This window comes from Bubalus bubalis, chromosome 5 (genome assembly GCF_019923935.1).
Source record: "Bubalus bubalis isolate 160015118507 breed Murrah chromosome 5, NDDB_SH_1, whole genome shotgun sequence".
NCBI classification, from domain to species: domain Eukaryota; kingdom Metazoa; phylum Chordata; class Mammalia; order Artiodactyla; family Bovidae; genus Bubalus; species Bubalus bubalis.
The window spans coordinates 13229688-13301776 of record NC_059161.1 but is presented as its reverse complement, the minus strand read 5'-3'; the positions used below and the strand labels follow the sequence as shown (position 1 = coordinate 13301776).

The following is a 72089-nucleotide window of genomic DNA, read 5'->3' as shown; positions in this document are numbered from 1 at the left end:
AGGGGGTCCTAACCACCTGACCAGCAGAAAATTCCCTGTAATGGCCTTTTTATTAGTCTTCTTTTTCTATTTTAGAAGATACTCTTTAAGTAAATTGCCAGTAATTCCCCTTTCAGAAAACTCCTTTCTATGGCTTATTTTCACCACCTGTTTATTGATTAATTTTCTAGCTTCATCTTCCACAATTCTTTCCCTTGCATTTTTTTTCATTTCTCCAATGATTTCTAGACAAAAAGGATTGTCAACTCCCCCTACACACCATAGCTTGTCATGCCTTCATGCATGTATACAGATTTTTCCTCCACCTAAAAGGCCCTTTCCTCCACCTCTGCCACACCTCATACCCTGCCTTGTCCACCTAGTTGTCTTAGTCATACTTAAAAACAGCTTTCCATCTCTCCTTGAATCCCTCCCACACCTCCTTCTCCTTCCCCCAGGCAGAGTGAGTTGTTCCCTCTTTTCTACTCCCATAATGCCTTCTTTCCACATTTACATTGTACTAATTACCTCCTTATATAACAACTCTCCGCCCCATAGACTGTATTCTTGAGGGTCATATCTTAAATGAGTGAATGAGTGAGGTAGTCTAAGCCAATTTGATTTCCCTTTTATGATATATAAGTAGTTTAAAATGAACTATTGAAATGTAACTGGTATTTCCAGAAGTCTATGAAACACAAACTGTTGTGATTCAACCCTAACAAGGACCAATCAAAAATGGACAGTAAGTTTCTCTTCTTCTTTTCTTATTCTCTGTGATTAAATAAGGAAAATCTTCAGTTAGGCCTTACAGACTTCTGGAAATACATTGCATGTTCAAAATAAAAACTTAGATTAAAATTTCCAATTGTAAATATGGTTAACAATCACTTATGTGTTATTCAGGTAGTTGTTTGGCCAGAAGATTTTAAGAGACCAAGTGCATTGAAGATAGTCTTTCACTTGATTGTTTAATATCTTCATGGTCTTTTAGCTACTTTTAGGTATCGTATGCTGACTTCACCAAAAAATTCAACTTTTGTTCTTTCTTTTGAATTTCAAGAAAATCTTTCATCTTTGTATATAAAAATGTTAATTGATGATTAACTACCATATTTCACAGATTAGTTGAGAACTAAGCCAATATACAAGGCCTTTAAAAATTTATTCATTTCTATTATTCAGAGCTCTGTGTCCAGGAAAAGATCATAGTTTTAGAAACATTAGGTCTTTCTCATTAGTTCTTAAAAACAGTTTTCTAGAGTACTTAAAAGTCAAGAATTCAAAATTTATTTATTATTTTTCAAACATTTTAAAATAATTATCACTTCTTGGTATGTTTTTGGTATGTTATAGACTCAAAGTGTTATTGAACCACTATTTGGGAAACAGAGATGAGGAGGATCTCTTATGCTTTCTTCCGAAGAAATGCTAACCTTCCAAGGGAACATTAATCCGATTGGAGCCAAGTCTTAGATGTTGGACCGCATCTACCTGTGGATGGGTTATAGTGTATTGAAAGCTCCTGTGCCTAATTGTGAATCTCTCTTCTTCTTTCTGCCCCATGAAGCAGGAGCCATAGAAACTTTCAAAGGATCTTCTCCTAAGGTAATCCTAGCCATCCTACTCTCCTTCCTTGCCCTTCTTAGCATCTACAAACATTCCCATTTCTTTAGTCTTCTGTTCTGAGTGATCAACCTGAAGACAGAAAGACCCTGAGGTGTGGACCCAGTTTTGTACTTAAACTGGTGAGAAAGGCACTTACAGTAATCCTTTTCACCAGGTCACTTTATGAATCTGGCTAACCAGAGATCTCTGCATTGACATTTAAGTACAGGCCCACTTAATAATAAAATGGTAGCTTTTTTGCCATTTTCCTTGGATCCTGTGCATGTTTCTTCTTTGTGGAAATCATGTGGGAAGGAATACCTGGGCAAAGACTGTGTGAAAGAATTTTGGGGTTTGTTGGCAAAAATATCATATGAACATTTGCCGAAATTTCATGATCTATCAAAACAAACTTTTTTTTTAATATTTATTTATTTATTTATGGCTGCATTGGGTCTTCGTTGTGGTCCATAGACTTATCATTGCAATGGCTTCTCTTATTGCAGAGCACGGGCTTTAGGAATGCAGGCTTTAGTAGTTGAGTGGGCTCTAGAGCATGGGCATAGCTGCTCCGTGGCATGCGGGATCTTCCTGGACCAGGAATTGAACCCGTGTTCCCTGCATTGGCAGTTGGATTCTTAACCACTACCACCAGGAAAGTCCCATAACAAGCTTTTTGGGACTTCATCTTTATTATCTTCATTATCCGGGTTATTGTCGTTGTCATTATCATTATCATTTGGACATTACTCAGAGTTTTCATGGCTGAAATTGCGGAAAAATTAAGAAAATATTGAAAGAAATGGAAAGATGAGATGGTTTTACATGTAAGGCTATCAGGAAAAGATAGTGACAGAATAATGACTTTAAAGATCATTATCATAATAATAATCACAATAGTGACATGAACAGCTGACACTTACTAGACATTTAATCTGTGCCACACCCTTTGGCCATTGCCTCATATGTGAAATTTTACTAAATTTTGAAAACAACCCTATGAAGTAGGTGAAAGTGAAATCTCTCAGTTGTGTCCAACTCTTTGCTACCCCATGGACTGTAGCCTACCAGGTTCCTTCATCCATGGGACTTTCTAGGCAAGAGTAGGAGTGGGTTGCTATTTCCTTCTCCAGGAGATCTTCCCCACCCAGGGATCAAACTCGGGGCCCTCCGCATTGCAGGCAGACACTTTATAGTCTGAGCCACCAGGGGAGGGTGTATGAAGTAGGTACTATTAATCATTTTCATTACACATGTTAGAAAACCAAAGGCTAGAAAACTTATATACTTTTCCTGAAGTCCAAAACAACACTAGTGTTTGTTATAATGTTAATTTGGGAATTTGGAAGGAAAGTGATGACTACAAATCTTATTTCTAGATTTATGTTCTCACCACTAGTATAAGCAAAATTTGAAAAGGAAAAAAAGTTGAAAAGGAGCTTAGTGCAAATTAAATTTTATGAATCTTTTTGGTTAAGATATATATTTATTGGGACTTCCCTGGTGTCCTAGTGGCTAAGACTCTGCATTCCCAATTCAGGGGGCCCAGGTTTGATCCCTGCTCAGGGAATAGATCCCACAAACCTCAATTAAGGGCTTGCTTTCTGCAACTAAAGATCCTGCATGCCACAACGGAGATTGATCTCCCAACTGAGACCCGGCACAGCCAAATAAATACATTAATTCAAAAAATAAATATTACAAAAGTGATATATTTGTTAAAATATTGACTTAGGCACCTACCTTTATTTGGAGACTCAGTATTCTTTTATTTAGATTTATGGCCTAATTAAAATGAAAAGTTGTTGAATTTTAACTTTGCCTGTAGCACTTCTATGAGTTTTCTTTTAATACACAGCATTGAATAACTGAACTCTAAGCATTCATTAATGAGTACAGACCTCATGCTCTTTGCTCTTCTGGACTTAACAGAAATTTGGCAGAAAGCTATGTATTTCTGGACTATTTTCTTAGGAATATGTAGTCTGTGCACTCTTATAGACATTTTTTTCTTTGAATTAAATCATCCAGATTTACTGAGTTGATCTTTGGAATTACACATTAGCTTATATTGAAAAATATTAGTGAATTATTCCTTTTTAAATGAACTACATAGGGTTCATTTATGTATTCAAAACCAATAGTTGAGCCTCTCTTGATTAGAGGTTTAATTACTATAAACAATGTATTACACTGCTGGTCATGTTTCTAGTTTAAATTTATTCGATTCTTCTTCATAGCAGTTAGGAAAATTTACAGTGTCCCAGTCAGGCACGACTGAGCAACTTCACTTTCACTTTTCACTTTCATGCATTGGAGAGAGAAATGGCAACCCACTCCAGTATTCTTGCCTGGAGAATCCCAGGGACAGAGGCGCCTACTGGGCTGCCGTCTATGGGGTCGCACAGAGTCGGACACGACTGAAGCGACTTAGCAGTAGCAGCAGCAGTGTTACTGTGAACTAACAATAGGTGAAATGGACTCATGGAATATTTTAGTCTCTACACCTTGGTAGAACCATTTCTAACAATCATTTCTTTGATATCAAGACTTTGGTCAGTAATGCTATCTGTAATAAATTGTGGTAAAAAGAAAGATCCTTTGAAGGTAGAATATGGTAGAATAGAATTGAAGGAATTATTTGAAGAATCTTTCAGTTATGGATTTTATCTTTTCCATCTTAGAAGCTCCCACCCACTCCATCCTCTCTACCACTGTATAACATCACATGTTAACTGTGTTTTTCAATAATGCACTGCACATATTGATCGGATATTGAGAGTCATTAAATATGTATTTCTAAACAACATAATGAGTGACATGTGGAAGAAACAGCTGAGAATAAACATAAAAACATGTGCTTAGCTGCAGTCTAGTGTAGGATTTTCATCAAAGGTCACTTTTCTTCTTAGGGTGATCCTCACTTTTATTTGTAAAGCAGCCAGGGCAATGTTTATATAGTTGTATTTGTATTTCAACTCCTCTAGTGTCACTAACAGAAGATTTATCTTCTTTTTTTTTTCCCATAAGGATTTTATTTGCACAAAAGACATGCAAAATAGCATTAGTAAAACAGAAAATCAGAACAAAGGGAGAAAGAAAACAAAAATATCCTAACTCTATGATAATTTAGTAGTCAAGCTTCATACTTGTCTCAGAGCTTCCTGACTTACAAGGAAAAAACCGTGGAAAATGTGGTCAGTTACATCAGGGCTTCTTACCTGTTATATAATAGTACAAACAGAACATTGTAATTATTTTATGGGATGTGATGGAAAACAGAGGCGCCTGCTCTATTAACTCTGGGATCCAACAAATGTGAGGCTGAGAGGATCAATATCTGGGCAAACCTATAAACACTCCCAGGTATGCTCATGAGATATGACATCATGGTTGGAAAATCTGTTACATGGTTCACATCACTGGAGAAAACCGTGTCTCCTAGTTTCTCGGGGAGTTGGGGGAATGCTCTTCCTAGGTCTAAATTCTAAAATGCTACATTTATCACATTGAGAATACATACGGATAGATTTCTTAGATTTGTAGTTAGCATCTGCATAGTCATTCACTTTTGATGTTAATTAGTGTCATGATTTGCCATTAAAAATTTTTGTTTACAGGTTTGTTTGGCTTTCACTGTTTCTAGGCATGGTCTCATCCTACATGGCAGGTTACAGCATCATCCAGTTCTTCAAAAGAATTTCTTAGAGTAAGAGGTGTAGGGTTCCCTCCCTGCCTTCTAGTAGAAGACACATAATTTCCCTTGGGGAGCCTTAAGACCAGCCAGTTCTTCCGCCATGGTAATAATGTATGGGTATGCTTTCTGCCATTGCCCTGCCCTCTCAAATACTATGAAGGGCTAGAAGGGCAGGGCATTGCAACTTGCTGCCTGCAGGAAAAGGGAGACAAATTTTCATGTAAATGTAGACTTTTGCATAATATACCTGCTTCCAAGTTATGCAAGTTGTAACGGGCAGTATTTTGGAAACAAACACACAGGTATAATCAGCTACTAAGACACATAAGAAGAATATGTGGAAAACGTTTTCTCCTAAAGGGCCTTGTGAGGGGTGTGGAAAGAGCTTTTAAAAATGAGGGAGACTCCAAATCCTGTTGCCAAGCAAGGCTGTGCAAAGTAAACAGTGTATACACTCCCAGGGCTCTTCTTTATAGGATCTGGATTGGAATGAGAACAGCAGATATCACACCCAACTGTTGCCATGAAAATTAGAGGAATTAACTCAGGACCTGAAGATTCAGATAACTCGACTGAAAGGGAAAGGAACACCGTAAGAAGCACTCAAATTTATTAGGTGGATGATATTTCCTTCTAGGCAATTTTCTTAATACTTTGGTGTGAAGTGATGTGAAAAAATAAGATTTTTTTTTTTGCTGAATTAGAAAGCTATCCATGCAGAATAATACTTAGTGCTTTTATGAATCATCCTAGGCTTCCGGGGTGGTGCCAGTGGTAAAGAACTCACCTGCCAGTGTAGGAGACATAAGAAACACAGGTTCAATCCCTGGGTTGGGAAGATCCCCTGTAGGAGGGCATGGCAACCCACTCCAGTATTCTTGTCTGGAGAATCCCATGGACAGAGGAGCCTGGTGGGCTACAGTCCATAGGGTCACAATGAGTAGCGACTTAGCACGCAAGAATCATCCTGACTGTACAAATCACCGCATTATGTAGAATTGGTTTTCACAGTGTTATGGCCTGAACTGTATCTTAATAAATTTATATGTTGAAACCGTAACCCCCAGTACCTCAGAATGTGACTGTATTTAGAGCTAGGGCCTTTAAGGAGTTGACTAAGGTTAAATGAGGTCATTAGGGTGCACTCTAATCTAGTATGCCTGATATCCTTATAAGAAGAGGAGATTAGAACACAGATGCACAGAGGGAAGGTCAGGTGAGGATGCTGGGAGAAGGCAGCCACCTGCAAGCCAAGTAAAGAGGCCTCAGGAGAAACCAAACCTGCTGACACTTTGATTTTAGAATTCTAGCCTCCAGAACTGTGAGAAAATGCATTTTTGGTGTTTAAGTCACCCAGTGTGTGGTATTATGTTACGGCAACCCTAGCAAAGTAATGCAGCTGCTGCTGCTAAGTCGCTTCAGTTGTGTCCGACTCTGTGCGACCCCATAGACGGCAGCCCACCAGGCTCCCCCATCGCTGGGATTCTCCAGGCAAGAACACTGGAGTGGGTTGCCATTTCCTTCTCCAATGCATGAAAGTGAAAAGTGAAAGTGAAGTCACTCAGTCATATCTGACTCTTGGCAACCCCATGGACTGCAGCCTACCAGGCTCCTCCGTCCATGGGATTTTCCAGGCAAGAGTACTGGAGTGGGGTGCCATCGCCTTCTCCGAGGGTGTGAAATTTAAAATGACCTCACAAGTGTTTTTTTATCTTTTAAGAGAATGATTTCCAGGATTCTTCTGGTGGTCCAGTGGCTAAGACTCCACGATCTCAATGCAGGGGGCCCAGGTTTAATCCCTGGTCAGGGAACTAGATCCCATGTGCCACAACTAAGAGTTCGCAGGCCTAAAGATCCCACATGCTGTATCGAAGATCAAAGGTCCCATGTGCTGCAAATAAAACCTGGAACAACCAAATAAATATACAAATAACACAGTAATTCCCAATAAGTCTGCTTTATAGAATAAAATTCCTGACTTTCCTCTGAAGGCGACTGAAGTTGCAGAGCTCCTCAATTTGAATAAGGGTCTGCCTGACTGGCCTGTAAATTCCTGCAGAAAAGAAGCAGCCCTGTTCTTGTTTTTTGTGCATTCTCTGTCTAGGTGATAGCATCTATTAGCTACTTCCTTTTTTTTTTTTTTTTTTTTTAGTCCATGCCATGTGGAATCACAGTTCTCCAACCAGGGATGGAACCCATGTCCCCTGCAACGGAAGCAAGGAGTCTCAATCACTGGATCACCAGGGACGTTCCATCACTCTTTAACTTAATTCTTTGATTTTTCATATAGGAGAAGTTAAATCTGCAAACTATAAATAAACCAAGAATATTGCCCTCAATTTGAATTGGAAATCCAGAACGAATTTATTAAAAGGGTTTTTTGGGTTGTTGGGACCCTTCAACATTGAATCGTTGATTGCAAAATTTAGCAAGACCAATAGCTACAAGTTGGAGAAGGAAATGACAACCCATTTTGGTACTCTTGCCTGGAAAATCCCATGGACGGAGAAACCCGGTAGGCTACAGTCCATGGAGTCACAAAGAGTCGGACACGATTAAGTAATTTCACTTTCACTTTCATAGCTACAAGTAATGTTAGCCTAATCAATCACCTGGTAATTCATTAGACGTTCGCCATTTTTGTCCAGCTCTTAAAACTCCTATTTTGACTTCTAAGATGTTATTTTGACCTCTCTTGCCTTCCTGACAAGAGCATCTCTGTCTTCTGCCCAGGTTTTTCCTCCTCTAGTCTCCTCTTCAAAGCTGTTGGAGTAACTGTTATACTGAACAAGCATGCTTCTTGCCATGATCAAAACATAACATTTATTATTAAAAGAATATCCAAAATTTACTTACAGGGCAACTTCTCCTACACGTGGTAGGAAATCGATGGAGATCCATTCCTTTACTTTTACATCTTACAACTTCAGGGACTTAGAAGCTGGGTTGGGGAGCGCTGGAAATCACCTATTCCTGCTTGATTTATTCTGCCATTCTTTGGTCAGGCTTTCCTAGGCACAGCCTGCACTCTGAAATCAGTACTTACAGCCCTAGAAGCTGAGGCGAAAAAGAGGCTACTATTAATCTGGATTTCCAAGTCAAATCTAGCTGAGGTCACATGCTAGGTTTTTACCAACTCTAACCTTTTATATTCTGCTTTGTGATGCTGGGTCTGGGACTGCGTTTCTTGGACTCTTTTGTCAGCTGGTTTCTTTTCTTTTAAAAAATTTATTTGGCCATGCTGGACCTTAGCAGGGTCTTTTTTTTTTTTAATTTTAAATTTATTTATTTTAATTAGAGGCTAATTACTTTACAATATTGTATTGGTTTTGCCATTCATCAACATTTGGGGTCTTTTTGTAGTTGCAATATGTGAGCTCTTTGTTGCAGCATGGGGGATCTAGTTTCCTGACCAGGGATTGAACCTGGACCCCCTGTATTGGCACCATCGAGTCTTAACCACTGGACTACCAGGGAAGCCCCGGCTGGTTTCTCACTAGGGCCTATCAGTGAGAAGCAAGAGAAGAAAATTAGAAGACAAGAGGAGGAAAGCAAAGGAATTTCTTCCCTGTTTTTCCATTTGCATCTCGTCACTTCAGCAGCAGGGGAAGATGGCTCCAGATTCCAGCTTCTTTCTGAACTCTCAGCACCCCCTTCACTGTGTTCCTTAGAAGAACCAGAAACTCTTGATATCAGGACGTATCCCCTTGTAGTTGGGGTAACAGTTCTGCTTCACATCACCCACTGGGCTGTAGCTCCTAGGCCATCCAGGGATCTGCCCAGACAAATATCCTCCACAAAAGTCCACACCCTAGCTGTGGAGAATCTCCCCCTACAACTTGTAGCAACAGATCTCAGAGACCCCCTCCCATAAATTCCTATGTCCCTACCCATCATCCTTTTTTTTTTTTTTTTTTGGCTTCTGCAGATCTAGCAGTTATTAAGCTCCTGTTTGCTTTTCTAACCTTTTCATACTTAAGAGTTCCTTGGATTAATTAATCTCTCTTTGAAGTACCCAGTGTGGTTTCTGTTTACTTTCTTGGGCCCTTGGTTACGCAGGTCTCAGGGCCAATCACTAATTGCTGAGCACAGATAATGACCATAGTTGGTCGAGTCTGGGACATAAGCCCATTTCTGTAGCGAGGGCAGGGTCTTTTACTAGAAAAGGAATGGGTTGGGAGGATGGCACGAATGTACAGCTTTGAGGCAAAAAACTATAGTCATCATGGTAAAAAAAAAAACAAAAAACAAGTTTCTGGGCCCCATGGGAAAGAAGGGAAGGAAGATGGTAACTGGGAAAGAGGAAGAGGAAATGAAATTAAGGGAGGTTTGTTCTGAGATGGATATGTATGTTTAAGTACTGATCAGTTCAGTTCAGTTTCGTCGCTCAGTCGTGTCCGACTCTTTGTGACCCTGTAGACTGCAGCATGCCAGGAGTTTCAGCTTCAGCATCAATCCTTCCAATGAACACCCAGGACTGATTTCCTTTAGGACTGACTGGTTTGATCTCCTTGCTGTCCAAGGAACTCTCAAGAGTCTTCTCCAACACCACAGTTCAAAAGCATCAATTCTTCAGTGCTCAGCTTTATTTATGGTCCAACACTCACATCCATACATGACTACTGGAAAAACCATAGCTTTGACTAGACGAACCTTTGTTGGCAAAGTAATGTCTCTGCTTTTTAATATGCTGTCTAGGTTGGTCATAAGCTTTCCTTCCAAGGAACAAGCGTCTTTTAATTTCATGGCTGCAGTCACTCTCTGCAGTGATTTTGGAGCCCAAGAAAATAAAATCTATCACTGTTTCCATTGTTTCTCCATCTATTTGCTATGAAGTGAGAGGACCAGATGCCATGATGGAAAGGACTAATATACAGGAAGAGATAAAGAGATGAAAGGCAGACAGTGGATGGCGCTGGGCTAACAAGGGAGTGGGAACCCAGGTTGAGGCTAGATCTTAAATGATGGAGATGGGGCACATTTTGCTGAAACAGGAGTGAAGGAGGCTATAGTAGACCCAGGCTTAGGGACATTTTCTAGATAGGATAAGAGGAACTTGTGGGAGTTCACTGCTGCTGGCCTTTATTTTTTTCTATTGAGGTGGGAGTAGGTTGTCTTCATGGAGCAAGGGGAAGAATTTGTCCAGGGCAGAAGTTTGAGGAGAGAGAAGGTGGGGAAAAGCCCTCTTGGATAGGAAGGAGAGGGTTGGTCAGAAAAAGCAATGGGATTCCCAGGAATACTGAAGGCACATTTTAATTTAGGAGTCATGAATTTGTAAGAGTCCCACATTCTCTCCTGTGAGTATGGAACATGTGTAGAGAAAGTATCTGTTAAGTATGAAGTCAGTGTGGAGAAAATGTGGAGAAACTGAATATTTAGTTGCTTCCAGGGATTTTACCATAATAAAAGGCAATGAAAATGGGGACAAGTGAGCTTAATGTTTTGGCAAGAGAATTACTGAGGTGATAGAGCATTTATTCTGGAAAAGGAGAGAACAAAAGGCAGAAGGGAGCTAAAGAAAAAGATACAGCAGAGATGCTAAAGGACTGGAGAGCCCAAGGGTATCCAGGGGTGTCCGATAGTGGGGAGGGCATTATTCAAGCAAACAATCTGAAAGAATAGAAGGATATGGTCACAGAGCAAAATGCTTGACTTAATAGCATGATGACTTTATCTGGGTGATGATTATGGAAATGGACCACTAAGAAAGAGTGGAGGAAAATTCATTGAAGAAGAAAATGTTGAATAGCCATGATATATTTATTTGTAATTACTACAATAACTCCATGCTTTATACTTTTGACATTTATTTTCTCCACTGAGTTAAATTGGGAGCCCATTGAGAGCAGAGATTGAATCTAAAATATATTTTGTTCACCTGGGACCTCTTGGTTCCTTTTGAAAGAACAAAAGCTCTTTCCTGTCTGTCTAGTCAAGGCTGTGGTTTTTCCAGTGGTCATGCGAGAGTTGGACTGTGAAGAAAGCTGAGCGCTGAAGAATTGATGCTTTTGAACTGTGGTGTTGGAGAAGACTCTTGAGAGTCCCTTGGACTGCAAGGAGATCCAACCAGTCCATTCTGAAGGAGATCAGCCCTGGGTGTTCTTTGGAAGGAATGATGCTAAAGCTGAAACTCGAGTACTTTGGCCACCTCATGTGAGGAGTTTACTCATTGGAAAAGACTCTGATGCTGGGAGGGATTGCGGGCAGGAGGAAAAGGGGACAACAGAGGATGAGATGGCTGGATGGCATCACCGACTCGATGGACGCGAGTCTGAGTGAACTCCGGGAGTTAGTGCTGGACAGGGAGGCCTGGCGTGCTGCGATTCATGGGTTCGCAAAGAGTCGGACACAACTGAGCGACTGAACTGAACTGATAGAATGTTTTTGATAGATACAGCACTATTTTAATGAAATAGTAAAAATAGAAATTCAAAGAGTTTTTTTTTACTTTTTCATTACCTTCAGGAAGATAGATATGATTTTTCTACCTTGCGAGTATAGAAACAGAAGGTCTGAAGAGGGTAAATTATTACCCCAAATGAGCTAAAACTAACTTCAAATGTGTAGACACGTAATTGATTTAAAAGATAATATGTTCTTCTGAATTTTTTGTAGCAAAAATCATAGCCTTTGGGGTGGGTTTAGTTCCATGTATGGTTTTGTAAAATTAATGATGAAATGGCTCTTACCCGATGGAAGTGGAGGCTCAAGGGGAGTTGTAGTGAGTAACAGTGGCAGTCCAGCCACTGGAACTTGAGGGAAATGGGAAGTCTAAGTGACTCCCATGTCATCATCTTTCCTGTTGCAAAACCACTCTTTCAAGCAGTTATAGAGGCTGAGCAGCCCCATGACATGTCATCTAGAAGCTGAAGAACCAGGAAAGCCAGTGGTATAGTTTAAAGACCTGAGAAGCAGGCGCTTGCCCTGTATGAGACAGGAAATCTCTAATGGGTACTTTTTACTGACCCCCCAAAATTTCACACCTGTTCTCTGGGAGACCTATGCCAAGTTTTCCTGGTATCATGTCCTTTGGTTTCATTATTTACCATATTTAACAAATGAAGAGACTAAGGCTTAGAGAGATTGCAAAAATTACCCAAAATAATATAATTTGTAAACTGCAAATTTCTTTTGCAAATGTAGTTCTGCTAATCTCAAAGCTCACTCTCTGAACTGCTCTGCTATCCTTCGGGAGCATAATCTGACGTAAATAGTGGAAGGAAATAAGGCTGTCGAAGTAGGCAGTCTTCAGACTGTCAAAGATTTTGTAGGACATATAGAATTGTTGTTTAGCCGCTAAGTCGTGTCCAACTCTTTTGTGACCCCATGGACAGTAGGAGCCCACCAGGTTCCTTTGTCCATGGGATTTTCCAGGCAAGAATATTGGCGTGGGTTGCCAGTTCCTTCTCCAGGGGATTTCCCCAGACCAGGGATAAACTTATGTCTCCTGCTTTCGCAAGCAGATTCTTTACTGTCTGAGCCACCAGGGAAGCCCTTGATATGTAGAGTAGATATTTCTATATTTATCTGTCTGGTTTCCTCTTCCATTCCTTCTCATTCTACCCATTATGGTACCTTCTCCACAGGGCCAGGATGGGCATCTGATCTGTACCTGGCCTGTCAGAGTGAGTCATTCATTCCTCCGGCTGTAGTGATTGAGCCAAGGATGAACATGTAATCCCAGCCAGGCCAACCAGAGGCTTTCATTTGAAAGTTTTTAATGAAACTAGGGGCTTCCCTGGTGGCTCAGTGGTAAAGAACCAACCTGCCAATGCTGGAGACCTGAGTTCAATCCCTGGGTTGGGAAGATCCCCTGGAGAAGGAAATGGCAACCCACTCCAATATTCTTGCCAGGGAAATCCCATGGACAGAGGAGCCTGATGGGCTGCAGTCCATGTGGTCACAAAAAGCCAGACATGACTGAGCGACTAACACTTTTTAAAATCGTAACTTCTTTTCATCCTTTTAGTTCTCTTCTTCATCATTAAGTGTTCCAAAATTTCATAACATTATGGTTCAGATCTGTTTTCACTTTCTAGGCTGGGATTCACTAACCTCTCTATAATTTAAACAGAATTCCCTATATTTTTATTGTTTTATGTTTCAAAACCTCTAGTTTATCTGATGTTGGCCCTCCTGGGTTTCTCTAATCCTTTTATCTTTTCTTTCCCATTTCCTTCACATACCTTTTATTTTACTTTCCAGAAGATTGTTTCTAGGTTTCTATACATATTGAATTTTTTACTGATAGCATCATATGTTTAGTTATGTGTAACTTCTTCTTTATTTGATGATTGGTTCATTTTCATAGCATGTCTTTTGCTTTAAGAATGTCAAAGTTTCTCCTCTGAACATATTAATTAAGATACAGGTTTTGCTAAGCAGGGGATAAGTGAGTAGAGCTTCCCTATAGAGGGTGAATGAGTGATAGCAAAGCTACCTAATCTGTGCCTCCTGTCTTCTCTGCTGCCTCTGTTACCAACCCCTCAAGGAGTCCTCACTTCTACTCTACTTTTACAAATGTGAGCTTTTCACACATTGAAGACCTAATTGTGAAACACAAAGCTATACAATTAGAAGAAAAGATTGTAGGTCTTAGGGTGAGGAGGCTTTCAACAAGATTTAAAATCACAGGCAATAAGGAGTTCATAGTTTTGACTCCAATAAAAAGCATAATTTCTGTAAATTAAGTTAATATTGGGACCCCCGTGGTGGTCCAGGGGCTAAGACTCCTCTCTCCCAGTGCAGGGAGCCTGGATTCAATCCCTGGTCGAGGAACTAGATCCCACGAACCACAACTGTGAGGTTGCATGCCACAGCTGAAGATCCCATATGGCTCAATGAACAAAGACGGGAAGGTCCCACATGCTGCAACTGAGACCTGGGACAGCCAGAGAAATAAATGAGAAGATAATACTGCCATGTTCTTATATACCAAAATATTAGGAATAGTTGTCTCTGGATGGTAAAAGTACATCAGAGGGAAGAAAGAAAGTGCCAAAGAACAGTGATTGACTGAAACAAAATAGAGGAATAAAGAATTAGGTCCACAAGAGGTGTGAGTTAAGGTGGGAGATACCTGTTGGTACAGAAGTGAGTGGAAAGAAGTTAAATATTATGAGCTTCCCAGGGTGGCTCAGTGGTAAAGAATCTACCCACCAATGAAAGAGAAGCAGGAGACTTGGGTTTGATCACCAGGTCAAGAAGATCCCCTAGAGGAGGAAATGGCAACCCATTCCAGTATTCTTGCCTGGGAAATCCCATGGACAGAGGATCCTGGAAGGCTGCAGTCAGTCCATGGGGTTGCAAAAAGTTGGACACAACTCAGTGACTGAGCATGAGCACAAGTACTATGCTAAAAGGTCATAAAGATTGCCTTGGAAAGGGGTGGATGGTGTCTGAAATAGACAATTATATTGAAAATTATAGACTGTTGAACAGATTAGCTGCAGGATCCCTATAATTATTTTAAAGGTAAGCAAGAGTTGTGGGGAAGTGCAAGACTCTGAGCCATTATCAAAACCTGCAATGTCTGATTAAGGATTGTACAAGGATATTATGGACTAGTGAACTGGTAGATTACACTCTAAAATTTGCTACTTTATTCAAAGAAATATCCCATCCTGCCCCCACCTGAATCTAGAACTGGTTATGCATAAATGGCAACTCTTAGACTCAACCTGGGAGAAGTCATATTTTTAACAATGGATCATCATGTTGTATTTAATCCAACTGTATCTCTCCTCTGCTTCATCTGTGTTGTAGACATCTGGAAACCACCAGTCTACAGAAAAGATATGAATAATTCTTGGCCTGGAGGAATTAGTAGGACAAGAGAAGTTTATATATTTTGAAAAAAAACTCTCATTCTCTTTCTGGATTATAACTTCATGTTAATAGTTTGCAATGAAAGGATTAGACTATCTAATTACTAAAAATCTTTACAGTCATAAAGTCTTAAACTTCTGTAATCTGCTTATCTGCTACATGTGTTTAAGAGACTACTTTCTCAGATTCCAAAGTCCTTGCTTGATGAGTGGAAAGTAATTTGCAATTGTAATATAGAGCAAGCTGTAGGTACATGAACTTTTTAAATTGACGTATAGGAAACTGATTTACAATAAGAGATGAAGGTTCAATCCCTGGGTCAGGAAGATCCCCTGGAGGAGGGCATGGTAACCCATTCTGGTATTCTTGCCTGGAGCATCCCATGGACAGTGGAGTCCATAGGGTCACAAAGAGTCAGACACGGCTGAAGCGACTTAGCATGCATAGCATGCGTGTTGTAGACATTTTATGTAATGTTAAAATCTTCACTTTCCTACTATACTGACTGTTCTTTAATATTTCAACCCCTTAATTTGTGTGCATGCCTAATTATATCAGTAAATTTAGGGTAAAGGAAGATGAGAAAGTGACGAGAGGCTCTGCCATATGACAAGCAACCTTTTAAATCTAAGAAATCTTACAAGCCCCTTACTGATTTACAGAAGAAGTCTTTCAACTGCTTGGTTACGACTGATTGTCTTGTCTACCCTAGGTTTTCCTGACTCACTTCCTGATTTTGATAAAGATAACTTGAATGTCAAGAAAACACTGGCAAGATTAATCAGATTTATTTGGAGGAAGTTGCTTAAGATCTCATGGGAGTTCCCTGGCTGTTCCATAGTTAGGACTCAGCACTTTCACTACCATAGTCCAGTCCCTGGTCAGGGAACTAAGATTCTGCAAACCACACAGCATAGCCAAAAATAGTAAAAGCATTTTACTTATGTTGCTTTTTATAAACATTTCCACTCCTACCCATTACCAAAACCACCCACCCTTACCTCCTCTGCCCCCTCCAACCCCCTAAAAACCTCACCAAAGTAATAACGAAGCAGATTTGTATTCTAGTTCTCCATGAGTATTCCAATGTTTGTAATCAGTATCCATAATTGGTGCAGATTTTAAGACTGTTTTTCTCCTCTTGAAACATGCAGTAATCTTGCTAATCTACGATATTGAGCAAGGCCCTGTGGGCCTCCTGGGTACAAAGACTTTCTGTGTCCCCCTTTTCTTTGATTATAGGAAATAGCCTTCATTCAGCCTCCATGACATTCCCTGTTTCAACGGGCAGATTCACGCAGCTGTTAGTTAGGAAAGAGAGGGAAGCAAGACAAGAAAGAAAGAAAGAGTCAGGAGAAACAGTAGAGCAGTCTTGGGGCAGGGTCCTGATTCCTCATCAATACGCACAACAATATCTTTGAGCTGTTTTGCAGATATGGAAACTCGCTCTAGGTGGGATTCAATCTCTGGGTATGCTGCCCACAAGCATATAGATCTCAGACTGGTTGGAACCTGAAGGTTGGTAACACTGACTCCTTTTACCTTACCACCAACCAATCAGAAGTATATCCACAAGCTGCCCTCTTTGAACCATAAAATTTCTCATTATTCTCTCAAAGATGGGATACACACTTTTGAGAGCATTAGCCTGCTATATCCTCCTTTGCCTGGCAAAGTAATAAAGCTATCCTTTTCTACTTCAGCCAAAGCTCTGTCTCTGAATCTGGCACTGGTGTATAGAGAAGCTGAGCTTTTGATGACATATATACCTCCCTCCATTCAATCCTGAAGTTTGTTTCTTCTTCTGTCTCCATAGTCCTTTAATATTCACTCGGTATTCACTAGAATTCTCCACAAGAGGATGTGGGAACCCATGTGATTTAAGTAGATTGAATTAACTGCTTTAAACTAAAGAAACATCCTGGGGAGACCATCTGATACATGAATTCTTTCCATTCCCCTTATTTCTAGTCTCTATCATGCAAATGCAGGCTTGTTTTTATACATAATATACACATAATCTTAAAAAATAGTGTTTAGCTTCTATAAGTTACAGACTGGATAGTCTGCTGGTATTACCTCCATGCTGTAACTATATTTTTCTCCATGATATGATGTGAACTTGAGTTTCTTAATAGATTCACAGATTCAGGAGATTTACTTATACTAATCTGGTGCTATGGGAATATAATGACCCCATGGAACAGAGTTCTGTTTTATTATAAAACTGTGTCAACAGTGCGGCAGGCACATTTTTGTTTATTGGGTCACCTCTTTCTAAACTACAAACAGAGAACACCCTTTTGGTTAACACATTCTCTTCAGTAATTTAGAAGCATCAATTAGGTAACAAGTTTCTTTCACCCTTTGTCATATCTTATGAGATTTCTAGGCCCTCATTCTCTTCTTCCTGAACTAATTTCTGCTGGTAGTGAATGTCAAACAAGAAGCGTGAATTTCATAACAGGGTTTCATAGATTTTTTTAACCTTTTTAGGAGATATTTAGTTCCAGCAACCCTTAAGTCTCTCCAGTAAGATATAATTTTTTAAAACTCTCAAGTTCCAAAAAAAATAATAATTCACTCGTTACAATCAGAATATAAAACCGTGACCAACAGAGGATACAATATAAACTTTTGTCATGTTAACAAAGTAGATGGTTTTACTACAAGCTGCTGACACTTCTATCAGTGGCAGCCTTAGGGAGGCTGTTGGTTGTAACCATCATGTCCATATTGATGGGCTAGTAACGTTCTGCTCTGTGCTGCAGGCAATTGTTACCCCAGGATCATTCATGCCACTGATTGGGTCAGTTGGCACTTGGGCACCCCTGTCTGCTATCCCTACCTCTAAACTGTCTATTACCTTGCAAACGATTACCTCTATTTTTCCGGTTCCTACCAGATCTGCTATTCCATTTCTCCATGATTGGAGGGGACTCAGGAGGGTGTTTCAGTTATTCTTGGTACTCTTTGTCATCTTGGTACTCTTTGTGAAAAAGTTGGCTTAAAACTCAACATTCAGAAAACTAAGATCATGGCATCCGGTCCCATCACTTCATGGCAAATAGATGGGGAAACAGTGGAAACAGTGTCAGACTTTATTTGGGGGGGCTCCAAAATCACTGCAGATGGTGACTGCAGCCATGAAATTAAAAGATGCTTACTCCTTGGAAGGAAAGTGATGACCAACCTAGACAGCATATTAAAAAGCAGAGACATTACTTTGCCAGCAAAGGTCTGTATAGTCAAGGCTATGGTTTTTCCAGTGGTCATGTATGGATGTGAGAGTTGGACTATAAAGAAAGCTGGGTGCTGAAGAATTGATGCTTTTGAGCTGTGGTGTTGAAGAAGACTCTTGAGAGTCTCTTGGACTGCAAGGAGATCCAACCAGTCCATCCTAAAGGAAATCAGTCTTGAATATTCATTGGAAGGACTGATGTTGAAGGTGAAACTCCAATACTTTGGCCACGTGATGCAAAGAGCTGACTGGTTTGAAAAGACCCTGATGCTTGGAAAGATTGAAGGCAGAAGGAGAAGGGGACAGAGGATGAGATGGTTGGATGGCATCACCGACTCAATGGACATGAGTTTGGGTAAACTCCGGGAGTTGGTTTTGGACAGGGAGGCCTGGCGTGCAAAGAGTTGGACATGACTGAGTGACTGAACTGAATGGAATCTACTGGCAAACATCTCTTCAAAATCTGGAACAGCTTCAGAAGTGTCAGTCATTCTGAAATTCCCAGATATTTGAGGAAGCTGTTCTGTTTAATGTTTAGATTGTTTAGATTTCCAGTCCAGAGTGCCATCAGAGGACCTCCCTTATATAGATTCTTAGACACATATTTCATGTTTGTACTTTATATATCAGAAATTAGTATTTTCTGATTGATAGCATATTAAAATTAATTGGCATTTTACGAGATAAAGATAAATCTCCTACTAGTTCTATCTCTCTGGGGATACCTAACACAGAGAAAATACAAATTTGACTCACAAAACTCTGTATTACTTAGTTGTTGTTATGTTACTTGCTGCTTTATAAGAGTAAAGCATTGGTATCTTGTTCCAAACATCATAGGCATATTTATTTCTTAAAGATTTGTATGTTACAGAAAGTCCATTACAATTCAGAATCCCATTCTGGTTTGAGTCCTTTTCCCATTTAATTGAGAAAGACATTAACCTGCTCCTAATTTAGAAATGTTTATTCTTGAAGATCTGTCTATTTCCCTGAGCCGTACAACTCTAGTCTGGAGAGATTTTCTTTAACAGAAATACATTTTAATATTATGTGGATAATTTTCACTCAGAACTTCTAGGCAACCATCATCTTTGGACAACCAGTTTGCCTTTTGTCAATTATTTGCTGGGCCATCACAAATTACTTTACTCAAAGTCACAATAGCAAATGAACTAGGGCTTCCCTGAGGGTCCAGTGGTTAAGAACCCGCCTTCTAAAGCAGGGGACATGGGTTTGATCCCTGGTCTGGGAAGATCCCGCAATCCACGGAGCAACTAAGCCTATGCACCACACTACTGAGACAGTGCTGTAGAACCTGTGCACCATAACAAGAGAAGCCACCACGAGAAGTCTCACCACCCCAGTGAAGAGTAGCTCCCACTCGCCTCAACTAGAGAATGCCCAGGTGAAGCAACAAAGACCCAGTACAGCCAAAAATAAATAAAATCAAATAAATAGTAAATCAATTATAGTTCAATAGAACATATAAATATACATATATAATAAATTAAAAATCCAACATTGACACCCAAACCCTCAAACCACTTAATAAAAAACATCCTGAAAATATCCTGTCAAAGAATGGTTATTGTTGTTCAGTTGCTAAGTCATGTCCAAGACTCTTTGTGACCTCATGGATAGCAGCACGCCAATCTTCCCTGTCGATCACTATCTTTTGGAATATGCTTAAACTCATGTCCACTGAGTCGGTGATGCCATCAAACTATCTCATCCTCTGGCGTCCCCTTCTACTTCCGCCTTCAATCTTTCCCAGCATCAGGGTCTTTTTCAATGAGTTATTCTTCACATCAGGTGGCCAAAGTGTTGGAGTTTTAGCTTCAGCATCAGTCCTTCTAATGAATATTCAGGACTGATTTCCTTTAGGATGGACTGGTTGGATCTCCTTGCAGTCCAAGAGACTCTCAAGAATCTTCTCCAACACTTCAGTTCAAAAGCATCAATTCTTTGGCACTCAGCTTTCTTTATGGTCCAACTCTCACATCCATACATGACTACTGGAAAAACCACAGCTTTGACTAGACAGACGTTTGTTGGCAAAGTAACATCTCTGCTTTTTAATACGCTGTCTAGGTTGGTCATAACTTTCTTTCCAAGGAGCAAGTATATTTTAATTTAATGGCTTCAGTCACCATCTGCAGTGATTTTGGAGCCCCCCCAAATAAAGTCTGTCACTGTTTCCCCATCTATTTGCCATGAAGTAATGGGACCGGATGCCATGATCTTAGTTTTCTGAATGTTGAGTTTTAAGCCAACTTTTTAACTTTCCTCTTTGACTTTCATCAAGGGGCTCTTTAGTTCTTTACTTTCTGCCATAAGGGTGGTATCATCTGCATATCTGAAGTTACTGATATTTCTCCCTGCAATCTTGATTCCAGCTTGTGCTTCATCCAGCCTGGCCTTTTGCATGATGTACTCTGCATATAAGTTAAACAAGAAGGGTGACAATATACAGCCTTGATGTACTCCTTTCCTGATCTGGAACCATTCAGTTGTTCCATGTACAGTTCTCACTCTTACTTCTTGACCTGCTTATAGATTTCTCAAGTGGCAGGTTAGGTAGTCTGGTATTCTCATCTCTTGAAGAATTTCCCACAGTTTGCTGTGATCCACACAGTCAAAGACTTTGGCATAGTCAATAGAGCAGATGTTTTTCTGGAACTCTCTTGCTTTTTTGATGATCCAGTGGATGTTGGCAATTTGATCTCTGGTTCCTCTGCCTTTTCTAAATCCAGCTTGAATATCTGGAAGTTCATGGTTCATGTACTGTTGAAGCCTGGCTTGGAGAATATTGAGCATTACTTTGCTAGCATGTGAGATGAGTGAAATTGTGCAGTAGTTTGAACATTCTTTGGCATTGCCTTTCTTTGGTATTGGAATGAAAACTGACCTTTTCCAGTCCTGTGGCCAGTGGTTTTCCAAATTTGCTGGCACATTGAGTGCAGCATTTTCATAGCATCATCTTTTAGGATTTGAAATAGCTCAACTGGAATTCCATCACCTCCACTAGCTTTGTTTGTAGTGATGCTTCCTAAGGCCCACTTGATTCTGAATTCCAGGATGTCTGTCTCTAGGTGAGTGATCACACTATCATGGTTTTCTGGGTCATGAATGAATAGTCAGGGTTGATTTCCTTTAGGATTGACTGGTTGGATCTCCTTGCTGTCCAATAGACTCTCAAGGGTCTTCTCCATCACCACAGTTTGAAAGCATCAATTTTTTGGTGCTAAGCCTTTTTTATGGTCCAACTCTCACATCCATACATGACTACTGGAAAAACCATAGCTTTGCCTAGATGGACCTTTGTTGGCAAAGTGACCTTTCTGCTTTTTAATGTGCTATGTTTGTCATAACTTTCTTTCCAAGGAGCAAGTATCTTTTAATTTCATGGCTGCAGCCACTGTCTGAACACATTTTCATAAAATCTGTCACTGTTTCCACTTCTATTTGCCATGAAATGATGGTACCAGATGCCATGATCTTAACCAAAGGGTAGAGTTAACTCAACTTTTGTTTTATTTTCTTTTGTCTTTCCTTTTTCTAAAAAATTTTTTGTTTATTTATTTGGCTGCACTTGGTCTTACTTGGGCCATGTGGGCTCTTCCATCTTTATTATGGCATGTGGGATCTGATTCCCTGACCAGGGATCAAATCTGGGTCCCCTGCATTGAGAGCATGGAGTCTTAGCCACTGGATTACCAGGGAAGTCCCCTGTTTTTCTTTCCTTGGTTTCTTCTTTAGATTTGCTTTATTTAGTTTTCACCTGTTAATTATTTTGGGAAAAATTTCATTATTCCTAATTATTAGAGTCAATAACAAATTACCTTTGAGATTATGTTGAGTTTAAATCAATGACTAAAATTTCCATATGAAGTACGTGTAGATCTATATGACACAATGTATATTAAAACTTCTATAATGGGACAAAAAAGTCACACAATTTTTTTAAACAAAAATTAAATTGTATGAATATTTATGAATAAAATTGTATGTGTGGACACAGTTAACAGTTGGTTCCTCTGACAGACTTAAAGTTTCTTAAAACTATGTGTCCTTTTTCACTTTAAGTAAAGCATTTTCTAGTTTTACTTTTTTAACAAAGTATTTTTTTTTTAATATTTATTTATTTATTTAATTGTGCCAAATCCTAGTTTTCTGACCAGGGATCAAACCTGAGTTCCCTGCATTGGGAGCACAGAATCTTAGCAACTGGGTCACATGGAAGTCCCTCACTTTTTCTTTAATCACTTTTGGACATGGTTATAACACTTGAATCAGGAACATTGGACATGATTTTTATTTGTACATTTATTCTTATGAATATGATTTGTAATTAGTGATTTTATTATTTTGTGTGTGAAGCTATATTTTTTCTCATTTTCACTGGGACAATGGAACAATAATGTTTAATTTTGAGTGATACAGTGATTGTCTAAGGCATATAGCTTCCGTCTATGGAGTCGCACAGAGTCGGACATGACTGACGCAACTTAGCAGCAGCAGCAGCAGCAGGCTTATTGATTTATTTTGGAGGTTGGACAATTTTTGTCTTTGGACTGGAAATTTTTAATAAAAGTTCTATACCTAAAATTAAAAAAAATGGGAGTTGAAAACATAGTAATAGTTGAAGCCATTTTATAACAAAAAATTGTTGGTATAGTTCAAGATTGTGTTTAAAAGAAGCTTTTGATTTTATATGTGTTATTTCATAATACAAATAAAATGTCATCTATAGTTGTTTCTTATATTGGCCTCCCAAGTTGGGCTAATTAGAGATTTATGACATTATGGAAATAGAAATGATGCTAGAACCTTGATGATTATTCAGTTGTGTATGTCTGCTTGGGCTGCCATAACAAAATTCCACAGGGATTTCCTGGGTAGTCCAGAGGTTAAGACTTTGCCTTGCAATTCAGGGGATGGAGGTTCAATTGCTGATCTTGGGACTAAGATCCCGCAAGCTGGGGGCGGGTGGGGAGGTGAAGACAACTAAGCTTGTGAGCTGCATGGAAAGATCCCGCATGACCCAAGGAAGATCTGCACACCATGACTAAGACCTGATGCAGCCAAGAAGTAATAATAAGAAAATTCCACAGTCTAGGTGGTTTAAACAGCATAGATTTATTTCTTACAGTTCTGAAGGTTAAGAAATCCAAGATCAAGGTGCTGGAAAATTTGATTTCTGATGAAAGGTCTCTTCCTGGCTTATAGAAGAGTCATTTTTGCTTAGTAATATGCATTTAAGGTTACTCCATGTCTTTTCATGCTTGATAGCTCATTTCATTTTAGTGCTGAATAATGTTCTTTTGTCTGACTGTACCAAATGTAGTGTCATTTCTTACAAGGATAGTCATACTATCAGATCAGGGCCCTGACTTCTTTTTTTGTTTAAGTATAGTTGACTTACGAAGTTGTGTTAATTTCTGCTGTACAACAAAGTGATTCAGTTATACATATATTTACACTCTCTTTTAAATATTCTTTTTCATGGTGGTTTATCAGAGGATATTGAATATTGTTCCTTGATCTATACAGTAGGACCTTATTGTTATCCAGGACCCTCACTTTATAACCTCATTTAAACTTAATTACTTCCTGAGAAGTAAATTCATCCATACTTGGGTTAGAAGTTCAACATGTGAAATTTGGAAGGACACAAACATTTAACCCATATCACTAACACCCTAATTTTATAAAGTAGAAACAGATTAATAGAATGTTAGAAACAAGATGAAAAGAGACATAAAGGGTGTTATTATTAACCTTTCTACTGATTTTTAAAAATTTAATTTAACTTTAAAATTTTTGGCCACGTGGCATGTAGGATCTTAGTTCCCTGATCAGACATTGAACCCACACCCCCTGCATTGGAAGCAGTCTTAACTGCCGGAATGCCAGGGAAGTCCTCTTTGATGTTTTCTATCAAAATGTTTTAAATAACTTGATTAAATAAATTCTCGGTAAAACTGGATCTCTTAGTTACTTAATTCTCAATTGAAAGTTCTTTCTATGACATTACTACCCTCTTTTGTTATGTAAGAATCCACTGCTGTAGGTTTTTAATTTGGATCATGTTCAAAAGCTTAAGAACTACCTGAAGTTTTATGATAATCATTGTGTTATTTTTTATTTTAGGTGTTTAGCTTTTATAAGATTCTCAAAATAATCTATGATAGCAAAAGTATCCATCTACTAAGCAGTGGTTTTCTGTATCCCATCAGAATGACAGTTTTCTCACTCAAAAGTCCCTTTCTGTGCTAAATTAGGTATATTCATTCAATCAAAAACCAATAAGGGTATTTCCCAGTAGTGAGCTTCATGCTAAGAATGAAAAAATGAATGTCACAATTCTGTAATAAAGACTTACTAAAAGAGAAAAAATGATAAGGAAGAACTGAAGAGGAACATAACTGTTAACATACAAGTTTTGCTGACTCCAAAACTAGTATTTTTTTCTTTTCACCATACCATCAGTTCAGTTCAGTTCAGTTCAGTTGCTCAGTCGTGTCCGACTCTTTGTGACCCCATGTATCGCAGCACGCCAGGCCTCCCTGTCCATCACCATCTCCCATACCATGATAACTCCCAATTTGACTTGTCTCCTCCTTCTAGATCTTATTAAAGCTGTAGAAATATTGGGCATGAAGTAGCTGACCAGTTTTGTTTTTTCCTTGTTCTGAACTGACATTGTGTTGGGTAAAGAAAGAATTCTGGTGATGTTCCACTTATTTTGCAAGTGGAGGCCTTCATTTTCAGTTTTAATTCCAGGAAAAAAATTGCACATTCTCCTTTTAAATCTCCCTCTAATCCACACACAATATAGACTAGAGTGGGCCCAACAGAGATCGTGCAGAGTGTGAGCACACAGGTAAGAAAGATAATGAATCACTCTATAGCTAGTATTTGCAGAGAAAATTCAAAAAAGGAAAATCTCTGAAGAAATACTGTGATGACTTTAGGGCTTAAAAGACTACACTTAAGGTAAATGTATAAGACAAGACCTAAGAGAAGTAAGTCACAAGGCAAAAACGCAAAAGGGTTAGTCGCACAGTTATGTCCAACTCTCTGTGACCCCATGACTGTAGCCCACCAGGCTCCTCTGCCCATGGAATTAATTCTCCAGGTAAGAACACTGGAGTGGGTAGCCATTCCCTTCTCCAGGGGATCTTCCCAACCCAGAGATCAAACCTAGGTCTCCCACATTGCAGGCAGATTCTTTACCATCTGAGCCACCAGGGAAACCCAAGTCATAAGGGCATTGAAGCAAAAAGCATACACCTGCCAGTCTATTGGGAGTGCTGTAAGCAGGTCTGAGAAGGACTGTAACATTATCATAAAGTAGAAGGAAACAGAACTCAAGAGACACTATATGCTTTGTTGCTTGTATCTGTATAGAGTGATTTACACATACTTGCCATTATAGGAGGGTGGTCTCATCACTCCCAGTGTGTTCTTCTCTTGCTCACATTAGCTACTGTATTAGTCTCCTATCGCTGCTGTAACAGCTCACCTAAACTCAACAATACAAATTCATTATCTTTTAGTTCTGCAGTTCAGAAGTCCTAAACTGGCCACATTGGCTACAATTGAGGTGTGCATTCCTTTGTGGGAGCTCTAGGGGAGAACACGTTTTCTTGCCCTTTTCCACCTCCTAGAGGCTGCTCACATTCTTGCTTCCCTGGCCGCTTTCATCTTCAAAACTACTAATAGCCAGTCAAGTCTTTCTCACATTGCATCGCCCTGTCAATGAGCCTTCTGTCTTCCTCTTTCATATTTAGGAACCCTTTTGAGTTATTCTTATGATTACATTGGGTAATCCAGGATGAACACTTTAAGGTCAGATGATTAGCAAAATAATTTTCTCTGCAGCTTTTATTCCATGTTGTTATATGACAAATTCCAGGAGTTAGAACATGGACAGCTTTGGGTAAGGGACATGATTCTGCCTAACACAGCTAAAATTTTTTTTTAAGTGCCCTAATTAATGCTTTGTATCATGGCATAACAGGGTAGACCTTTGCTGAGCTGTAAACCAATTGAGAAGCAAAGAACTATCTTGAGTTACCACAGGATGTGTGGATATTAAGTTAATTTAGTAGTCGTATATAAGAGGAATTATGTAGCCCTCTCTAAAACTTCTTATAGTATCTGAAGCAAATGAAGTCCAGAGAGATTCCTAGTTCTTGATGTCACATAAAGCCAATTTTAGAACAGCAAGTTATTTCCACTTTCTTTATTATTTTTTTCAATGTGGTATTATTATCAACATATTTATTATATGATTCCCTGATAGCTGAGTTGGTAAAGAAACCACCTGCAGGGCAGGAAATCCCAGTTTGATTCTTGGGTCGGGAAGATCCACTGGAGAAGGGATAGGCTACCCACTCCAGTATTCTTGGGCTTCCCTCGTGGCTCAGCTGGTAAAGAATCTGCCTGCAATGTGGGAGACCTGGGTTCGATCCCTGGGTTGCGAAGATCCCCTGGAAAAAGGAAAGGCTACCCACTTTAGTGTCCTGGCCTAGAGAATTCCATGGACTGTATAGTCCATGGGGTCCCAAAGAGTTGGACACGACTGAGTGACTTTCACTCACTCACTCACTCACTCAGAGAAATGAAAACCTACAAAGTAATTTGCCTTGAGTTATGGTTTGAAATAGAAAAATAAAATTTGCTTCCTTGAACTGTATGTCAATCCTGGGCTAGGAATACAGTGTGTGTGTTAGTCACTCAGTTGTGTCTGACCCTTTGTGACCCCATGGACTATAGTCCTCTAGGCTCCCCTGTCTGTGGAATTCTCCAGGCAAGAATACTGGAGTGGTTTGCCATGTCCTTCTCCAGGGTATCTTCCCAGCCCAGGGATGGAACTCAGGTCTCCTGCGTTGCAGGCAGACTCTTTACTGTCTGAGCCACCAGGGAAGGCCCAGGAATGCAGTAGATATTACTATTCCCATTTTACCTTTGAATGATGAGGAATATAGGGCTCTTATTAACCACACTGCTAGAAAGGAACAGAATCCATATTTGTCCAACTCCTAAGCCCATCCTGTCTGCAAGCATTTAGCCAGTCCAGTCCACCACCATGCTAATATCCTCAAGAATGTGAAAAGTCCCATTCTTGACTTGTAACACCTAAATTAAGTAGTTTAGCTTAGAAATTCACAGTTGTTTTATAATTTCCAAGGACATAACTTTATTTCAAGTGATGCTATAGATTTCTAAGCATAGAGTAGAAGTCATATTCTAAGTGAACCTATTTATGTGACTTCACCTTATTAAGAATATTTATATCATTTTTTAGATGAATAAAGAGAATTAATATGAGAAAAGGGAGTGCACATCAGTCTGTTTGGTGTTAACCTCTTCGAAGTTGGAGCTTTTAATACAATTACATTGTTTCTAACATTTAAATACTTTTCTCCCTTTTCCTCTCTGAAGGAGGCATCTTCCGACTTTAAAGAGCATTTCAGATAACTCAATGTTTAAAATATTTCTCAATAGCGATGTGGAGTCTAAGATACACACACACACACACACACACACACATATATATATATATATACCATGATAATGTTACAAAAAACATACATGGTAGATTTCAGGATGTGGGTGAAAGGAACATTCTTCATTTGCATCATTTCTAAATATTGTTTTGTTTGAGGGAAGATTGTTTATCCATTGGCCATTCTTCTTTGCTTCTTTCAGATTATAATGTTTTCCACTTTTTCAAGAGTGTGTAAAACATACCCCACCCTGCATTTTGTGAATGAATGTTGCCATCTTAAACAGGTATTGAGTAATAACCAGGGGAAGTCACACCATGATGCTTCACATCATCTATTAGGAACAATCAGGAACATGAAATGGCAAGTGCCTGCTATCTGGACAGAGTCCACTTAAACGAAGACGCAGAAGAAAGAGAAGTTAAAACATGAGGCTGAGACATGTGACCAACTCATTTCTCAAACTTCGTTTGGTTTCAGTGATGAGTCTTTTAGGAAGGAAGTTGGAAAGTAAACAGAAGATAACCTTTTGTGTTATGTTCTCAAAAAAGCAATCTATTTTCTGAATTTCCTTCATGGATTAATCTTACAGCAATTTGGCCATTTATTTTTCTGAGTAACATAACGTAGAATGCTGAAATAGTAATACATTCTACTTAATCTAAGGCCTTTAAATTAATTATTATAGTGAGAGTAATCTGATTACTTTTGAATACCAACGGTATTTAGTGAGGATCCACAGAATTAGTGCTTTTTGTCTGGATTAAAAAACAGAATGATTTTCTAAACTGTTTACTATTCATCTTAAACTGCTTCCCTCTACTTCAAACACAGACTGTGGCTAAGCTCTGCAAAAACTTGAGTCCTTAGTAATACACTGAAATTGGAGGTCAAGTTGGGGGACAATTGTAATTTTTAAATCATTTTTTAAACTTCAACTATGGAAAAAAGCAGCTCTGAATATCCTAAGTCTATGATATTAAGTTGTTAAAATATAATTATTAGGCAAGTTATAACATTTGTCAACGCTGTCTATCTATCTATGTATATTTTTTTGGTCACACCACACAGCTTGTGGATCTTATTTCTCTGACCAGTGGATCAGACCTGGGCCCTCAGCAGTGAGAGCTTGGAATCCTAACCACAGCATTGCCAGGGAATTGCCTATCTATATCCATACCTATGGAATGAAGGAAAGTAAAGAAACAAAAAGAGACCCATTTTTAAAATGATAAGTAGCAGTTTCTTGATTACTAAAGTGATCATTCATGTAATGTAAAATATGTAACAACCACATTTCACTTAGATTTCAATTTTGAGAGGTGTGTTTATTTACTTTTATATTTTCTTCATCTTCCTAATTACCAGGTTATCAGCAAGCGCACTAATCAAGAAGAAACTGCCTTTCAGGAATTCCCTGGTGATCCAGTGGTTAGGACTCTTTGCTTTCACTATTGAGGGCCCAGATTTGACCCCTGGTCAGAGAAGGCAATGGCACCCCACTCCAGTACTTTGCCTGGAAAATCCCATGGATGGAGGAGCCTGGTAGGTTGCAGTCCATAGGGTCGCTAAGAATCGGACACAACTGAGCGACTTCACTTTCACTTTTCACTTTCATGCATTGGAGAAGGAAATGGCAACCCACTCCAGTATTCTTGTCTGGAGAATCCCAGGGACAGGGGAGCCTGGTGGCTGCCGTCTATGGGGTCACACAGAGTCGGACACGACTGAACTGACTTAGCAGTAGCAGCAGGGAACTAAAATCCCGCATGCTGTGCAGTGCAGTGAAAAAAAGAAAAAAGTTAAAGAAAAAAAATTGCTTTTCACTGAGATTTTCAAATGCTTTCTTGTGATTAAAGTATGCTAGCTTTAGCACATAAAGTTTATTACAATTATTTTCATTCCTCATTGATTTGCTTTTATTTTTCATTATTTTTATTGTGATTATTAAATAAGCTACTTTCATGAAAGTTATATGTATTTAATTCTATATGCAGTAATTGGTTATGAGATGCCAGGAACATTTCCATTTATAAGGAATAAGATGGCCCACTCCGAATCTTTACTTAAGCTCTCACATGGTAAACTCTGTATCCAAACAGAGTGGCTAGGAGCTCTCATTCACATAGAAAAATAGTCTACATAAGTGGAAAATCAACAAAGTCAATCAAAATCACATAATCACAGTGTGTTGTACATCTAAGAATATAAAGATTAGTTCACATATTTTTAGCAGGAGGAATAGAAAAATTAGGTAGCATCCTACCTTGAGTGATGGAGCTGATGATCCTTATAGAAGAAGGCAGATTCTGAAGACTTAATCATATGTGAATGTGTGTTTTAATTTGTTCTTTTGTTGTGTGAGAGAAGTCAAATGGATCCAACACAGTTACATTTAAATAATGGAACCTAAAAAAAAGGAGAGAGGGAGAGAAGGGTATCAGTATTCTCCTGATAAGAAGAAAACTGAAAGATATGATAGTAACTGCATTCAAATATATGAGATTTGCATTTCATTGACATTCCTTGTTAGCTATTTCTTCATATCTCTAAATGGAGAAGGCAATGGCACCCCACTCCAGTACTCCTGCCTGGAAAATCCCATGGACGGAGGAGCCTGGTAGGCTGCAGTCCAAGGGGTTGCTGAGGGTCGGGCATGACTGAGCGACTTCACTTTCACTTTTCACTTTCATGCATTGGAGAAGGAAATGGCAACCCACTCCAGTGTTCTTGCCTGGAGAATCCCAGGGACGGGGGAGCCTGGTGGGCTGCCGTCTGTGGGGTCACACAGAGTCGGACACGACTGAAGTGACTTAGCAGCAGCAGCAGCATATCTCTAAAAGAAAAATAAAAGGCAGTTTGAGCACTGGTAAGTCTCTAAATCGACAACGTTTTTTGTTTTGTTTTGAGCAATTTCAATATTTAATAAAGGATTGACTGAGTTAATTTCAATATACAGTCATTAAAAGAAGAGAAAGAAAAGAAAGAAAAGTAGTGGCACATACATCATCAAATTTGACTGAGCAACATCCAGACGTAAACAGCAGTGAGAAGTCCCTTGTTAACAGCAATCTGAAGTCCCAACTGGGAAGAGGTCCCAGGCTGTGAATTCACCCCATGGATGAGACTTCAAATTTCAGTTTTGGGGCTCCCAATTAGAATTCCAAACTGATATAATCAGTTTGCATGCAAAAATGCAGCTCTGATTTTTCTTTAACATTTACAAAGCTATTTGTTTCATCTGGATTTTCTGGATGAAAGTCACTAGATTTTCTGGACCCCAGGGGGCTGGCCAGGCCTCTAATGGCTCAAGAAAAGCCAATACCCACTTGCTGTCTTATCTAAAGTGCCTCTTGACTTTCTGGTAACAATTAGTGTGTTTGAGGCAGGTATGTAGTCCAGGCAGGGTCAGAAATCAGTCAAAGGCCTGCTCTCTTCTTCATTTTAATTTCCCTATCAAAATCATAACCATGGCCAAGCTTCCATCTGAAACTTACTTTTTGCCACTGCCGTGCAGAAGAGCAGACTCTGATGCTTCCTGAAGAGATTTCTTAGGATTCATTTCTTAACAACTTTCATCATCATAAAATCTATCAGATTTTATTCTGACTGGTATGAGGTGATACCTCATCATAGCTTTGATTTGCATTTCTCTAATAATGAGAGATGTTGAGCATCTTTTCATGTGTATATTGGCCATCTGTATGTCTTCTTTGGAGAAATGTCTGTTCAGGTCTTTTGCCCATTTTTTGATTGGGTTGTTTGTTTTTCTGATAATTAAGCTGTATGGGCTGCTTATATATGTTGGAGATTAACCCTTTATCATTGCTTCATTCGCAATTATTTTCTCCCCTTCTAAGGGTTATCTTTTCATCTCATCTATAGTTTCCTTTGCTATAAAAAGCTTTACTTTTCATTAGGTCCCATTTTTTTATTTTTGTTTTTATTTTCATTATTCTAGGAAGTGAGTCAAAGAGAATCTTGCTGCAATTTATGTCAAAGAGTGTTCTGCCTCTTTTCTTCAAGTTTTTTTAGTTTCTGGCCTTACATTTGTCTTTAATCCATTTTGAGTTTATTTTTGTATATGGTGCTAGGAAGTATTCTGATTTCATTCTTCTATATGTAACTGTCCAGTTTTCCCACCACCAGCTATTGAAAAGGTTGTATATTCTTGCCTGCTTTGTCCAAGATAAGGTGCCCATAGGTGTGTGGGTTTATCTCAGGCTTTCTATCTTGTTCCATTGGTCTATATTTCTGTTTTTGTGCCAGTACCATACTGTCTTTAGGGCTTCCCTCATAGCTTAGTCAGTAAAGAATATGTCTGCAATGCAGGACACCAGGGTTCGATTCCTGGGTCGGGAAGATCCCCTGGAAAAGGAAATGGGAAACCATTCCAGTATTCTTGCCTGGAGAATCCCATGGACAGAGGAACCTGGTGGGCTACAGTCCATAGGGTCGCAAAGAGTCACACACGACTGAAGTGACTTAACATGCATGCATGCATAGTTTTCTGCATACAGGTCTTTTGTCTCTTTAGGTAGATTTATTCCTAGGTACTTTATTCTTTTTGTTACAATGTTAAATGGAATTATTTCCTTAATTTCTCTTTCTGATTTTTCATTGGTCGTGTATAGGAATGCAAGGGATTTCTGCATATTAATTTTGTATCCTGCAACTTTACTAATTCATTGATTAGTTCTAGTAATTTTCTGGTGGCATCTTAAGGATTTTTTTTATGAATAGTATCATGTCATCTACAAACAGTGAGAGTTTTACTTCTTTTCCAATCTGGATTCCTTTTATTTCTTTTTCTTCTCTGATTGTCATGGCTAGGACTTCCAAAACTATATTGAATAATAGTGGTGAGAGTGGGCACCCTTGTCTTGTTCCTAATTTTAGAGTAAATGCTTTCAGTTTTTCACCATTGAGAATAATGTTTGCTGCGGGTTTGTCATATATGGGCTTTAATATGTTGAGGTAGTTTCCTTATATGCCCATTTTCTGGAGAGTTTTTTTTTTTTTATCATAAATGGGTGTTGAATTTTGTCAAAAGCTTTCTCTGCATGTATGGAGATGATCATATGGTTTTTACCTTTCAGTGTGTTAATTTGGTGTATCACATTGATTGATTTGCATATATTGAAGAATTCTTGCATCCCTTGGATAAACTCCACTTGATCCTAGTGTATGATTCTTTTAACCATTAACCTATTAAAGGACATTTGGATAATTTCCAGCTTTTAGCTACTTTTGTGTTGAAAAGATTTTTGCACGAATATAGGTTTTATTTTTCTAGTGTAAATACCCAAGAGATCATTGGCTAGATTATATGATATGGTAGGAAAAATAATGGCCCTCCAACAATGTCCAGGCCCAATCCTTAGAATCTGTGAATACGTTGCCTTATGTGGCAAAAGGGACTTTGTATATGCAAATATATTAAGGATTTTGAGGAGGGAAGAATTTCCTTGATTACCTTCATGGGCTCAAAACAATCAAAAGGGCCTTAATGAGAAAGAGGCAAAAAGGTCAGAGTCACAGATATTTGAAGATGCTACCCTGCTGGCTTTGAAGATAAAGAGACATGAGCCAAGGAATTGCAAGTGGCTCCTAGAAGCTGGGAAAGGTGAGGAATAGATTCTTCCCTAGAGCTTCCAGAAGAAACACAGTTCTGCTCACAGTTTGATTTTAACTCACAAGACCTATTCTTACTTCTGACCTCTGAAACCGTAGGTAATGAATTTGTGTTGTTTTCAGCTAGTAAGTTTGTGGTAATTTGTTAACAGCTTAAATATAAAGCTAATACATATTGTAAATGATTTTTTTGTGTTTTTTTTAGAAGGGACTCCCAAACTATTTTCCAAAGTGAACGAGGATGGGAAATTGTAGTAGATGTGACTGATACAGGCAGGGATAGATCACTAAGTCTTATAGGATAAGATAAGTTTAGATTTATCCATTGTGGAATAGGAAATCATCAGAAGATTTCCTTGGAAGAAAAGCTATGACCAACCTAGACAGAATATTATAAAGCAGAGACATTACTTTGCCAACAAAGGTCCGTCTGATCAAAGCTATGGTTTTTCCAGTGGTCATGTATGGATGTGAGAGTTGGACTATAAAGAAAGCTGAGCACCGAAGAATTGATGTTTTGAACTGTGGTGTTGGAGAAGGCTCTTGAGAGTACCTTGGACAGCAAGGAGATCAAACCAGTCAATCCTAAAGGAAATCAGTCCTGGGTGTTCATTGGAAGGACTGATGCTGAAGGTGAAACTCTAATACTTTGGCCACCTGATGTGAAGAGCTGACTCATTGAAAAAGACCCTGATGCTGGGAAAGATTGAAGGCAGGAGGAGAAGGGGATGACAGAATGAGATGGTTGGATGGCATCACTGACTTGATGGACATGAGTTTGAGTAAACTCTGGGAGGTGGTGATGCACAGGGAAGCCTGGCATGCTGCAGTCCATGGGGTCACAGAGTCGGACATGACTGAGTGACTGAACTGAACTGAACTGAGAAGATTTCAAACAAGCGAAGGGGCATGATATGATTTATGTGTGAAAATGATCACTCTTGTTGCTATGACAGTGATTTGGAATGAGGCAAGAATAGAGAACACCAATTAAGAGCTTATTACATCGATAAGGTTGATTGCCATGGAGTTGGATGGAAAGTGACAGATTTAAGATTTGTGTGCAGGAATATAGACAAAAGATTTGCTGCTGGACTGGCTATGAGTGTGAAGGAAAGAGATGCTTTTGCTTGAAAACTAGGCAATAGTGGTGTCTTTAATATTGAATGATTATTATTTGGAGTATGTGGTGCTGAAAGGGCAGAGATATAAAATAAGCCACTAAATATATGAATTTGAGTTGTTAATTGACAGAGGTTGGTTCTAGAAACAAATCTGAGAGTGATTAGTTAGTGGTTCAGTTTTTAAACTTGGACAGGATTAACCTGGAAGAGTACAGATAAAGAAGAGAAAGAGGAATGAGGACACCTTAATTTATAGTGATGATGAGGGTTCCCCAGGTGGATCAGAGGTAAAGAATCTGCCAGCCAATGCAGGAGATGCAGGTTCAACCTCTGGTCAGGAAGGTCCCTTGGAGGAGGAAATGGCAACCCACTCCAATATTGTTTCCTGGGAAATCCCATGGACAGAGGAGCCTGGAGGGCTACAGTCCATGGGGTTGCAAAGAATCAGACACAACTGAGTGACTGAGCACACACACACACCACACACAATGTATGAAGAGCTTTAAAAATAAACAACCCAATAGTAACTCTGTATAGAAGGGGAGAAAGAGGAGGAGAGTATAAAACCATGAAGCCAATAAAAAAAAAAACTTACAGTACAAATGCTATAGACATTTGTGTTGAATGTGACTGAGAAGTCAAATAATCTGTTTATGGCTGAACTTAAGTTGTGTCAGTTACATACAATGGAGAGTACACCAAGAAATGAGGGAATGCGTCTCAAGATGGACAATAGAATCTGAGTTAGATGCATAAGGAAGGAAATGAGGAGATAGGAGGTGATAAGGTTTGGTGAATCAATAGGTTCAGTGAAGCTGAAGACAGATGCTAGAGCATGAATACTAAAATATGGGACCTGCAAGTGTTGGTAGTAAAAGATAATTGAAATGAAGATTTTGGAAATGGTACAGTAATTAATGATGAGATCAAAGTCTGTATGATCATAGGAAATATGGAAGAAGGCAACACTAAAACAGAAGACAAGAGACCCCAGGCAGGATGTTAAACATGCAGTCCACGTGGATATTGAAATTACCTAGATGTCAAGAGTAGCAAATGACAGAGCCAATGAACCTGGTATCAATGATTCACCCAACTGAACTTAATCTCTCCTTCTTTCAACTTTCTTTTAAATTCTGTACCTCCTTAGCAGCTTTGCCTTATTCTTTGCCTTTTGTGTACTTTTTTCCCTACTTCTTTGGAAGGAATGATGCTAAAGCCGAAACTCCAGTACTTTGGCCACCTCATGCGAAGAGTTGACTCATTGGAAAAGACTCTGATGCTGGGAGGGATTGGAGGCAGGAGGAGAAGGGGACAACAGAGGATGAGATGGCTGGATGGCATCACTGACTCGATGGATGTGAGTCTGAGTGAACTCTGGGAGATGTTGTTGGACAGGGAGGCCTGGCGTCTGCGATACATGGGATCGCAAAGAGTCGGACACGACTGAGCGACTGAACTGAACTAAACTGAAGATTAGGCAATGAAAATAAGTTTGTTGCTATCTCTCTTCTATAGGACAAAGCACCCATTGTCTAATACAGTGTTTCCATGTATGAGAGATGATAATAGTGACCTTAACACCTCTATATGATGGAGGGCAGAACAATTTCACTAAGGGCCAGTCTGGTTTGGAAGAGACAGGAGAATAATGCTTTAGAGAAATCATCTCATGACAAAGATATACAGAAACAGTCAAAATTTATTTTAGAAGAGGTTTTCAATTTTTAAATAATACAAAAATAAACAGCTATTTGTTTCAACACTTACAGTTTACATAAATTAATTTAATCATACATAGTCTGAGGCACCAAAACACTCACATATTCCAAATTCCCAGATTCAGTCATTCAGATATTAACAAATCAGTTTTTTAAAAAATCAATGAAGGTAACAGTTTTTTTAATACAAGCTCTTCTACTATTGACTCTTTCTTAACCATAAATCATTTAAACATAAGATCTTGAAAATTCCCCTGAGTTATTTCTCTTTAATGAAATTTCATTTTTCTCCCTTTGCCTAACAGGCATACCTTTTCAATTATTTACATAAATACTGATTTTCAGTGCATGATTTAAAAATATGAAGACCCACAGTGCTTTGTAAAGAATGTTTCTCCAGAAGTTAGGGGTGAATGAATTAATGAAACATCCACAAGTCCTTCAAAAATGTATACACCATCAGTGCCATAGCACATCCAGGGTAATGAGACAACGTTCTCTGTGGGCTGGTGAATAGGGAAACCTTAAAGACGAATTCCAACTTTCCATCTCAATATACCAGAGTTGGATTCCTAACATGTTTTCACAAATCTTAATCCAAACATTAATGTTATAGTAATAATTCGGAGAGGTAATCCTAAAAGATACACTGATTCTGACATAATGCCAAAAAAGAACATCATGTAGCCTTAAACCCAGTTTATAATAGTCATCCTAAGAAGACATAATAGCTCTCAATAAATTAATATACAGTACCAGAAAATGTCAACTGACAATGAGATGTGGAAAAGAAGCATTGTCTCCCTGGGAACTATTCAGCAATTATTTGCTTTTAAATGAGGAAAGACATTAATTAGAATAGGAATACGTTCTTGGTGTCGAGAACCCCCTACGGCTTTAAGGTATTGGGCTCTTTATCAGGTTATAGTTTATTTGTAAAGTTCTCTGCCTTTCACTTAAAATGAATGTATACCTTTTTGTAAAGGCCTTTTGTAGTAGTTCTGAGCTGAGGATTTCCTGAAAACTTGCATAAGTTCAGGTAAGAAAGGACAGGCAGAGTCCAAAAAACACACACTCAGACCTTAAAACCAGGAAAACAAAGTAGTCGAAGTAAACTGATCTGAAAATGGCTAAAAGAAGACTATAAAAGGACCAGTGCGTAGACAGCTGTTTCTCAGGCATCATAGGAGACACCCTGGAAATACGATAGTGTCGAAATGTGCAGCATTTTGTCCTCTTGCAACAGCACTTACATGTTCAAACTTAGCTTTTGTTCTTATTATAAGTTGAAATTCAAGTAAAAAGACGTCCTACTCATTTCCCATTGGATTGTACAGAAGAATGAAAACTGCTTTCCCCTTTAACTTGAAGAAACTTCGACATCTTTAAAATCAACATGAAAATCTTCACAAGTATGACCCCCTTTTTCTCCTTAACAGAAGATGTTAAGTAACACAAGGAGTTTCATATAAATATTAAATAATTAAGTTAAAAGAAACAGTTTATATAAATAAATAAATATGATCGGCAGGCTTCTACAGTTCGGTTGAACGTTCCTTTAGTAGGACTGTGGGGTTGATATCATCTAGTCCAGAGTGGGAAGAGCTTGCATTAATGGTGACTGTTTTGGTGAGGTGTGTATCTTGAACACTGAATGAGGTAAAGGGACAGCCTTTCACGTTACTGCAGATGAGAGACCGAATTGAGGCAGTGTTGATGATTTTAAAACCTACTTCTCCACCAAAAGTGCTAGGCTTCCAGTACTCAGGAGAGCATATAGGATTACCCATAAGTCCTTTCAGGGAGAATGGTGCTCCAGCTTCTACCATGGTCTCCCCAAAGATGGCGTCTGGACGGGGCTTCTCTACCAGAAGGGCGGGATAAAACTCCATGGCATCTATGTCTCCATACAGCGCTTCTAACTCTGCAGCCATTTCCTTCTCTCCTGTGAGGGTGACAAGGACAAAGATACAACCAATGTCAAACTTTTGACAAAATGAAGAGTTTTACCCCTTTGCTCAATTTGTTTTCAATTTCTCTGTTGTTTCCATTTGCCCCTTGACTCTTTGAAGGAGTTTAGAAACTGTTTCCCACCTGTAAGTTCCTCAAATGATTCATAGGGCTTCAGCAGAAAACGTTTGCGATACTCATTAAAAGACTGGTATTTCATCTCTCTGCTCTGGTCAATTGAAGCCTTTGATACTTTCTCTACTGCGACTGGAAGATTCCTACCGCCAGCGACCTGTGGAATATGAATTAAATTGTAGAACACATTAATTAAGTTTTAGGCATATGTAAGATTTTTTTTGTTTGTTTTCTTTTTTTGGCCATGCTAAGTGGCCTGTGGGATTTCAGTTCCCTGACCAGGGACTGAACCCAACCCCTCAGCAGTGAGAGCAAGAAATTCTAACCACTGCACCACCAGGGAATTCCCAAGATTTCTATTTTAAAAACATCCCTTGAGTGCCAAGTAGGTAAACTGAAGCTATCAGTGGAGACCTAAACTATAAGTTTGGAATATTTATAGATTATTTCTATGATTTAGATTATAATGGTAAAATTATATTATAATCAAGATCATATAATATTAAATATATATATATATATATATATATATATTACACGGCCTTCTTATTTCAAGGAAAGATTACTAGCAATAATTAATCTTTCAGTAAGTTTAAGAAAAATCTTTCCTGCAGCAGACATTCTAGTTACCAACTAGTCCTTTGTTTTATTTTATTTTTCACTAATAATGCTTACCCTGCCAGCCCTTTGCCTGGTGAATGATTCAACAAACTGAGTGACACCATGTTTCAGTAAGACAGAGTTGTTATAGATAAACTGCTGATAGTTGTACTCCTGGCCATCAATCTGAAAGACGTCAGGCAGAAGGGGATGCCAGTGGTAGAGCGTGTTAAACTCAGCAGCAATACGGTTCTGGTACTGGAACTGTTGGTTGAAAAGCAGCTCTGGGTCAAACTTCAGTTTGAAGTGATAGCCACTCAAGTGCTGCACGTAGTCTTCAATCACAATCTTAATAGTTTCTCCTACAGGCACAAAATAAAAAATTGAAAACATGAATTCTTTCTGCTCACAAATGTTCAAGCAACTGAAATGCAACTGGTCATTTGGCATTCCTATCTAGATTTTCTTTTCCACCATTGAGAGGTAGGTGTCTGAGCAATCCAGCTGAAGGACTGAATGAATATGGAGCAGGTGATTGTACATGCATGACACTCCCCCAGAATTATATTCCTCCCAAACAAAGGAAACAAGTTAGTTTTCTCTGAGGAAGAGGGTTTTCTTTAAGTGATTTGCTCTTCTTGCTTACCTATCAGGATTAGCCTGCTTGTCTGGAACAACTGCTCATCGCCCCATTCTGGATGCTCTTGTTTAAGCACATCACACACTCTGTTGTGTTCCCGCAGCCAAATGGTGGCGTACATCATCAGACCAGGCACCAGACCAAAGACCTCCTGGCCCACAGCAAACTTCAAGTGTTCAGGAACATGAGGCGGGTAGATCATTTCGACCTGAGTATCTTTGACTGTGGGAGGATACATCTCTCCATTAATCATCTAAAAAAGTATCAGTAAGAAGAGGTAAGAAACAAATTTTCATCATTAGAGATTTGGAACATAGGTAGGTGATGAGTGGTAATGAATTCTTAATATTTAAATGGAACAAACCTGATATTTCATTTTTCCATCCTTGAAAAGGCGCAGCTTATGCTGTCTCTCTAAAGATTCACCATAAATGTGACTTAAGTCCACCTAGAAGATTATGGAAAATTTTTGATTTGCTACTGAAGTTGTTCTTATGTAAAATGCCTAGGATGTATTTATTACTAAATAATGTGATGATGTAGTTTGCTTTAAAATTTTCAGTAACACATTTTTTTTTCACAGCCACAAAATAATAAATTAACTTGCTTATCCACTAAAAATAACCCCATAGCTTATAAATCTAAATGTCTCCTATTAGTGTCTCATATGGAGCCTGTATCAGAAATTTTCACTCTAATTATATGATATTTCTTTTAAAAAGCAGCAGAAAATGTTTTGATATAAAATACTTATTAATTGAAGCTATGTCACTGAAACCCAAGAGATAATAATGCTGCAAAAATCTCACCTTATAATATTTAAGGCAGCATAATCAAGGTAACAAATTTTTTTGAAGACAACTTTTTTGCAGATCCAATATTTTAAACTAAAAATATGAGTCAAACTACAAATAATAATCTGTATATACATATGTAAGTATGCGTTATGTATTTTTTTACTCAACCAGTGAGATAAAATGGAAACTCCATTAAGGTTTTTACACATAGAACTTGATTTGCTACAAATTATCATTTAACTCTGTCTTACCCCATGGTTCTTTCCCTTAGTGAAAGCTGGTCCTCGTTCAAAATCTGTCTTGAAAAATTGATGGGTGAAGTGCTGGGCAAAGAATGCAAACATCAGATTTGTGCCCTGGGGATCAGGAATGAACTTTCTTCTTAGAAGTACTTTTTTCACAACTTCTTTTGAATCAGGAAGCTCTTTCCTCCCTATAAAAAATGAGAAAGCCAAAATAAGGACCCATCTATATATTTAAGGAAGCAGAGAGTGAACTGTCAATTTACCAGGGTCTTCTTCACTTGCAGGAAAAATACAACTTTGAACAGGATCATATTAATGGAAGTTCTAAGATATAGGGGAACAGCCTCTTACTGAATAATCTACTTTAGTATTAATTCAGTTTTAATGAAAGAATTTGAGAACATATGACTTTATACCAAAATGTCTGGGCTTCCCTGGTGGCTCAGATGATAAAGAATCTGCCTGCAATGCAGAAGACCCAGATTCAATACCTAGGGTTAGGAAGATACTCTAGAGAAAAGAATGGCAACCTACTCCAGTACTCTTGCCTGGAGCATTCCATGGACATAGAAGCCTGGCTAGCCACAGTCCATGGGGTCGCAAAGAGTCGGACACAATTGAGTGACTAACATTTTCACTTTTTCATACCAAAATGCATATTTGCTTCCATGGAATAGTTTACATGGACTCACAATTTCAAAAAATATCCAGAGATATACATAAGAAGGGAAAAAATGGTTTTATTAACAAATAATCATAGTTTGGAGTCAAAATTTCTAGGTATCAATCCAATCCCAGTTATAGTTAATATAACTCTGTCTCCTCTCACTCACCTTTCACACCCATGGGTGTTGGGCAGTCATCAGGCACCGGAGGAAGAGCTCTGGTATAATAAGACAGGTTAGAAAAGGCTTCCCAGCTTTTATAGCTGTAGTGCACATTATAAGTTGGCGGACTCTCAATCAAATGTGATCTTGCTGAAATTTTAGAGGAAAAAAAATGTTATTTGTTCCCATCCACAAGGCAAATCAATGCTCATTTTTATTGTATAATGTACAAAGTGGCACTAGTATAAATTTAATTTAATTAATACAAAGATACTCTATTTTAAAGCAATCATACTTTAAAGCCTGCTACTGGTGCTCAAAAAAGAGGAAAGAATGATGCATTAAAAGGCATCTTTGATAAAGTATATATTCTTTACAGAAGATGTTTTGGTCTAGCCATTTTGATTTTTTTCAAATAACCATCCACTTATTGTTCAAGAGGCCCATGAGCAAAATGTCTGTGCTTGACACTCACATTAGAAAAAAGGTTACTTTATTGCCGACCCCAATCCAAATTATTCATTTATTTTAATGGGTGCAATTCTGTGCCCCATGGCCATTCAATAAACAACTGGACCACGTCTCCTTCACAAACTGTCGAGAACAGTGAAGGTCAGCAGAGGCATGCAGTATTTTAAGTAGAATTCTGCCTGTGAGACAGAACTTTAGAAACTTCAAGGGATTCAGATGTCAATATTTTTGGCCATTAAGATAGTAGGCAAACTAAAATGGTATATTTAAACATGTCTTGAATTAAGTTTTAAAATCTAAAATTTGTAAAGTACATTTCTCTTTGAGGCAGCTGAGAACCCTAGAAAGTGATTTGTACTTACATGTCAACACATATCTCATAATCATATTTCGCAGGAAGGAGATCTTATTGACAATGTTCCAGACTCCCTTGAAGTGGGTAAGTATGTAGTGCACTGTGTCGGGAGTGGGTTTCAGGAGTAATTTTATTCTCGTCAGAAATTCGGCTGCAATGAGAAGAAAAAGAAATTAACGGGACACATTATAAGACACAATTCTGTAAAATGGTAACTGTATATACCCCATTCCAAATGAGGGCACTCAACAACAAACTTACGTGTGGTACAGTTTTCACCGTAGAATCCTGTTCGGGTACAGTCACATTTATACTGGTCAAATCCTACACTCATACATACACCTCGATTCTGGCATGGATGGGAACAGCAAGGATTTGCTACAAAAACAGTACAGACAGTGAATGAATAATTTTTCAGTGTCAATCTTGACTTAGGCATTTAATTGCTTTACTTACTATGAGTCAACTTCACAATAAAAAATTCAAGAAATATACAGGTAGTCATGGGAAAACTTTTGTTTTTTTCCCAAACTTGCCTCACAGAGTGGTTATAATGTAGAAATACCAACTTCCTTTTCTAAATAAAGGTAACAGATTATTCCACCAGGGAAATTATGTTGCTAAATTTTTCTTAGAAACTTTAGATGCTCAAATTAGCCTTTAGAAGAGGCTCAAAGTAGGACTTTCAAAACTAAAGTGAATAGATCAAGTATTTTAATCAAACTTCGGGTTGTTTTTTTTTTTTCCCTACTTCTTTCTTCTCTGTCATAAAGCTGGAGAAAGATCTGGAGGAAGAACATTCTAAGTTGAGAGGAAAACAAGTGCAAAGGCCCTGAGGCATGCCTGACAGCAGGAGAGGGAGAGTTGGAAGCTAAATTCAGAAAAGGTGAAGGCAGATCCTTCGGGTTTTATGGGAATTTGGGTTTTATTCCACGTGTCAGGAGAGATCATTGAATGATTCACAGTATTAAGGTGGCGTGACTTAATTTACATTAAAAAAAACCGACAAAAACAAACTATAGAGAAATTTGCAAAATAAAAACAGCTTGCTTTTAAGCTATTCTGTTTATCTTAAAAAACAATCTGGTCTTCCCTGGGACGGGAAAGCACTAATTAGGGAAATTGTATAATACAATTATTTTCATTCAATACCAGTTAGGTTCTATACAAAAGCACCTCACATATATTGATCAGATCTTCTTGTGACAACCTGCAAATTAGTATTCCCGTTCCTATTTAGCAGATGAGAAAAGATGGGTGCAATAACTGGCCCATGAGATCAGAGCGGAGGGCAAAGCGGGGCTATCCGTCCGGACTCGGCCTCTGAATTCTGGGAGTATTTATAATACCTGGAGTCCCCGGGAGAAGTCTGAGCAGAAACTCAGCCCGGGTGGACGGAGCCGCGGAATCCCGGGCACAGGCGCCAGGAACTCACTCACCTGCACCGCAGAGCGCCACGGCAGCGCAGAGCAGCAGGGCCCGGGCGAGCATCTCGGCTACGGGCGGGGCGCGGGGTCGGCGGAGGCGTCGAGGTGCGCGGATCGGAGCTGCGGGGCCGGAGGAGGCGCTGTGCGGAGTTCCGGGGCGTCCTCTGACGTTCACTGCGAGTCCTTTGACAACTGGAAGCTAACGGAGCGGACCTTCCTTTTATGCGTGAAATAGCCCACGTGACGGCATGACTGTTTCTTTCCGCCTTTCCTTCCCCCCTTCCAAAACTTTTCCCCCTGTTTCTACTTAAACAATTGCGTAAGACCCGGGTGGGAGTAGGATTTCTTTCTCTTTTTTTAGCTACGCAAACTAGAAAATCGGAGACTTGGGGAGTCGCGCTTGGCTTCCCTACGGTGGTTGCAAAGAGGATCGCCCCCTCCCAGTTCCGACCTTCCAGCGCCCCTCGGCCGGTTTCTCCACCGCTGGCGCCGGGCTTCGCTCCAGATTCCTTTCCTTCTGTCGCGGTTGGGACCGAGGCTTCCGAGAGGGGGTCCGAGGTAGATTTTCTGGGTGAGGGCGGGGGTGGAGAGGGCGACCTCCTGGCTTCCTCTCCCGGAATTGATCAGGGGGCTGGGACGTTCCGGAGCGCAGGGAATTCCCTCGCGCGCCCCCGCCCCTCTCCCCCCACGTCTGGTCCCTCGGCTTTTGGGGGCCGAGGAAGTCACAGTCTGGAGAGACTGGGGAGAATCGGGCCAAGAAAGGCTGACATGTTTTACTCATGTCATGTATTTCAGATGTGTCCTGGTTTCAGTGACTACTCTTAACCTCGTGTAGATGTACGCACATACAAAACTTTAATTTTTTTTTTACTTGACCGAATGAACTGTAATACCTGTAGTCAGTGTATACATACCTGTAGGTTCTTTTTCTAGCTAAGTTGTTTTCAACATAAAAAATACTGTTCTTCATGCTACCACCCCGACGTTGCTTCTTGGAGAGAGGAAATAAAGGTAAATTCCTCCCCTCAAAACTGACCCTGAGCACTTATCCTGTAAATAGTCAATCTGAGATTGAGGGGTCACCGCTGTAACCTTTCCTCTCCTCCCATGAACAAGTGAAGCGGAGGTGACCGGGATGTTTAAGGATGCTCACCGTCCAAAAGATCTGCTTTATGGCATTTCTTTCTCTGCTGCAGTGATTTTCACTGTTTTGGTCACCAGCTCTTCACAGGAGATACCAATTGAAGGAAGTAGATTTTTAGAGCTTGCTTTGTGTGTGTGTGTTTTCTGCCTACTTCTCTAGGATAATGAGTTGTGACAAAGGATTAAAGTATAACATTACACTTACTTTTCAGTTGTCTGGGTTTATTAGGGCCAGTTTTCTAGGCTCATTTTGGAAGGTAATTTGATGAGGAATTCGGATGGAATGGATATGAAGGAAGGGTGATTTTGACAATTTTCAATTTCATCATCTTTTGCTTTTGTTTGATTCTTTCTTGTGGTCTGGAGGGGTGTGTGAAGGTGAAATGCCACCCGCGTCCCCCGCCCCCCAAAAAAGAGAAAAGAAAAAAGTAGCAGCATTGTAGAGCCCTTTAAAAAAAGACAATCAACTTTTTTTCAACATTTTGCTTAATATGATTCTACGTGAGACAAATGACTAAAATTCCATCTCACCCAGGAAGCCTTTCTCTAGTCATATTTAATCATTTCATTTGTGACACTCCCATTTATTGTACTGAGTCGTACCTGAAATTTCAACTAAGAGCATAGATATAAACAATCTTTTAATAATTCCAGTTTTCTGTTTCATTTTAAGTGGTAGGATGTGTCTACTCAAATTTTAAGTGGATATTTAGGATTATCAATATGAGTTTGGTTAGACGCCAAGGAAGAATTCATATTCTGACTCTGTTGGCTTTATATTGTAATCCTGAATTCATTTTGAAGTCATCAGCATCATTGTCCTCATCTGATCTTAATTGTATACCTGCTACGTATAAAAGTGTGTTCTACTGTTTGCAGGGAGACTAAATTCAAAGTGAGAACAAAACAGGGTGTTGCGAATAATCACATTTAGACTAGTTGGAACTTAAAGAAATTGAACTCCATTTCATAGTGGAAATTCAATTTAAAAATACCTATTCGGTTAAACTACTTGGTTTAATCTGTAACTTCTGTAGCACAATAGAGTTGCATATACCCATGCTGTCAGAAAATAGTTCAAAGATAAAAATGACACTTTAAGGATGGGTGCAGTTTAGAAAGGAAGTCCGGTTATGGACTTGAGGGAAAACTGTTATGGTTTATTAACTTTGGTAAGTCTGGGACAGTAAAATAGAATGGGTAGTGCATTTGGGGATGCTAGTCATGGGGGAATATTAAATGTCCCAGACCAAATCAAAATGGCTAAGTCCTGTCTTGTGTGGAAAAGTACTTTGATTATTATGCCATGATGTGTCACAGCATAAAAAATAAGATTATAATCATGTGAGATTTATGTTTTTCACCTGTGTCTGTGTTTAGTGTTTCTGTGTTCATTTTAGACAAATACATATACTGTTATATAAAATGTATTAGTCTCTGAACTTTGTTGGAGAATTCTGTTAACTGAAAATAAGAAAGCATATTAAAAAAATCTTCCAGAGCATTCTGCTGCATTTTACTGCCCCCTTCTGCTGTTTAAATTTTTATCAACTTCTTTTTCTCTCTTGATTGTTGTAAAGATCACTAGGTAGATTTTGTGTCTGATGTTACAACATTCTTAAAAGTCTACATATGCAGTTTTCATTTGAGATTTAACCTTCATAAATATACTAAAAAAGGAATGAAATATGTGTTAGTTGAAGTAATAAGCCATTCATATGAGCTAAAAGAAAATGAACAGTAAAGACTATTAATACCCAAAATTCCAAAGGCACTGACATTTTCAAAGGAGATATTTCTTACTGCTTTGAGCAGGGTTTTACCATTCAGGGGCTTTCCTGGTGGCGCTAGTGGTAAAGAACCCACCTGCCAATGCAGGAGACATGAGAGATGTGGGTTCAATCCCTGGGTTGGGAAGATCCCCTGGAGGAGGGCACAGCAACCCACTCCAGTCTTCTTGCCTGGAGAATCCCATGGACGGAGGAACCTGGCGGGCTATAGTCCATAGGATTGCAAAGAGTAGGATACAACTGAAGCGACTTTGCACACACACACACACGCACTATTCAGACATGAAAGGATGGTCATATCTACTATCTTAGACGTGGAACTTTTTTCTATCTCCCTGTCTTCACCTTTATCCTATTCTGATTCACTCAAAGATAGTGGAGATTGCCCTTGTCTTTTTTATTCATGACAGGCTGACTAGAAAGACAGCTTTACTATCTTGCATCTTGCCTGAAGAGACATTTTTAACAAGGTTTTGCCACAGTGTACATCTGTTTCTTGAAGGGCAGAAACAGATGTACCCATAAAAGTACCCATAAAAGACCTCTACTTTAGTCTTTTAGTGCGTGCATGCCTGCTAAGTCGCTTCAGTCATATCCGACTCTTTACAACCCTCTGGACTGTAGCCCTCCAGGCTCCTCTGTCCATGGGATTCTCCAGGCAGGAAGGTTGGAGTGGGTTGCCGTGCCCTCCTCCAGAAGATCTCCCCGACCCAGGGATCAAACCCACATCTCTTATGTCTCCTGCATTGGCAGGCGGGTTGTTTGCTACTAGTGCTGCCTGGAACCCAGACTTTTAGTAAATCATGGTTGTTTACCTATTCCTGACTACACAAGATAGGAGTTTCAACTGGAAAAACAAGAGCATGTGGACAAAGAATGTCACCTCTCATTTCAGTAAACAAAGGATGTAAAACCCTCAGCCACTGCCCCCCGCCCCCACCCCAGCCTGATAGTCAGGACAAAGGCTCCCGAGGGGAGGTAAACAGGCCGCCACTGCAGAGATTGTGCGCCCCGAGGGGACTCAGGGCGCAGAAAAATGGGCGAGTGGCCCTATCAAAGGAAGCTTTTCAATAATCCCGGGGCCTTGCATCTTCCCATGTGTGGGCAGCGCTAAATTCACTAGCTTCAGATGTCTGTTTTCTTTTGATTAGCAGGAATCTTTTGATCTTCCACTTCCTGGGTTTGGGGGTTTTTGTTTGGCAAAAACACTTGTATATCCTGACTCCTTCTTTACCTCTTCAGAAAAGTCCTTCAGAGTTATCTGAGAGATGGTATCCTGGGGTGACCACCAAAGAAAACATAATTCTCACCTTTTACATTGTGTAGGTTTTTGTTTTTTTTTTCCAGTTGACAAGGACAAACATTAAAAAAAAAAAATCCTTGTCAAATAAACCAATGGAGAAATACCAAACAATATCTAGTCCTAAGTTTTATTTTAAAAAAGTATCTCCTTTTTCTCAGCTTAGTTCCCAGATAGATTTTTCTTTTCCTTTGTTTTTCATGGTTGTATATCATAACTACTAAGGTGAGTCAAGGTAGATTGAACATGGTCTTTGTGTTAGAGCTAGGAATCCTAAAAGGGGAGAAGGAAATACAAGAGAATGTGAGCAGGGTGTGCTGGGGCCAGCATAATGAGACCACAATGACACTGACGGATTAAACCCAGTTTAAATGAGCTTGGAAGTTGCCACTCTATCCTAACAAAAATCTGAACAAAGTGAAAACTCAAAATGCTATTCTTAGATCCTCCAAAGAAGTGAGGTGACAGGATAAAAAGCTGCCCTCAAAATTGGAGAGGGCGTCCATGGTGGTTCAGCCATAAGGAATTCGCCTGCAGTGCAGGAAACACGGGTTCAATCCCTGGGTCGGGAAGATCCCCTGCAGAAGGAAATGGAAGCCCATTCCAGTATTCTTTTCTGGGAAATCCCATGCACAGAGGAGCCTGGAGGGCTACAATCCATGAGGTTGCAAAAGCATCCATACGACTTAGCAACTAAACAGCAACAGCAACAAAATTGGAGAGCTTGGCCATACAGTGAAGCACAATTTACCAGAACAGAAACCTACAGGCAAACACCTCCTTGAAAACCAGTGCCTATGTAGGGAAACCCAAAGAGTAATGGATTGGGCTTAGTCACTCATTGTGTCCGACTCTGCGACCCCGTGGACTGTAAACTGCTAGGCTCCTCTGTCCATGGGGATTCTCCATGGAGAGAACAATACTGGAGTGGGTTGCCATGCCCTTCTCCAGGGATTGTCCCAACCCAGGGATCGAACCTAAGTCTCCAACATTGCAGGCGGATTCTTCACCATCTGAGCCATCAGGGAAGCCTGAAGAGTAAAGCGCACACACACGTATCTTGAATAAATCTTAAGAGTTAAAAATTCCAGGGGCGGGGGGCGTCTATTTAGTTTCATGAGTTTTACTTCCTGGAACTCTGCCAACTTCTCACAATGAATTATCAGGAAAAGAAAAAAAATCCCCTTGGAGGACTGGCAGGGAAGCGGGGGAAAAATAACCATTTTGAAATATGCTAGAGCATTGTTCTTTTAAATTAGGCTCAAAAGAAATTGTATTACCAGAGGCTAAACTCTGGGAATTTTATCAGAGCCTAAATGACCTGGGGAAAGGATGTACTCAAACTCGAGCACCCTCTAGCCATGTCCCACTTAATCTGTGGCAGTGGGGAATGGAGGAACACTTGTGACGCTCACAGCTCAGAGGCATAGGCTGAGTAAAACACGGAGACCTGATCACAGGACTCGAGAAGACTCCCCCACCCCACCCCTCCCACCACATTGCTAAAGGCCTATTTATCAGAGTTCTTTTCACCCAGTACACCTTGCCCAGCTTTCCAAAAAAAAAAAAAAAAAAAAAAAAGGGCAAGTCACGATGAGAGACAAAAAACAGTTGGAAGAGGCAGAGTGAACACTGAAACCAGACTCAGAGATATAGCACAGATGGTGGAAATATAAGATCATGAGTGCTGATGGAATACTAGTTAATGCGCAAGAACAGATGGGTAATATAAGCAGAGAGATGGAAATTCTAAGAAAGAATAAAAAAAAATGCTAGAGGTCAATAGCATTGTAATAGGAATGAAGAATGAATTTGATGAACTTCTTAGTAGGCTGGACACATCTGAGGAAAGAATCTGAGCTTGAGGGTATGAAGGCAGATACTTCCAAAATCGGTAAAGAAAAATATGAATAGAGAAAAAATAGTGTTAAAAAAACAAATGTAAAAAATAGCCAAGAATTGTTGGAGAACTGCAAAAGGTGTCAAATAGATGTAATGGGAATAGAGTAGGAAAAGAAAGGAATAGAAGCAATATTTGAAGCAATATTAACTGAGAAATTCCCTAAATTAATCACAGATCCAGGAAGCTCAGAGAACATCAAGTAAGGATGTGCCAAAGCATCCATACCTAGGTGTATTATATTAGAACTGCAGAAAAGAAAATATAAAGGAAAAAATCTCTAAAGAATCTAGAGGAAAAAAAAACCTTACCATATATACAAAACAAAGATAAGAATTATATCCTATTTCCCCTCAGAAGCCATACAAGCAGGAAGAAAATGAAATAAAATGTTGAAAAAACAACAACATAGAGTTCTGTATACTGGGAAACTAACCCTCAAAAGTGAAGGAACAACTTTTCTCAGAAAAAAGTTGAGGGAATTTGTGGCCAGTAGATCTGCCTTACACAAGTTCTTCAGAGAGAAGGAAAATATGAAAGTTAGAATCTCAGATCTACAGAAAAACAAAGAGCATTAGTGAAGACTAAGAGTAAAATAAAAACTTTTATTTTTCCTATTTTTAATTGATCTAACAAGTAGCAGTTTGTTCAACATAATAATGGTAAAAGTGTATTTAAGGATTATAGCTTATGTATAGAAGATCATGGCATCCCGTCCCACCACTTCATGGGAAATAGATGGGGAAACAGTGGAAACAGTGTCAGACTTTATTTTTCTGGGCTCCAAAATCACTGCAGATGGTGACTGCAGCCATGAAATTAAAAGACGCTTACTCCTTGGAAGGAAAGTTATGACCAACCTAGATAGCATATTCAAAAGCAGAGACATTACTTTGCCAACAAAGGTTCGTCTAGTCCAGGCTATGGTTTTTCCTGTGGTCATGTATGGATGTGAGAGTTGGACTGTGAAGAAGGCTGAGCCCCGAAGAATTGATGCTTTTGAACTGTGGTGTTGGAGAAGACTCTTGAGAGTCCCTTGGACTGCAAGGAGATCCAACCAGTCCATTCTGAAGGAGATCAGCCCTGGGATTTCTTTGGAAGGAATGATGCTAAAGCTGAAACTCCAGTACTTTGGCCACTTCATGCGAAGAGTTGACTCATTGGAAAAGACCCTGATGCTGGGAGGGATTGGGGGCAGGAGGAGAAGGGGATGACAGAGGATGAGATGGCTGGATGGCATCACTGACTCGATGGACGTGAGTCTGAGTGAACTCCGGGAGTTGGTGATGGACAGGGAGGCCTGGTGTGCTGCGATTCATGGGGTTGCAAAGAGTCCGACACGACTGAGCGACCGATCTGATCTGATCTGATAGGAGGTAAATTACAGCTTATGTATAATAGGTAAATTACACCAAAGGAAGAGGGAGGAATTTGGAATATTTTGTTATGAAGCATGAAGTGGTATAATGTTATTTGAAAATGGAGTTGGTTTAATTGCAAATGCATATGATGACCACTTTAATATTTTTAAGCATAATTGATATGTTAAGAAGGAAGAGAAAATAGAGTCATATAAAATCCCCAATTAAAAGCACAATTATCAGAACAAGAATGGAAGACAAAAATAGAAACAGAATACAAGGAAAACAAGTAGAAAAAAGTTAATATGATAGATCGTAATCCAGCTCTATCAGTAATCACTTTAAGCAACAATGGTACAAATATATCAACTAAAAAACAGAGATTATCAGAACAAACCAAAGAAGAAGACCACCTATATGGTTTCTACAAGAAACTGCCTTAAATATAAAGACACACACAGAATAAAGTAAAAGGATGGAGAAAGATATACCATGCTGCTGTTGCCGCTACTGCTGCTAAGTCACTTCAGTCGTGCCCAACTCTGTGCAATCCCATAGGCGGCAGCCCACCAGGCTCCCCCGTCCCTGGGATTCTCCAGGCAAGAACACTGGAGTGGGTTCCCATTTCCTTCTCCAATGCATGAAAGTGAAAAGTGAAAGTGAAGTCGCTCAGTCGTGTCCGACTCTTAGCGACCCCATGGACTGCAGCCTACCAAGCTCCTCCGTCCATGGGATTTTCCAGGCAAGAGTACTGGAGTGGGGTGCCATTGCCTTCTCTGATACCATGCTAACTCCAATTAAAAGAAAGCAGTAGTAGCTATATGAATTTCAGACAGAACAGGCTTAAAAGCAAGGAAACTTATCATGGACAAAGACATATATATGAAGTCGCTCAGTCGTGTCCAACTCGTTGCGACCCTATGGACTGTAGCCTGCCAGGCTCCCTCGTCCATGGGATCTTCCAGGCAAGAATACTGGAGTGGGTTGCCATTTTCTTCTCTAGGGGATCTTCCTGACCCAGGGATCTAACTCAGGTCTCCCACATTGTGGGCTGACTCTTTACCCTGTGAGCCACACCATGGACAAAGAGGTACATTAAATAATACAAAAGGGTCAATTCTCCAAGAGGACATAGCAGTCTTTAAAGTGTATGTATCTAACAACACAACCTCAAAATACATGAGGCAAAAACGGGTAGAAATAGAACTGCAAGGAGAAATGGATGAAGTCACTCTAATTTCTCTATCAAAAACAGATCCAGCAGGCATAAAATCAGTAAGAACATAGTTGAATTCAATAGTACCATCAATCAACTGGATATAACTGACATCTGTAGACTACTTTGAAGAAGGCAATGGCACCCCACTCCAGTACTCTTGCCTGGAAAATCCCATGGACGGAGGAGCCTGGAAGGCTGCAGTCCATGGGGTCGCTGAGGGTCAGACACGACTGAGCGACTTCACTTTCACTTTTCACTTTCATGCATTGGAGAAGGAAATGGCAACCCACTCCAGTGTTCTTGCCTGGAGAATCCCAGGGACAGGGGAGCCTGGTGGGCTGCCGTCTCTGGGGTCGCACAGAGTTGGACACAACTGAAGCAGCAATAGACTGCTGCTGCTGCTAAGTCACTTCAGTCGTGTCCGACTCTGTGTGACCCCAGAGACGGCAGCCCACCAGGCTCCCCTGTCCCTGGGATTCTCCAGGCAAGAACACTGGAGTGGGTTGCCATTTCCTTCTCCAATGCATGAAAGTGAAAAGTGAAAGTGAAGTCGCTCAGTCGTGTCCAACTCCTAGCAACCCCATGGACTGCAGCCTACCAGGCTCCTCCATCCATGGGATTTTCCAGGCAAGAGTACTGGAGTGGGGTGCCATTGCCTTCTCCAGCAGTAGACTACTTTACTCAAAAACACCAGAATATAGGTACTTCTCAAGGTCACAAAGAAAATACACAAAAATAAACCACATTCTGGGCCATAAAAAAGAACATCTTCACAAATTGAGAATGATAAAAATCATACAATGTATCAGACCACAGTGGAATTAAATTAAAAATCAATAACCAGAAAGATAACCAGAAAATTCCCAAATATTTAGAGATTACCAAACACACTTCTAAATAACACATGGGTCAAATTAGAAATAACAAGAGACATTTAAAATTTTTAGTTCAGTTCATTTGCTCAGTCATGTCCAATTCTGTGACCCCAAGGACCACAGCATGCCAGGCTTCCCTACCCATCACCAATTCCCAGAGATTACTCAAATTCATGTACATTGAGTCGGTGATGCCATCCAACCATCTCATCCTCTGTTGTCCCCTTCTCCTCCTACTTTCAATCTTTCCCAGCATCAGGGTCTTTTCAAATGAGTCAGTTCTTTGCATCAGGTGGCCAAAGTATTGGAGTTTCAGTTTCAGCATCAGTCCTTCCAATGAATGTTCAGGACTGATTTCCTTTAGGATGGACTAGTTGGATCTCCTTACAGTCCAAGTGACTCTGAAGAGTCTTCTCCAAAACCATAGTTCAAAAGCATCAATTCTTTGGTGCTCAGCTTTCTTTATAGTCCAACTCTCACATCTGTACATGACTATTGGAAAAACCATAGCTTTGACTAGATGGATTTTTGTTGGCGAAGCAAAGTCTCTGCTTTTAATATGCTGTTTAGGTTGGTCATAGGTTTTCTTCCAAGGAGCAAGTGTCTTTTAATTTCATGGCTGCTTTTTTGGAGCCCAAGAAAATAAAGTCTGTCACTGTTTCCATTGTTTCCCCATCTATTTGCCATGAAGTGATGGGACCAGATAGCATGATCTTTGTTTTCTGAATGTTGAGTTTTAAGCCAACTTTTTCACTCTCCTCTTTCACTTTCATCAAGAGGATCTTTAGTTCTTCTTTGCTTTCTGCCATAAGGGTGGTATCATCTGTGTATCTGAGGTTACTGATATTTCTCCCGGCAATCTTGATTCCAGCTTGTGCTTCATCCGGCCTGGCATTTCGCATGATGTACACTGCATATAAGTTAAATAAGTAGGGTGACAATATACAGTGTTGACGTACTCTTTTCCTGATTTGGAACCAGTCTATTGTTCCATGTCCAGTTCTGATTGTTGCTTTTTGACCTGCATACAGATTTCTCAGGAGGCAAGTCAGGTGGTCTGATATTCCCATCTCTTTAAGAATTTTCCACAGTTTGTTGTGATACAAACAGTCAAAGGCTTAAAAATTTTAAACTAAGTTTAATTTTAAAATTTAATTAAAAAATTTTAAACTAAGTGAAAATAAAAATACAACTTAAAATTCATGGGATTCAGCCAAAGCACTGCTTGAAGGGAAGTGGATAGCATTAAATGCATATATTTGAAAAGAAGAAGAATCTAAAATCAGTAATCTTAGTTTCCCCCTGAGGAAACAAAACCGAAAAATGGGGGGTGGGGGTGAGGGTAGAATGAAACAAATTACTAATATCAGAAATGAGAGTGGGCATATTATTATAATGGAAATAAAAAGGCTAATTATAAGCTAAATAACAACTCTGTGACCACAAATTTGACAACCTAGATGAAATGGACCAATTTTTGAAAGACACTTTGACTAAAATTCAAGCAAGTAGAATTAGACAATATGAATTCTACTAAAGAGTTTGAATTAATAATTAATAACCTTTTAAAATAGAAAGCACTGGGCCCAGATGGATTCATTACTAATTTCAACTAAACATTTAAAGAAGAAGCTATTCTAAACCTCTACAGTCTCTTCCACAAAACAGAAGATGAGAGCATAATTCGTAACTTAACCATAAAGTTAGGATTACCCTATTACCAAAACCACACAAAGACATTACAAGAAAAGGTAACTACAAACTAATATCTCTCATAAGTATCAGTGCAAAATTTTGCAACAAATTATTAGCAAACAAAGTCCAACAACCTTCAAGCTAGACTTCAAGCAGTACTTAAACTGAGAACTTCCAGATGTACAAACTGGGTTTAGAAAAGGCAGAGGAACCAGAGACCAATTTGCCAACATTCATTCAGTCATAGAGAAATCAAGGGAATTCCAGGAAAACATCTACTTCTGCTTCATTGACTATGTGAAAGCCTTTGATTGTGTGGGTCAAAATAAACTGTGGAAAATCCTTTAAGAGATGGGAATACCAGACCACCTGGTCTGGTTATCATTCTCCTGAGAAATCTATATGCAGGTCAAGAAACAACAGTTATAACCTTACAGGGAATGACTGGTTCAAAATTGGAAAAGGAGTAAGACAAGGCTGTATATTGCCACCCTGTTTAACTTATATGCAGAGTATATCATGGGAATTGCCAAACTGGATGAATCACAGGCTGGAATCAAGATTGCCAGGAGAAATATCAACATTCTCAGATATGCAGACGACACCACTTTAATGGCACAAAGTGAAGAGAAACTAAAGAGCCTCTTGATGAGAATGAAAGAGGAGAGTGAAAAAGCTGGTTTAAAACTCAACATTCAAAAACGAAGATCATGGCATCCAGTCCCATCGTTTCATGGCAAATAGATGGGGAAAAAGTGGAAGCAATGGCAGATTTTATTTTCTTGGTGTCCAAAATCACTGTGGACAGTGACTGCAGCCATGAAATTAAAAGACGCTTGTTCCTTGGAAGGAAAGCTATGACAAACCTTGACATATTAAAAAGCAGAGACATCACTTTGCTGACAAAGGTCCAAATAGTCAAAGCTATGATTTTTCCAGTAGTCATATATGAATGTGAGAGTTGGACCATAAAGAAGGCTGAGTGCCGAAGAATGGATGCTTTTGAACTGTGGTATTCAAGAGGACTCTTGCAAGGAGATGAAACCAGTCAATCCTAAAGGAAATCAGTCCTGATAGTCATTGGAAGGATTTATGCTGAAGCTGAAGCTCCAATATTTTGGCCACCTGATGCGAAGAGCCAACTCATTTGAAAAGACCCCAATGCTGGGAAAGATTGAAGGCAGGAGGAGAAGGGGGTGACAGAGGATGAGATGATTATATGGCATAATCAACTCAATGGACATGAGTTTGAGCAAACTCTGAGGGACAGTGAAGGATGGGGAGACTTTGTGTGCTGCAGTCTATGGGATTGCAAGGAGTCAGACATGACTTAGTGACTAAACAACAGCAACAACAAGAAATCCAACAATGTATAAAAATTATACACCATAATGAAGTGGAATTTATTCCAAGTATGCAAAGTAACAAGATATGTATAAAATCTATATAAAGAAAAGTACAAAACTCTGATGACAAAAAAAAAAATCAAAGAACTAAATAATTAGAGAAATTCCACGTTCATAGATAGAAAGACTCATTATTGTCAAGCTGTCAGTTCTTCCCAACTTGATAGATTCAATGCGCTTTCAATCAAAATCTCAGAAATTTATCTTGTGGATATAGGAAAACTGATTCTGAAGATTTTGAAATGGAAAAGACCCAGGCTATTTAGTTAAATATTGAAGGAGAAGAAGTCACTAAGACAGTGCACTATGGCAAAAGAACAAATAGATCAATAGAACAGAGAGCCGAGAATAGACCTCATAAATAGAGTCAATTGATCTTTGGCAAAAGCATTATAATAGAGAAATATAGTCTTCTTGACAAATGCTACTGGGGCAAGTGAACATCCATATGCAAGAAAAAAAAATCTAGACACAGTTTTCTTCACAAAAATTGACTCAAAGTAGAGTTAAATGTGAAATGCAAAACTAAAAAAATATAAAAGATGATGTAGGAGAAAATCTATGTGGCCTGTGTTATCGCAATGACTTTTTAGATACAGCAGCCTTACATGATCCATGAAATCAGAAATGATTGATGATGTAGATGTCCCTAAAATTAAAAACTTCTGCTTTCTGAAAGACCTTGTAAAGAGGATGAGAAGAAAAGCCACTTTGGGTGATGATGGTGGGTCCGTTTAAGTTCATCATCTGCAATAAACAGGCCACTCTGGTGGAGGACACTGGCACCGGGCAGATTGTCCATGTGAGGGGACATGGGTACATGGGGACTCTGTACTTGCTGCTTAATTTTGCCATAACCTTAAACTGCTCTAAAAAATAAAGTTTATTTTTTAAAAATTTCTAATTGAAGGGTAATTGCTTTACAGAATTTTGTGGTTTTTTGTCACACATCAACAAGAATAAGCCATAGGTACACCCATGTCCCCTCCCTCCTAGATATCCCTCCCATCTCCCTCCCCAGCCCACCCTTCAACCTGCCATACAGCCCCTGTTTGAGTACCCTGATTCATACAGCAAATTGCCATTGGCTATCTATTTTACATATGGTATTGTAAATTTCTATGTTGGAGAAGGAAATGGCACCCACTCCAGTATTCTTGCTTAGAGAATTCCATGGACAGAGGAGCCTGGTGGGCTACAGTCCATGGGGTCTCAAATAGTCAGACACGACTGGGCGACTAAGACACACACACACATTTCTATGTTACTCTCTCCATACATCTCCCCTTCTCCTTCCCCCCTCCCCCCATGTCCATAGGTCTGTTCTCTATGTCTGTTTCTCCATTGCTGCCCTGAAAATAAATCCATCAGTATCATCTTTCTAGACTCCATATATATGTGTCAGTATACGATGTTTATATTTCTCTTTCTGACTTACTTCACTCTGTATAATAGGCTCTAGGTTCATCCACCTCATTTGAATGGATTCAAATGTGTTCCTTTTTATGGCTGAGTAATATTCCATTGTATATACGTACCACAGCTTCTTTATCAATTCATCTATCAACGGACATCTAGGTTGCTTCCATGTTCTAGCTATTGTAAATAGTGCTGCAATGAACATTGGGGTACATGTGTCTTTTTCAACTTTGGTTTCCTCAGGGTATATGACTAGGAGTGGGATTGCTGGGTCATATGGTGGTTTTATTCCTAGCTTTTCCCAGAATCTCCACACCGTCTTTCATAGTGGCTCTATCAGTCTACATTCCCACCAGCAATGCAAGGGTGTTCCCCTTTCTCCACACCCTCTCCAGCATTTGTTGTTTGTAGACTTTTTGATGATGGCCATTGTGATTGATGTGAGATGGTATCTAATTGTAGTTTTGATTTGCATTTCTCTAATAATGAGTGATGTTAAGCATCTGTATGTCTTCTTTGGAGAAATGTCTCTTCGGGTCCCTTTCCCACTTTTTGAAAGTGGGGCAGATTGTCCATGTGTGGGGACATGAGTATATGGGAACTCTGTACTTGCTGCTTAATTTTTCCATGACCTTACACTGCTCTAAAAAAATACAGTTTATTAATTAAAAAAATTTTTAAAGAACCTCAGCCCATAAAAGGGCTTTTGCTTTTAGCTGTTTCTTTTTCACTTGTTCACATATTAATTCTACTCTTCTCACACATGCTTCATGTTAATTTTAGTGGTGGATGAAAACAACCTCCACCATATGAGCCACAGGCTATTTTGCTAAAAGCAATGCATTTTTTTTTGGACTATTCATAATCATTGGTAAAAATCTTCAAGGCTGAATGCTTCAGAATCTGAAAAATGACAGATGCTCTTTTCCTAACTAAAAATTCTCTGTACCCTAAAGACAATAATTCCCTTGCTATTAATAACTTGTTATTCCCTTGTTATTAATAAAATCTGAAGAATTTATTCCTTCTCTCATTCCTCTCATATCCAGAAATTGTATTGATGTAAGTCCTCTTTTCCCTTTTTTTGAAATGATGCCGTACCCAAGTGCTTGTGCTCAATGCAAAGGGAGGCTAAACAAATGGAAACATTGGAGTTGGGAGCAGAGAAAGGTTTACTACAGGGACCAAGCAAGGAGAACAGACAGCTCATGTTCAAAAACCTCAAACTCTCCAATCATCTGGGGTAAGAGTTTTTAAAGGCGAAATTTGGGGTGATAGCTGCAGGGCATATGACTTTCTTCTGATTGGTTGGTGGTGAGGCAACAGCGTGGTGGTGCCCCAGGAATCTTGTGCTTAGCCTGAAGTTGCCATTCTCTGTTGGGGTTGGGACCTTTGTTCCTGACAAAGATCTCAAAAATATGTATATCCCTTGAGGAGAAACCAAGACCTGCTTTATCACTGCCCTGTTGTTTCTTCCCTGCTCCTCCTTTGTTTCTGCATTTCCTCCCTTCCCTTCAGTTCAGTTCAGCCACTCAGTTGTGTCCAACACTTTGCTACCCCATGGAGTGCAGCACACCAGGCTTCCCTGTCCATCACCAACTCCCGGAGCTTGCTCAAACTCATATCCATCAAGTCAGTGATGTCATCCAACCATCTCATCCTCTGTCATCTCCTTCTCCTCCCACCTTCAATCTTTCCCAGCATCAGGGTCTTTTCAAATCAGAGTCTTTTCAAATCAGTCAGTTCTTCGCATCCCAGGTGGCAAAGGTATTGGTGCTTCAGCTTCAGCATCAGGCCTTCCAATGAATATTAAGGACTGATTTCCTTTAGGATGGACTGGTTGGATCTCCTTGCATTCCAAGGGACTCTCAGGAGTCTTCTCCAACACCACAGTTCAAAAATATCAATTCTTTGGCACTCAGCCTGCTTTATGGTCCAACTCTCAATCCATACACGACTTCTGGAAAAACCATAGCTTTGACCTCCATTCCCATAGCTTTGACATCCTTCCCTAGTTAGGAACTATTTGAATCTGCTTTTTGTTAGTCGCTCAGTCATTTCTGACTCTTTGTGGCCCCATGGAATTGAACCTGGGTCTCTTGCATTGCAGGCTTCCCAGGTGGCCCTAGTGGTAAAGAACCTGCCTGCCAATGCAGGAGACATAAGAGATGTGTGTTTGATTCCTGGGTCTGGAAGATCCCCTGCAGGAAGGCATGGCAACCCACTTCAGTAATCTTGCCTGGAGAATCCCATGGACAGAGGAGCCTGGTGGGCTACAGTCTAAAGGGTCACAAAGAGTCAGACATGACTGAAGTGACTTAGCACACACACAGCACTCCTGCATTTCAGGCAGATTCTTTACCATCTGAGTCACCAGGGAAGCCCCCTTTAGAACTCAGGAAAGATTAAGTAGGCTGAAGCCTTTTTTCCTGTAAACAAGAAATAAGGAGCATGGAGAGTGTTATGGTCTGGGTGTGGGTTGGTAAAGAATTTCCCGACATGAGAGGGAAATGAAGTATATTAGAGTGGGAGACACTGTTAGAACAGCGGGCCAGCTCAAGGGAGAGCCAATGTTGAACAGAGGTCCTTAGTCCACTTTTATACCCAGGGTACAGGAGTGGGGTAGGGGTCTTGTGGGTCATTTGCTGATTGGATGAGGCACATATATTGCAGGAGGGGCAGAGTAACACAAATATCTCCTCCCTATTGGGTAGGAGGGGAGACAGGTTATACTGCTCAGGAGAACCTGAAATCAGTTAATAGTTATAACGTGGGAGAGGGAAGGATGATAGGGTCTGGCTTTTCTGTTCCTGCATTCCAAGACCCTCCTTGGTTTTATCTGCTCTTTGGTCCTTGGGTCACCAGAGAGGTTTTTATACCTGGGAGGGCCTTACAGGGTCTTGCTCAATTTCAGAAGCACTACTCATAAGACGTGTGCATCTTTCCCAATTGCTTCTGTAAAAGCTTCAGGGTTTCTGGCCTCTAAAGCTGTATCTCTACTCTCTAATCTAACTTAAATTTCAAATACTTATACAACTGCCCCCTGGAACTTTTCATAAGACCATACTAAAAGCCAAACTCACCCTCAGCTTAAAATTCATTCTTTTGTGCGTGCTCAGTCATGTCCAACTCTTAGAGATCCCGTGGACTGCAGCCTGCCAAGTTCCTCTGTCCATGGAATTTTCCAGGCAAGAATACTGAAGTGGGTTGCCATTTCCTCCTCCAAGGGATCTTCCCAACCCAGGGATCAAACCTGCCTCTCGTGTCTCCTGCATTGGCAGGCAGAATCTTTAACACTGTATCATCTGGGAATAAAATTGAGTTGTTCAGTTGCTAAGTCATGTCCTGTTGTAGAGAAAAAGCCAATTCTGACTCCATGATGGAAACTGTTTCTTTAACTTGCTTTTTATTGCTTTTGTTATTATAAGCATACACAGTGGCTTGCTTAAAAGGACCCTGCCCCTCTGCTTGTCTGTAAACTAAAGGGCTTTTGTTCAGCTCATGGAAAGATGGTTTGTCCCTGCCCACATGCAAATAGAAGAGATTAATATACCCCTTCCAAAGGCTGGCCATTCCTTTGGAGATGTTTTGCAAGACTGTAGACCCTTTCACTTTACTACCCCACTGCCTCTCCCTCTCTGTTCTGCCTTTTGACTTTCAGTTCAGTTCAGTCACTGAACTGCAGTACGCTAGGCCTCCCTGTCCATCATCAACTGCTGGAGTTCACCCAAACCCATGTCCATTGACTCGGTGATGCCATCCAACCATCTCATCCTCTGTCGTCCCCTTCTCCTCCTGCCCTCAATCTTCCCCAGCATCAGGGTCTTTTTCAATGAGTCAGCTATTCGCATCAGGTGGCCAAAGTATTGGTGTTTCAGCTTCAACATCAGTCCTTCCAATGAACACCCAGGATTGATCTCCTTTAGGATGGACTGGTTGGATCTCCTTGCAGTCCAAGGGACTCTCAAGAGTCTTCTCCAACACCATACTTCAAAAGCATCAACTCCTTGGCACTCAGCCTTCTTCACAGTCCAACTCTCACATCCATACATGACCACTGGAAAAACCATAGCCTAGACTAGATGCACCTTTGTTGACAAAGTAATGTCTCTGCTTTTTAATATGCTGTCTAGGTTGGTCATAACTTTCCTTTCAAGGAGTAAACGTCTTTTAATTTCATAGCTGTAATCACCATCTGCAGTGATTTTGGAGCCCAGAAAAATAAAGTCTGACACTGTTTCCACTTTTCCCCCATCTATTTCCCATGAAGTGATGGCACCAGATGCCATGGTCTTTGTTCTCTGAATGTTGAGCTTTAAGCCAACTTTTTCACTCTCCTCTTTCACTTTCATCAAGGGGCTCTTTAGTTCTTCTTCACTTTCTGCCATAAGGGTGATGTCATCTGCATATCTGAGGTTATTGACATTTCTGCTGGCAATCTTGATTCCAGCTTGTGCTTCTTCCAGCCCAGTGTTTCTCATGATGTACTCTGCATATAAGTAATGCACAAAATTCTCCAAGCCAGGTTTCAACAATCCGTGAACTCTGGCTTGGAGAATTTTGAACATTACCTCTCTAGCGTGTGAGATGAGTGCAATTGTGCAGTAGTTTGAGCATATTTTGGCATTGGTTTTAGAAAAGGCACAGAGGAACCTAAGAATCAAATTGCCAACATCCCCTGGATCATAAAAAGCAAGAGAGTTCCAGAAAAACATCTATTTCTGCTTTATTGACTATGCCAAAGCCTTTGACTGTGTTTCACGATATTTCTGTGTTGTTGGGTGTTGTCATTATAGACATGCCTGAACCGGCTAAGTCAGCTCCTGCCCCTAAAAAGGGCTCTAAAAAAGCTGTGACCAAGGCCCAGAAGAAGGACGGCAAGAAGCGCAAGTGCAGCCGCAAGGAGAGCTACTCCATGAACGTGTACAAGGTACTGAAGCAAGTCCATCTGGACACCGGCATCTCGTCCAAGGCCATGGGAAGCATGAACTTTCGTCAACGACATTTTCAAGCGCATTGCTGGCGAGGCATCGTGCCTGGTGCATTACAACAAGCGCTCGACTAACACATCCAGGGAGATCCAGACCGCCGTGGGCTTGCTGCTACCTGGGGAGCTGGCCAAGCACACCGTGTCCGAGGGCACTAAGGCTGTCACCAAGTATACCAGCTCCAAGTAAATATAATATGCCTAGCTGCTGTTAACAGAGAAGGCAATGGCACCCCACTCCAGTACTCTTGCCTGGAAAATCCCATGGACGGGGGAGCCTGGTGGGCTGCAGTCCATGGGGTTGCTAAGAGTTGGATATGACTGAGCGACTTCACTTTCACTTTGACTGTGTGGATCACAATAAACTGTGGAAAATTCTGAAAGAGATGGGAATACCAGATCACCTGACTGGCCTCTTGAGAAACCTGTATGCAGGTCAGGAAGCAACAGTTAGAACTGGACATGGAACAACAGACTGGTTCCAAATAGGAAAAGGAGTACATCAAGGCTGTATATTGTCACCCTGTTTATTTAACTTCTATGCAGAGTACATCATGAGAAACGCAGGGCTGGAAGAAGCACAAGCTGGAATCAAGATTGCTGGCAGAAATAACAATAACCTCAGCTATGCAGATGACACCACCCTTATGGCAGAAAGTGAAGAAGAACTAAAGAGTCCCTTGATGAAAGTGAAAGAGGAGAGTGAAAAAGTTGGTTTAAAGCCTAACATTCAGAAAACAGAGATCATAGCATCAGGTCCCATCACTTCATGGCAAATAGATGGAGAAACAGTGGAAATAGTGGCAGACTTTATATTTTTGGGCTACAAAATCACTGCAGATGGTGACTGAAGCCATGAAATTAAAAGATGTTTACTCCTTGGGAGAAAAGCTATGACCAACCTAGATAACATATTAAAAAGCAGAGACATTACTTTGCCAATAAAGGTCGGTCTAGCCAAAGCTCTGATTTTTCCAATAGTCATGTATGGATGTGAGAGTTGGACTATGAAGAAAGCTGAGTGCCAAAGAATTGATGCTTTTGAATGATGGTGTTGGAGAAGACTCTTGAGAGTCACTTGGACTGCAAGGAGATCCGAACAATCCATCCTAAAGGAAATCAATCCTGAATATTCATTGGAAGGACTGATGTTGAAGCTGAAACTCCAATACTTTGGCCGCCTGATGTGAAGAGCTGACTCATTTGAAAAGACCCTGATGCTGGAAAGATTGAGGGCAGGAGGAGAAGGGGACAACAGAGGATGAGATGGTTACCTGGCATCACTGACTCAATGGACATGAGTTTGAGTAAACTCCAGGAGTTGGTGATGCACAGGGAAGCCTGACGTGCTGCAGTCCATGGGGTCACAGAGTCGGACATGACTGAGGGACTGAACTCAACTGAAAGTAATTAGAAGCTGGCATGTCCTATGTAATTAGAAATTGATTTTCCTGCAAATATTAATATTTTGCCATCTAGCCAAGTAAGCCTGACTTGTTTCATCTGTGAGAAGCCCACTTTTAATCCACCTTTTTTGTAAGCTAATGGGTTTTACATTGCTGTACCTGACTCAGAACTGAAGTCTTGAAGTAAGAACTGGGGCCTTGTTGTGTGGTTATGTATATCTTTTTTTTTTTTTTTTTTTGGGAAATATTGCCCTGGTTGATTGTAAAAATAACTCTATTTAATTGGCCTAAATTATAGTAATAAGCACTTTTAAACCAAAAACATTCTAAATACAAGAGAAATCATGTTAAATGAGTTTCCATTTCACATGAACTGGAAAACATGTAATATTACATTAGTACCTGATATTAATGTTTTATTGTTGATCTAATAATAATATAGACATGTCTTGAATCATCAACATATTAAATATAATATTAAGTATAAAACTTTCATTGTGCCTAGGTTTAACATAAATAAGCTATTACATCTGTTACAAATTTGTCAGCAAGTACCTCAATGTGGAAAAAATCTTTAAGGAAACAAAGATGTGTTTTCAATAGATGGTGTGATGAATAAAAGAAAAATACAGAAAAGAGTTAAAGAGTTATGCATGATCTTGTAGGAAAGATATGGTATATGGTCTTTTCTATCAAAGGAGAAGTTATAAGAAATAAAGAAGCAATTCATTTTCAAAACAGTTGAACAGAAAGACATATAGCTGGCTTGTGAATAAGATTCCTACTATGGTGGCTTCCCCGATAGCTCAGTTGGTAAAGAATCTGCCTTCAATCTTTCCCAGCATCAGGGTCTTTTCCAATGAATTGGCTCTTTGCATCAGGTGGCCAAAGTATTGGAACTTCAGCATCAGCCTAAAGCTATTTTCCTTTAATATTCACCAGAGGAGTTAACAGGCTCACAATCCAACCAGATTTATCATTTATTAGCATTTGTCAGTATTTCAAGTGCTACACATTTCAATAAATATTTATTGAATAAATGAGTGGAACTGTCTTCTGTGGCTTCCCTGGTGGCACAGTGGTAAAGAACATTCCTGCCAATGCATGAGATGAGGGTTCGATCACTGGGTTGGGTAGATCCCCTGAAGAAGGGAATGGCAACCCACTTCAGTACTCTTGCCTGGAGAATTCCATGGACAGAAGAGGCTGGTGGGCTACAGTCCATGGGGTTGCAAAAAGTCAGACATGACTTAGTGACTAAACAACAATGACATCTTCTGTGAAGTTCATGCTGAAAACTCAGCCTCTAGGAGCCACTCCACGTTCAAGGTTAGGAGGGGCAGTGGTGAGGAGATACCCCTCATCCAAGGTTAGGAGCAGCGGCTGTGCTTTGCTAGAGCACCTATGAAGAGATACCCCACGTCCAAGGTAAGAGAAACCCAAGTAAGATGGTAAGAGTTTCAAGAGGGCATCAGAGTGCAGACACACTGAAACCATAATCACAGAAAACTAGTCAATCTAATCACACTAGGACCACAGCCTTGTCTAACTCAATGAAACTAAGCCATGCCTGTGGGGCCACCCAAGACAGGCAGGCATGGTGGAGATCTGGCACAATGTGGTCCACTGGAGAAGGGAATGGCAAACCACTTCAGTATTCTTGCCTTGAGAACCCCATGACCAGTACGAAAAGGCAAAATGATAGGATACTGAAAGAGGAACTCCCCAGGTCAGTAGGTGCCCAATATGCTACTGGAGATCAGTGGAGAAATAACTCCAGAAAGAATGAAGGGATGGAGCCAAAGCAAAAACAATACCCAGTTGTGGATGTGACTGGTGATAGAAGCAAGGTCCGATGCTGTAAAGAGCAATATTGCATAGGAACCTGGAATGTCAGGTCCATGAATCAAGGCAAATTGGAAGTGGTCAAACAGGAGATGGCAAGAGTGAACATCGACATTCTAGGAATCAGCAAACTGAAATGGACTGGAATGGGTGAATTGAACTCAGATGACCATTATATCTACTACTGTGGGCAGGAATCCCTCAGAAGAAATGGAGTAGCCATCATGGTCAATAAAAGAGTCCAAAATGCAGTACTTGGAAGCAATCTCAAAAACAACAGAATGATCTCTGTTCATTTTCAAGGCAAACCATTCAATATCACGGTAATCCAAGTCTATGCCCTAACCAGTAATGCTGAAGAAGCTGAAGTTGAACAGTTCTATGAAGACCTACAAGACCTTTTAGAACTAACACCAAAAAAAAGATGTCCTTTTCATTATAGGGGACTGGAATGCCAAAGTAGGAAGTCAAGAAACACCTGGAGTAACAGGCAAATTTGGCCTTGGAATATGGAATGAAGCAGGGCAAAGACTAATAGAGTTTTACCAAGAAAATGCACTGGTCATAGCAAACATCCTCTTCCAACAACACAAGAGAAGACGCTATACATGGACATCACCAGATGGTCAACACTGAAATCAGATTGATTATATTCTTTGCAGCCAAAGATGGAGAAGCTCTATACAGTCAGCAAAAACAAGACCGGGAGCTGACTGTGGCTCAGATCATTAACTCTTTATTGACAAATTCAGACTGAAATTGAAGAAAGTAGGGAAAACCACTAGACCATTCAGGTATGACCTAAATCAAATCCCTTATGATTATACAGTGGAAGTGAGAAATAGATTTAAGGGCCTAGAACTGATAGATAGAGTGCCTGATGAACGATGGACGGAGGTTTGTGACATCGTACAGGAGACAAGGATCTAGACCATCCCATGGAAAAGAAATGCAAAAAAGCAAAATGGCTGTTTGGAGAGGCCTTACAAATAGCTGTGAAAAGAAGAGAAGCGAAAAGCAAAGGAGAAAAGGAAAGATATAAGCATCTGAATGCAGAGTTCCAAAGAATAGCAAGAAGAGATAAGAAAGCCTTCCTCAGTGATCAATGCAAAGAAATAGAAGAAAACAACAGAATGGGAAAGACTAGAGATCTCTTCAAGAAAATTAGAGCTACCAAGGGAACATTTCATGCAAAGTTGGGCTCGATAAAGGACAGAAATGGTATGGACCTAACAGAAGCAGAAGATATTAAGAAGAGATGGCAAGAATACATAGAAGAACTGTACAAAAAAGATCTTCACGACCCAGATAATCATGATGGTGTGATCACTCACCTAGAGCCAGACATCCTGGAATGTGAAGTCAAGTGGGCCTTAGGATGCATCATTATGATCAAAGCTAGTGGAGGTGATGGAATTCCAGTGGAGCTATTTCAAATCCTGAAAGATGATGCTGTGAAAGTGCTGCACTCAATATGCCAGCAAATTTGGAAACTCAGCAGTGGCCACAGGACTGCAAAAGGTCAGTTTTCATTCCAATCCCAAAAAAAGGCAATGCCAAAGAATGCTCAAACTACCACACAGTTGCACTCATCTCACACGCTAGTAAAGTAATGCTCAAAATTCTCCAAGCCAGGCTTCAGCAATACATGAACCGTGAACTTCCTGATGTTCAAGCTGGTTTTAGAAAAGGCAGAGGAACCAGAGACCAAATTCCCAACATCTGCTGGATCATGGAAAAAGCAAGAGAGTTCCAGAAAAACATCTATTTCTGCTTTATTGACTATGCCAAAGCCTTTGACTGTGTGTATCACAACAAACTGTGGAAAATTCTGAAAGAGATGGGAATACCAGACCACCTGATCTGCCTCTTGAGAAACCTATATGCAGGTTGGGAAGCAAAAGTTAGAACTGGACATGGAACAACAGACCAGTTCAAAATAGGAAAAGGAGTACATCAGGCTGTATATTGTCACCCTACTTATTTAATTTATATGCAGAGTACATCATGAGAAACACTGGGCTGGAAGAAGCACAAGCTGGAATCAAGATTACTGGGAGAAATATCAATAACCTCAGTTATGCAGATGACACCACCCTTATGGCAGAAAGTGAAGAGAAACTCAAAAGCCTCTTGATGAAAGTGAAAGGGGAGAGTGAAAAAGTTGGCTTAAAGCTCAACATTCAGAAAACAAAGATCATGGCATCTGGTCCTATCACTTCATGGGAAATAGATGGGGAAACAGTGGAAACACTGGCTGACTTTATTTTTTGGGGTTCCAAAATCACTGCAGATGGTGACTGAAGCCATGAAATTAAAAGATGCTTACTCCTTGGAAGGGAAGTTATGTCCAACCTAGATAGCATAGTCAAAAGCAGAGACATTACTTTGCCAACAAAGTTCCGTCTAGTTAAGGCTATGTGGTCATGTATGGATGTGAGAGTTGGACTGTGAAGAAAGCTGAGTGCCGAAGAATTTATATTTTTGAACTGTGGTGTTGGAGAAGACTCTTGAGAGTCCCTTGGACTGCAAGGAGATCCAACCAGTCCATTTTTAAGGAGATCAGTCCTGGGTGTTCTCTGGAAGGAATGATGCTTAAAGCTGAAACTCCAATACTTTGGCCACCTCATGTGAAGAGTTGACTCATTGGAAAAGACTCTGATGCTGGGAGGGATTGGGGGCAGGAGGAGAAGGGGACGACAGAGGATGAGATGGCTGGATGGCATCACCGACTCAATGGACGTGAGTTTGAGTGAACTCTGGGAGTTGGTGATGGACGGGGAGGCCTGGCATGCTGCAATTCACGGAGTCGCAAAGAGTCGGACACGACTGAGTGACTGAACTGAACTGAACTGATGCACTTAATACCGAATCAAATCTTAGAGACAGAAGTTGGGGTGAAGCATAAAATAATAGCTTTATTGTTTGCTTAATAAGGGAGGACACAGCAGATGTCACCAAATTGTGTGTCCTAAGCCAGGAAGATTTGGTGAGAAGTTTTATAGCAAGGGTTCAAGGATGAGATTGCTGATAACGATCAGGTATGTGTAGGGCCTGTATTCCTTTAACCTGGCCTCAGGTGATCTGATGAGCTTCTCTAGTTCCTTTAATCCGGCCTCTAGTGGTCTTCTCTGGAATGAAGAATGATAACATCTTCCATTTGTTTTAGTTCTGTAAATAGCTCAAAGATATTGTCATGTGTATCCCATGAGGTTGACTCTGCCCCAAGGCTGCACTATTGCTTCTAGGCTGCTCTTCCCTTATCTGTGTATCCCCTCCCTTCCCTGACTAGCAACTGTTGGAACTCAGTGAATAAGGTCATGGAGGCTGGCGTCTACTTTGTGCAAGAAATGGGGGACACAGAAAGGCTTCTATGCCCAGGAGTCCCACAGGGTCTTGCTTGGTTTCAAAATCAGCTTTAATAATTAGAAGATCTTCATTTCATCTTATAGTCCTTTCCTAAAGTTTGAATTTCCAAATCAATGGTATCAACATTTTTAAAGCTTTTTTTTTTTAGGCTGTTTTTATTTTTATTTATTTATTTATTTATTTTTATTATTTTTTATTTTTAACTTTATAATATTGTATTGGTTTTGCCATATATCAACATGAATCCACCACAGGTATACACGTGTTCCCCATCCTGAACCCTCCTCCCTCCTCCCTCCCTGTAGCATCCCTCTGGGTCATCTCACTGCACCAGCCCCAAGCATCCAGTATTGTGCATTGAACCTGTACTGGCAACTCATTTCATGTATGATATTATACATGTTTCAAAGCCTTTCTCCCAAATCATCCCACCCTCTCCCTCTCCCACAGAGTCCAAAAGACTGTTCTATACATCAGTGTCTCTTTTGCTGTCTCGTATACAGGGTTATTGTTACCATCTTTCTAAATTCCATATATATGCGTTAGTATACTCAGTGAACTCCAGGAGTTGGTGATGGACAGGGAGGCCTGGCGTGCTGCGATTCATGGGGTCGCAAAGAGTCGGACACGACTGAGCGACTAATGTGATCTGATCTGATACTGTATTGGTGTTTTTCTTTCTGGCTTATTTCACTCTGTATAATAGGCTCCAGTTTCATCCATCTCATTAGAACTGATTCAAATGTATTCTTTTTAATGGCTGAGTAATACTCCATTGTGTATATGTACCACAGCTTTCTTATCCATTTGTCTGCTGAGGGACATCTAGGTTGCTTCCATGTCCTGGCTATTATAAACAGTGCTGCGATGAACATTGGGGTACACGTGTCTCTTTCAATTCTGGTTTCCTCGGTGTGTATGCCCAGCATTGAGATTGCTGGGTCATAAGGCAGTTCTATTTCCAGTTTTTTAAGGAGTCTCCACACTGTTCTCCAAAGTGGCTGTATTAGTTTGCATTCCCACTAACAGTGTAAGAGGGTTCCCTTTTCTCCACACCCTCTCCAGCATTTATTGCTTGTAGACTTTTGAATCGCAGCCATTCTGACTGGCATGAAATGGTACCTCATAGTGGTTTTGATTTGCATTTCTCAGCTATTGAGTGATGTTGAGCATCTTCTCATGTGTTTGTTAGCCATCTGTATGTCTTCTTTGGAGAAATGTCTGTTTACTTCTTTGGCCCATTTTTTGATTGGGTTGTTTATTTTTCTGGAATTGAGCTGTAGGAGTTGCTTGTATATTTTTGAGATTAGTTGTTTGTCAGTTGTTTCATTTGCTATTATTTTCTCCCATTCTGAAGGCTGTCTTTTCACCTTGCTTATAGTTTCCTTTGTTGTGTAGAAGCTTTTAAGTTTAATTAGGTCCCATTTGTTTATTTTTGCTTTTATTTCCAATATTCTTGGAGGTGGGTCATAGAGGATCCTGCTGTGATGTATGTCAGAGAGTGTTTTGCCTATGTTCTCCTCTAGGAGTTTTATAGTTTCTGGTCTTACGTTTAGATCTTTAATTCATTTTGAGTTTATTTTTGTGTATGGTGTTAGAAAGTGTTCTAGTTTCATTCTTTTACAAGTGGTTGACCAGTTTTCCCAGCACCACCTGTCGCTTTTTTTTTAGTGCAATAGTTATGGCTGACACTGCTGGAGGCCTCTCCTGCCAGGAACTGCTCTGACCCTTTGTACAGGTCTACAGATTAATGATGCAAGTTCAGTCCCTGGATTAGGAAGATCTGCTGGGGGAGGATATGGCAACCCCCTCCAGTATTCTTGCCTGGAGAATCCCCATGGACAGAGGAGCCTAGTGGGCTAAAATCACGTATCTTATAAACTGCAGGAGTCCACAGGCAAACAATGGAAAACAAGAACCTTCAAGCTGAAAGCACACATTTTGAGTGATAAGGGTTTGAGTAGCAAAGAAAGATAGGGATAGGAGGGACTATCCTGCATCCAAATGTAAACTTTTTCTCATTGTGCTCTCATTATAATAAGATTTGCCTTACAGATAAGTTCTCCATCATGCATGAATGCCATGACATTTCTGATCTAGACTAAATGGGGACAGAAATTCCTCCTTCTTTTGGGAAAATGGAGCTGGGATGAAAATCAGGAAAGTCAACCCCCAAACTTTTCCATTGAATGTTCTGCCCCTTCATTTGTACATCCCTTATAAGCAGCTTGTCAAAGAGGCCTAGTGATGCAGCTCTTCGCCTGTCTGCCCACTCTCCCTCAGAGAGTGGGTATCCTTGCTTAAACAAACTTTTAGTTTACTCTCTTGGGCTTCCCTGGTGGCTCGGATGGTTAAAAAATCCACATGCCTATGCAGGAGACATGGATTCATCAGGGATCAAGAAGATCCCCTGAGAAGGAAATGGCAACCCACTCCAGTATTCTTATCTGGAGAATTCCATGGAAAAAGGAGCCTGACTGGCTATAGTCCATGATGTCTCAAAGAGTCAGACATGACTGAATAACTAACACTTTTCATAATTTAATTTCTTAAATCTCTCTGCCTCATCTCTGA

General features: G+C 39.9%; 1 protein-coding gene and 1 pseudogene across 1 annotated transcript; both read right to left on the bottom strand.

The window, feature by feature from the left end:
* Window positions 1-17812: 17812 nt before the first annotated feature.
* Window positions 17813-18852, bottom strand: LOC112584968 (annotated as a pseudogene).
* Window positions 18853-36316: 17464 nt separating this feature from the next.
* PTGS2 (prostaglandin-endoperoxide synthase 2) lies at window positions 36317-44602 on the bottom strand. The gene is made up of 11 exons (XM_025285468.3): window positions 44252-44602; window positions 43813-43999; window positions 42635-42751; window positions 42381-42524; window positions 41554-41697; window positions 40727-40908; window positions 40043-40126; window positions 39685-39931; window positions 39114-39400; window positions 38448-38595; window positions 36317-38298 (listed from the first exon to the last, which is right to left on the bottom strand). The coding sequence occupies exons 1-11, from the start codon at window positions 44579-44581 to the stop codon at window positions 37889-37891; spliced, it is 2280 nt and encodes a 759-aa protein (XP_025141253.2). The 5' UTR covers window positions 44582-44602; the 3' UTR covers window positions 36317-37888.
* Window positions 44603-72089: the final 27487 nt, after the last annotated feature.

Bases quoted from the DNA above. Each gene is read 5' to 3' on its own strand.
- PTGS2 (XM_025285468.3), bottom strand. From the start codon at position 44,581: ATGAGTAAAACATGTCAGCCTTTCTTGGCCCGATTCTCCCCAGTCTCT. The intron at 42,525-42,634 runs GTAAGTTTGTTG...TTCTCATTGCAG, and splicing joins CGGTGAAAACTGTACCACAC to CCGAATTTCTGACGAGAATA. The intron at 39,932-40,042 runs GTTTGTTCCATT...ATACTTTTTTAG, and splicing joins ATGGAAAAATGAAATATCAG to ATGATTAATGGAGAGATGTA.